General features: G+C 42.5%; 2 protein-coding genes across 3 annotated transcripts; one reads left to right on the top strand and one right to left on the bottom strand.

Moving 5' to 3' along the window:
- Positions 1 to 9788: 9788 nt before the first annotated feature.
- On the top strand, positions 9789 to 15320 carry ENTREP1 (endosomal transmembrane epsin interactor 1; the record flags this gene model as incomplete). Its single annotated transcript, XM_084278409.1, is given in 6 exon segments — positions 9789 to 9957; positions 13237 to 13275; positions 13278 to 13437; positions 13439 to 13527; positions 15114 to 15211; positions 15213 to 15320. Coding segments are annotated over 6 exon segments (663 nt in total).
- An 8641-nt stretch (positions 15321 to 23961) lies between these two features.
- Positions 23962 to 59234, bottom strand: APBA1 (amyloid beta precursor protein binding family A member 1; the record flags this gene model as incomplete). Of its 2 annotated transcripts, XM_084278653.1 has the most annotated exons (12): positions 23962 to 24033; positions 25352 to 25492; positions 26138 to 26257; positions 30697 to 30909; positions 31744 to 31923; positions 34678 to 34863; positions 35438 to 35524; positions 36627 to 36659; positions 41443 to 41588; positions 44561 to 44600; positions 47917 to 48018; positions 58083 to 59234. In XM_084278653.1, 12 exons carry the CDS (start codon positions 59232 to 59234, stop codon positions 23962 to 23964), a joined length of 2472 nt encoding a protein of 823 aa, XP_084134779.1. The 2 variants fall into 2 exon arrangements, with proteins under 2 accessions (XP_084134779.1, XP_084134780.1); XM_084278654.1 differs by lacking the exon at positions 36627 to 36659.
- Positions 59235 to 70428: the final 11194 nt, after the last annotated feature.

Here is a 70428-nt window from a genome sequence, read left to right as displayed (position 1 = left end):
ATTCAGACATAATCAGTGGCAGTTTCTCTGTACATAGTAGATCTCTTTCAAAGTGGGTCTTTGGTCTTATACCACTGTAGGAGTCATGGTCACTGTGAATGCAGTAGAATGAGCTTCTGTAAGGACATGCTGAAATGGAATTGCTGAGAGTGCCTAGGACAAAGGTCGCCTCTGAACTTCTATCAACAATGTTGAGCCATGGAAATTGTATCAAACATGAGTGACATTCATTTGCTTGTCTTCAGCCCTCCCACAAGGACATCATCTATGCTCTAGGTCATCTGGGGAAGGTTGTGAGGGTTTTTTGGTGCATTTTTGGTTTGTTGGGTTTTTTTTTCTTTTGCGGGGTTTGGGGAGAGGGGTGTGTGTTTGTTTATTTGGTTTGGTATGGTTTTGGTGTTGTAGAATTTACCTGTTGTCTGATTTCTATATGCCTCATACAGGTGGAACAGAAAAATTTTGAGAAAGTTTCAGGGACGTATGAGGACTGATAAGCCTTACTGTCCCTGCACAACTCCCCAGGGCTTGCCCCTACTTCATACCTCATTTCTGCCATCAGTCTGCCCCAGCAATGTCGTAACTGGGCTGGTCTCCAGCTCTCTACAGCCTCATAGGGCGGAAGTTTATAAAGAAGAGCTATGATTGTCCACAGTGGGATATCGAATGGGCAGAGGAAAGCTGTATTAACCCCATGGCAATCTGGTTATAGTGTGAGCACTGTGGAAAAAATCAAGTCAGGATTACACTGGTCACTCAGAAGTTGCCTGCTGATGGCAGTAGACAGGTTAAGAGACAAACAAGGCAAAATCTCTAGTTGAGAAAAATAACTTACTCAAAGCTGTGTAAACTATAATACCAGAAATAGTCAACTGGAAGCACAAAGTATGTACTTAGAAAGTAAATTAGAACACTGTGCCAAAGCTCTGCAGTGCTAGCAACAACTGCTCCAAACTGACAAAATAGGCCCAGTCACATTTACGACTGCTGTGTGTGAAATTGTTTGAGATAAATACCTGCTTGGATCCGGACCCCAATCCTTCACCCACTGAGTGCCCTGTGATAGCCAAGTCCCCGTCCCCTGAGCACCCTGTAATAAAGTCCTTGACTCAGCAGGTGGCAGGGGTCAGGGAGCAGCACCAAATACAATCCAAGAGCCTGATGTGCTGCCAGGACAGCATCTGCCCCTGCTATTATTACTGCCTGTGGTTCCACTTCTCAAGAATTAGCAGGTTTGCAGATTGGATTTGCCACAAAACCTGGAGAAACTTAAGTCCATGTGAATTGTGCAGCAAGATGGACTTGTACCTCACCTGTTAGGGGCACGGGAGTTGAAGATGGGCACCACTGAGAGACTGCTAGCAACTTAGGCAGCATCAAAATGTGCCACCTTAGACTTGCTAAAAAGAGGAGTACAGGTCAGTGGTGGGAAAACTGCTCTGAATAACCCACAGCAGCAAGATGCCACTGCAGGCGGACTCCATCTCACACAAGAGGCTGCCCCAAAACCTAGCCCTTCAGCTCTGCTGACTGTGGCAACTGTGGGTGCCCACCAGGAGCCCCGCAGAGGTGTTGCCCACACTGACATCATACGACGGCCCAAAAGCGTCACCTAAAGACGGAGTAACACCAACCCAGGAAAGGAGTACCCCCACAGCCTCACCTCTGCCACACCACCGCAGGAAAGCCATGGGCGACCCAAAGACAGCCAGCAAGGCTGATACAAAGCAGAGTCTCAAACAGTCATGAGAAGAAAACATGGCAGTATGAAGTATCCAGGAACCCCAACCAGCAGCTGCCTCAGTCCCACTCTTACCTGGGGTCCCCATCTTACCTGGGGGACCAGGGCTGGCCAGGCCACACTGCAGGGCTGGCAGACATCTCAGTAGCCATTAAAAATGGTTGCATTTATTTCTAACAGGGCATTAGCTTTTCTAACCTAATCCCTGGCTGCTCAGAGGGTTTCCCTTTATTCTTCCCAGGATACCTTCCTTCCACCCGTGGTAGGTTTGAGTTTGAGTTTTCCCAGGAGCTCCTGTTCATGCATGTAGGCCTCTACATGGTTTTGCCTAATTTCCTCCTTTTTGGGATGCATGACCCCTGGGCTTGGAGGAGGTGGCTTTTGAATACTAGTCAGCTGTCTGGGGGCTCCTTTTCCCTCTAGGGCTTTGTCCCCATTGTACTCTACCCAGCAGTTCCCTGAAGAGGCCAAAGTCCGCTGGCCTGAAATCCAGGGTAGTAGGCTTGTTGCACACCCTTCTCATTGCCCCAAAGATTTGGAACTTCACCATTTCATGGTCGCTGTATTCATTATCTCACATCTGGATTTCCCAAAGGAAAATTAAGAGGAAGATTATAATTCTTGGATGAACAGATGGGTGGTGAGTCATATTGGAGCAGTAATAAACCCTTCAGGAACTCTGACAGGACACAAGATAGGGCAAAACAAGCTTTTGCAAGTTAGTCTGATCTTGGAGACTGTTTGTCCTGAAGACTTCATCACATATGTTTCTAAGAAGTAATTGTTGTGATCATCCGTGTGTTTTCCGTGTTTGTTTTGGTTTCTTCTATTGTCATTATTTTGACATTTACAAACACCTTGATTTAGTTATTTGATTTCCATAAACTTTATGCTCTTGAGAAAGTTCTCTTTTCTCTTTGTGCCCTGAATGGTCTCACCACCACATTTCACTTAGAGCTATGTACAACAAGAAGATCATAGTAAGTGAGTCCATGGCATTACCTGCTATAAACAGTGGTACTAAGAGTTTTCATAGATTACACAATTCAGCTTTATTATTATAATTATATTTTATTTTATTTTATTTGTAATATATATGGGAGTTTTTTAACAAACAAAAGTTGTATTTGATTTGGATGAATCTCAGACTGAAGATCAAGTTCACATTTTGGATCCTGATGGTTTTGACCCATCCATGCCACACCGCTCCTGTATCTCAACTTTTTATTCTTGCACTCCACAGACAAGTCACAGACAAACTTCAGCACTCTCTTCCTTTCTTTTAGTGTATTTGGAAGTATTGCATAATCTTCATTTTTAAAGACCATTTTCTCTGTTATTAACTGAAACAGTTTGGTAATTTTAGGTAAAAAGAAAAAAAAATTAAAACTCTCAAGAAGCAGTATAAATAAAGTGTGGGTAGGTGGTATAATTTTGTGGTTTTCACTTCAGATTCTGTAGGAACTGTTTCTGGGCAAGAGAGATACTGTAATTTGACATGGCTAAAAACTTGTCCGATGCTGTGAGGAGCAGGTCAGGGTGGAGTGGGAAAGCCAGGCACAATCTCTTGTGCAAAAGACCCCTGGACGGTGTCCTGGCCTGCTGCAGACCTTCCTGTGGGAGTGATTCCCCTTCTCCTGCTTTGGCAATTGGGTCAGACCGCAGGGTATGTTCTGATTGTACTGCCTGACTGTGTAATCACTACCCTTATCCCGGTACCGGAGACTGAGCGGCCAGGTGGGGTTCGAACCTGGTGTGTATTGTTGGGCTTCTCTGTGTTGGCAGCTGTCGGATGGGGGATGAGGGAGTGTGAATGTGGGAGGACGAGTTAACAGAGCAGAAAGAAAAGGAAGATAGTGGCAAGTCAGTGGAATCTCTCCCCCCCCCCCCCCCCCCCCCCCACACCCCATTCCCTTTATCTTTTAATTCATTACTACAAAGATGAGGGGGGAGGAATTCAGACGAGCAGAAAATAATAGCTGTATGAATTTTCTTGGGAGTGAAGGAAAACGTGCAGAAAGTTTTTGTGTTGCAGAAGGCTGCCTTCTTAGTATAATTCATCTTATGAAACATTGAGATGTAAATTTGCTGGGCTTTTTTTAGACACATCCAGGGAAGGTGACTCAACCCCTTCCCTGGGCAGCCTGTTCCGGGTCCTGACATCTCTTTCAGTGAAAAATCTTTTTCTAATATCTAATCTAAACCTGCCCTGGCACAGCTTCATGCCATTTCCCATTCTCCTATTTCCTGTCACCTGCCTGAAGAGGCCATCGCCCACCTCTCTACAACCTCCCTTCAGGTAGTTGTAGGTGGTGATAAGGTCTCCCCTCAACCTCCTCTTCTCCAAGCTAAACAGCTCCAGCTCCCTCAGCTGTTCCTCATGGGATTTGCCCTCCAGCCCCTACACCAGCCTGGTGCCCTTGTCTGCACTTGCTTGAGGACCTCAATGTCCTTCTTATGGTGAGGAGCCCAGAACTGCACACAGTACTCGAGGTGTGGCCTCACCAATGCTGAGTACAGGGGCACAATTACCTCCCTAGACATACTGGCCACACTGTTTTTGATACAAGCCAAGATGCCATTGGCCTTCTTGGCTGCCCGGGCACACTGCTGGCTCACATTGAGCCTGCAGTCACCCAACACCCCCAGGTCCTTTCCTGCCTGACAGCTCTCCAGCCAGTCTCCCCCAAGCCTGTAGCACTGCCTGGGGTTGTTATGTCCCATGTGCAGCACTCTGCACTTGACCTTGTTCAACTTCATCCCGTTGGTCTCATCCCATCAGTCCAGATCCCTCTGAAGAGCCTCCCCACCCTCAGGCAGATCAACACTTCCTCCTAGTTAAGTGTCATCTGCAAACTTACTGAGGGAGCATTCAATCCCTTCATCGAGGTCATTGATAAAGATGTTGAACAAGACTGGACCCAGGACTGAGCCCTGGGGGACACCACTCGTGACCGGCCTCCAGCTGGATTTGGTTCCATTCACCATCACTCTTTGGGCCCATTCAGCCAGTTTTTAACCCAGCTGAGGGTCCACCTGTCAAGGCCAGTGGCAGCCAGTTTCTCAGTCAGAATGCTGTGACAAACCATTTCAAAGGCTTTACTGAAGTCCAGGTAGACCACATCCACAGCCTTCCCCTTGTCCATTAAGCAGGTCACCCTGTCATAGAAGGTGATCAGGTTAGTTTGACAGGATCTACCTTTTGTTGACTAGGCCTGATCCCCTGGCCATCACACATGTGCTGCATGACAGCTCCCAAGATGACCCTCCCCATGATCTTCCCCGGGACTGAGGTCAGACTGACAGGCCTGAAGTTCCCCGGATTCCGGCCATTCTTATATATGGGTGTCACATCTGCCAGCCTCCAGTTGAGTGGAACTACCCCAGTCTGCCAGGATTGCTGGTAGATGATGGAAAGGGGTTTGGCAAGCACATCTGACAGCTCTCTCAGCACCCTCGGGTGAATTCCATCCGGCCCTATTGACTTGTGGGTATCTAACAGGCCAAGTAGGTCGCTAATCAATTCCTCCTTAACCATGGGAATTTTGTTATTCTTCCCCTCCCTGTCAGCCAGATCCTGAGGATGAGTACTCAGGGAATATCCATCTTTACTATTATAGACTGAGGTAAAGAAGGAATTAAGGACCTCAGCCTTGTCCTCATCCCTTGTCACTAAGGTTCCCTCAGCATCCAATAAGGGCTGGAGATTCTCCTTGACCCTCCTTTTACTTTTTATTGTCTTTTGCAGAACTGGCCAGTCTGAGTTCCAGTTCAGCTTTAGCCCTTCTGACTTTCTCCTTACATGATCTCACTAAATTCCTATAGTCAGCCCAAGACACCTGCCCCTTCTTCCAAAGCTCATATTTTTCCCTCTTTTCCCGAAGATCTTCCTGGATGTCCTTACTCAGCCAAGCTGGCTTCCTTCCTCACCGACTCCTCTTCCGACAGACTGGGACAGCCTGTTCTTGTGCCACCAAGATTTCCTTCTTGAGGACCAACCAACCCTCTTGGGCTCCTTTGCCCTCAAGGGCTGCCTCCCATGGAATCTTATTGAGCAGCTTTCTGAACAGTCCAAAGTCACATCATAGTCTTTAGTAACAAGGACTTCTAATTCCTCTTCTTTGTTACCCATGCTGCAGGCATTGGTGTAGATGCACTTCAGCTGGTCTATTGATCATGATATGCTCCTCAGGGAAGCCTTGCTTCCCAAGAGACAGCTGGTTAAGTTACCTAGCCCATCAGTAGTAGTTACATTTCTCCTCTGAATTAGCACACTATCCCACTGATTAACTAGGGTGGCTCACCAGAGGTCATTACCAGCACACCATCCCTCAGTAACCTGACCACCACACCCAGGCTTTTTTCCATCTAGCCTGGCCCTGACCCCCTCCCCCTTCTTTGTGGAAGAGTGGCTACGTGAGAAGCAAGGGCATGGCTCTATGGAGCAATTGTTCAAGCAGTCTCCTGTGTAACTTAGTATCAGTCTTCTATGAAACTTGATAGCAAGAGTAGGCCTTGTACCACCCTGACGCAAATGATAGAGAGGAAGGTCGGTATGTCCTTGGTAGCGATTTTATACAGGAACAAGATGGGTGGTGTAACACAGTAACAAGAAGTAGAAACAAGATGCACGTTTCAAGGATCTGCTGTTCCTGAGAGTGAGAAGGAAGCACAGTTCTCAGAGCACAAGATGGGTGATGTGATCTTTAACCAAGAACCACTCAAGTTGTGATAATTATAATATGCATTAGTAACAACTAATATGCATTACTGATAGTATAAAAGGAAGCCGTTAGCCATAATAAACCGAAGCTTGTTGGTCACTCACATTGAGCGTATCCTCGTCTTCCCTCCATCGCGACACTTCTTACCTAGTTTAAAGCTCCATTAATGAGCCCTGCTAGCTTCTTTGACAGTATCCTTCTGCCCCTTGGGGATAAGTGTTCCCCATCCCTAGCAAGCAAGGCTGATGAGGCTTGATCCAGCCCAATGCCAAAGAACCCAAAGTTCTGTTTCTCACACCATGCTCTGAGCCAGATATTAATTTCCTGGCCCTTCTCATTCCATCATCTGTCAGCAGTCCTGGCTAACTGGGGAGGTCCCACTTAACTGGAGGCTCACAAATGTGACACCCATCTGTAAGAAGGGGAGGAAGGAGGACCTGGGGAACTACAGTTCTTCCAGTCTGACCTCAGTTCCAGGGAAGGTTTCAGAGCAGATGATCTTGAATGCCATCATGCAGCACATGCCAAACAGCCAGGTGCTCAGGCCCAACCACCATGAGTTCAGGAAGGACAGGTCCTGCTATACTAACCTGATCTCCTTCTATGTTCAGGTGACCCACCTAGTGGATAAGGAAAAGGCTGTGGACATTGTCTGCTTAGAGCTCAGCAAGGCCTTTGATACTGTTGCACACAGCATTCTCCTGGAGAAGCTGGTGGCTCATGGCTTGGATGGGCACAGACTTCACTAGGTGAAACACTGGCTGGATGGTCAGGCACAGAGGGTTGTGGTGAACGGACTTACATCCAGCTGGAGGCACTGGTGGTGTTCCCCAGGGCTCAGGGCTGTGGCCAGTTCTGTTTAATGTTTTTATCAGTGACATGGATGAGGGAGTTGAGGGCATCCTCACTAAATTTGCTGATGATACCAAGACTGGTGGGAGTGTTGACGTGCCAGAGGGTAGGCAGGCTACAGAGAGACCTGGACAAACTGGATTGATGGGCCAAGGCCAATTGAATGAGGTTCAATAAGGCCTGTGTCCTGCACTTGGGTCACAACAACCCCATGCAAAGCTACAGGCTTGGAGAGGAGTGACTCTGAATCTCTACAGCAATTGTGCTGAATGCTCATCTTAGACTGAGAAATAAGGGGTTAAAGAGAACATAGAATCATAGAATGCTTCGGGTTAGAAGGGACCAGAACATAGAATCATAGAATGCTTTGTGTTAGAAGGGACCTCCTAGATCATCTAGTTCCAACCCCCCTGAAATGGGCAGGGCCATCCCTCACTAGACCAGGTTGCTCAAAGCCCCCTCCTAGCCTCAAACACTTCCAGGGATGGAAGTTCCACAGCCTCTCTGGGCAACCTGTTCTAGTTCCATGCTCATAGGAATTTCTTTCTAATGTCTAATCTAAAGCTATTGTCTTTCAGCTTAAATCCATTGCCCCTTGTCCTATCACTACACTCCCTGGTGAGCAGTCCCTCTCCCACTCTCCTGTAGGCCCACTTTAAGTATTAGTAGGCTGCAATTAGGTCTCCCCAGAGCCTTCTCTTCTCCAGGCTGAACAAACCCAACTCTTGCAGACTGTCTTCACCCTACATTCATTATCCTGCATCTTTTGAATGATGTTTCACAGAATGTCCAGTCTTGGTTGATTGTGCAGCTCCAGTGGCCTCAGGATATTACAATTATGACTGGGCCTCACTGTTCCTGGGGATCAGTTAAATTCTTATTCACTGATTTTGTATTGAACCTTGTTTTTTCACATTGGACACTCCAGTTGCCCTACACTGGCATTCTCTGGGCTGCACCACTACCTAATGGCAATTGTAAACCCTCAAAACTGTCACGCTACTGTTCTGGGGTCCAGGACAATGGCTCCAGAGCTGTCTGGAGGAGAGAGACCTAGGTGTGTTGATCAACCGACAGCTGAATACAAGCCAGCAGTGTGCTGAGGTGGCCAAGAAGGCCAATGGCATCCTGGGCTGCATCAGGAGCAGTGGGGCCAACAGGAGTAGGGAAGTGATCCTTCCCCTGTACTCAGTGCTGGTGAGGCTGCACCTGGAGTGCTGTGTCCAGTTTTGGGCCCCTCACTACAAGACGGGCATCAAGATGCTTGAGTGTGTCCAGAAAAGGGCTACAAAGGTGGTGAAGCATAGACAAGTCTGAGGAGTGGCTGAGGGAGCTGGGATTGTTTAGTCCACACAAAAGGAGACTGAGGGGAGGAGACCTCATCACTCTACATCTACCTAAAATGTGGTTGTGGCGAGGTGGGGAGGTTGGTCTCTTCTCCCTGGTAGATAGTGACAGGACAAATGGAAACAGTCTTAAATTGCATCAGAAGTTTAGGTTGGATATTAGGAAATACGTCGGTTTGTTGCAGGGTCCTATGTCCTGACTTTCCAGGCTGGTGTCTGAGATTTAATTTTCTCAAATGCCCCAGTCATTTCTGCTGGAGTGGCAGCACAGACATTTGCCATGTTCTGAATAAGAGACTGTTTACATTAATTTGGTTTGTTTTTTCCTTGGTTTTTTTTTTTTCTCTTGGATGAGTTAGAACATTTTTTCCTGTAAAATGTCATGTGCCATCAGATGAAGGCACAGAATCAGGCTTGTTGAGAAATACATTGCTTCACCCTATCCTGTTCACTAAAAGGCAGCTGTGTGAATCACAGCAAATAATTTCACTCTAAGGACAATGAGGAATCTTAACTAATTGGATAGAGAAACACATCACAAGAATTCAGGCAAACCTTTATTTTACTAAAGAACCACATGAAACAAGCTTTTTCATTCCCTTATAGGGACTGGGGACTGATTTATGAGATATTTAATTGCAAACAGTGACTGACCTCTATGATCATACGCTGTCATACCTTGCTACAACTGCTTATATGCAGGAGGATTTCAGGCTCTGTGAGATTCAGTTTTTCTCTCCAAGAAAGAGGTAGCTCCCTTCTCCCTGATCAGATAGTTTAAGGTGAGGTTTACACGTTTGCTGCTGCAGTTGTGTGAGGCTGAACAGGGTCTCTGCAAATGTTTAAGCACTGGCTTTAGACCAGTGCAACTGGTGAGTGTGAGCACAGGCACACAAACAAGCACCTCTAGACTTCATGTCCAACCATTACAGTTTTGCCAGGGAAGAGTGGAACAAAAATTAATTGGTAATAATCTCTAACAATACCATAGTTGTTTCTTCACCTTTAACTGATTCTGGTTATGCGTGTGAAGAAGTTCTTGAGTCTTCCAGCAGAGAGAGCCTTGCGCCTTCAAATGCGAGCCTGGTGCCCGGTGAGCCTCCAGTCCCCTACAGAAATGGTCTAGAGATGGCCCTGCTCTGTACTGCTGAGTGCTTCAAGGTGACTTCCCCTCCTCCGTCAGTGCCTACGCAGCAAGTCCTTGAAAGCACATTTGCCAGAAGGTTAGTACCTCGCACCCAGTACCTGCAGAAATCAGCTACCCTCTCCCAAAAGATTACCGACATTGCAGTGAAAAGTCTGTGCTTTGCCAGATGTCCTCCCCCCAGCACCTTTGTCTTGCTGGTCTTTAGCCTTTCACATCTAGGAATATGGTCTGTTGCAGGCGTGGCTGGTTCGAGGAGGAAGGAGGGATGGTGTAAGAGGAGGAGGAGGGAGCATACAGGATTTCTCAGTATATTCCTAATCTAAAAGCTTGCACTAGCAGTTGTCAAAGTGCAACATTTAAAGCAAAAGTAGCTTGGGTATTTGGTATTAACTATTTGCACAGCTTTTCTCACTCCTCATAGCATCAAAAAACCCCAAAACTCAGTACAAAAAACCCACAGTGGAGAGACAATTAACTCTGTCAGAACTGCTTAAGTGTCAGTGATTTAATTCAGTTGCTGTAGAAAAACTGCTGGTACGGCTGCAGAGTCTGTTAAAAATCTACTTGTCAAGTGCCCTGCACTTTTTACTGGAGGATACTGGAGTCCCCATAGTAGCTGCTGACGCATATTAGCACTCAAACTGTAATCAGGGAAGGGACATGTTTGAAACAACCATTTATTTTGAATATTGGGGGCCACCACACAGAATACTGTCTCTGTGTGGTGTTTTGACCCTGGCTGGAGGGCAGACACCCACCAAAGCTATTCTATCACTCCCCTTTTCAGCTGAAAAGGGGAGCAAATATAAATTGAGAGGCTCAGGAGTCGAGATAAGGACAGAGGGAGATCATTCAGCAATCAGTGTCATGGGCAAAACAGACTCAACACAGAATAAAGGGAAGAAAGCTCTCTAATTGCTGACACTGCCCTGCACACCCAATGACACCAGTTGGGTAATGAGAAGCGTGGCCAGATCTTAAAGCACCTCCCCCCCTTAGTAGACTCCCTGCTTAGCTGACTTCACTTTAGTCAAGATTTCGCTCCCTTCTTCCTCCCCACTGTGGCACAGGGAGGGGCAGGGACTGGGGTCAGTTCCTCACAAGTTGTTTTCCTTCTTAGCCTGGGAGAGGGTGGGAGGATATTCCTTACCCTGCTACAGTGCAGGATCCCACCCACGGGAGACAGTCCTCCTTGAACTTCTCAAACATGAATAGGGGGTTTCAGCTCCTCACCAGCTGCCCCAGCGTGGGCCACTGCCATGGGGTGTACTCAGAAATCATAAGAGTGTCTCGCAGGCCCAGACTGCTCCAACTTGTCCCCACAGAGTCACAAGTCCCCCCCATCCCTCCACCCTCCCCAGAAAACCAGCTCCAGCGTGGGTCTCTCTCACTGTCTGTCTCTCTCCACGGGCTGCAGGTGCAGGCAGAGGCTTGCTCCAACATGGATCACAGCATCTCCTGTATGTCTCCACCTGCTCCAGCTTGGGGCCTCTCCACAGGCTGATGGGGCGTCTTTCTCTCCTGCACTTGGGGCACATCCTTCCCCCCCCATCCCCCTTCAGTGGCCTTGGTGTCTGCACAGCTTCTTACCTCTTCTCACTCCCTTCTCTGGGGGCAAAAGCAGCTGCTTGAGTGTTTTTTCCTCTTAAATGGGATTCCCAGAGGTGCTGTGACCGTCACTGATGGGCTCGGTCTTGGTCAGCAACAACTCCAGCCTTGAGCTGGCTGGCGTTTGCTCTCTTGGGGCTGCAGAGAGCTTCTGGCTGCTTCTTGCAGAAGCCACCCCTGCAGCTCCCCCTCCTCCACCAGAACCCAGCCATGCAAAACTACAGCCCTCTGTTACATCATGTGTTTTTTCTCTTCCACCAAAAGCACCCCAGAAAATCTGCTGTGGAAGCAACACTTACATGGCACAGAGCCTACCCATCGCTGTGAGAGCAGAGTGGAGTGTTGCTGCTGTAGGGAGACTCCATCATTCAGGAGCATGTGGGTGCTTTAGGCTTGGTGCAACCGAGGTTAGGCCTGTTCAGCACTGGGGCTGAGAGTGAAATACCTGAGGGCTGCAGAAAGGGAACTCAGCTGCAACAGAAGGATGGATGTTGCTTTGAGTTAGTTTGTGTTTTTCTTGCTGTAAGGTTTTGGATCTCCTCCTAGTATTGCTGTGTTTGGCATACAACCGACACTAAAGTGCTTCTTGCACAACCTGTAGGTGGTCTTACTTTTTTTTTTTTTAACAGGGTCAAAAATTGATGATTGCTATTTAGTCCAAAGGCGGTGGATTTTTATTTGAATTAAAGGCAATGGAATTGCTTCCCTGCTGCCCCTTGTTAATTCTTTGCAAGGTATTTTTGAATGTTTGGCTTTTTTCATTAAAATTCAATTTTATAGGATTGCTAACTTCCAGCTTGACAAGCAGTTGTTTTCAAGTACTTTGTAACTAGTCCTTTTAATTGGTAATTACTGAAAGTTATAAAAAGTTTAGGACAGACCCTAAAAGCGTTCAAGCTTTGCTCTTCTGTCCCTCTGCTCTGCTCTGGTGAGACCCCACCTGGAATACTGCATCTAGCTTTGGGGCCCCAGGACAAGAAAAACATGGACCTGTTGGGGTGAGTCCAGAGGAGGGCCACAAAGATGATCAGAGGGCTGGAGCTCTCATAAGGACAGACAGAGAGAGTTGGGCTTGTTCAGCCTGGAGAAGAGAAGGCTCAGGGGAGACCTTACTGCAGCCTTCCAGTATGTGAAGGGGCCTGCAGGAAAGCTGGAGAGGGGCTGTTTACAAGGGCATGGAGTGATAGGACAGGGGGTAATGAGTTTAAACTAAAAGAAGTTAGATTTAGAGTAGATGTGAAGAAGAAATTCTTCCCTGTGAGGGCGGTGAGGCCCTGGCACAGGTTGTCCAGAGCAGCTGTGGCTGCCCCCTCCCTGGCAGTGTTCAAGGCCAGGTTGGATGGGGCTTTGGGCAACCTGGTCTAGTGAGGGGTGTCCCTGCCCATGGCAGGGGGTTAGGAATTGGGTGATCTTTGAGGTCCCTTCCATCTCAGTCCATTGTAGGATTCTATGATTAACCTGCTTTGTATGCTAACATTGTCACTCAACACTCCTGTCAGTCTACTCAGAAGAGAAGCGAAAGTGAAGGGAACCAATGTACACAAAACAACAAGCAGCTGTCCCAGAAAGGTCCCTCTGAACTTGGCACATACCCGCTCAGTTGTAGCTGTGTACTGTTTTATAGGCATCTTCTCTGGTGTAAATCCAACAGAGTGAGCCTTGCGTGCTGCCCTGACCATGCCTGACTGCTACGCTCTAGGCGGTTAAACCATGCGCGGCCTTGTCACTCAGTCAGGATTGTAATCTCAGGGGACACCTGATGAACAGCACTGTGAACAAAGTAGGTTGGTTGCTTTGTTTGATCTCTGTCTTCATGGGCAGTGCTCGCCTGTGAAGCTGCGATGCAGACTGAAGTAAAACCACAACCCTGTGGAAGAGTTTGAGAGCAAGAGCTTTGAGGGGAAGGCCCCGATCTTCGACAGACAACAATTTTGACACATCCCCTAAAGAGTTTGTGGCGTGGATCCTGGAGCAATCCTCCTGCTGCATGAGCCTTGCCATACACAAGTTGGTGGAAAATGCTGTCTGTTTTAAGATCAGATGAGAAACTGCAAAAGCTATCACCAGTGCCATCTTCCCTGACCATGCAGCTTTATTCCTTGTATTTATCAGGTGATGTGATGGGGTGGTACCAGCAAGCTTTGGTTTGGTAGAGTAAGTTTATATTTGCCATTCTGCTTTCTGTGATAAAGTTTTTGGACCCACTTAGCTTCCTTCAGCACCTGGTTTTATTCAGGGTGTGCAAGAGGCTTTGAAGTCTCTTGCTCCTCCAGCCTCAGAATACATGGGTGTTTAAAGGCTGACGGAGATGGCCTTTGGTGGTAGAATCATGAACTGTAGATGACATGACAGTGCTTTATATTGAGCATGGCAGGGGTTAGGCAAGAGGTGTGACAAAGCATTTACTGTTACACACTGGAAGGAATGGAGGCTGACAAGGATGTTTCTATGTAAACCCACTTTTTCTCAGTTGGCAACTTTTTCTCAATTGGCTCCCAGACAAAAACAAGCAGCGTAGGTGAGAGGAACCTGGGGGTTCTGGAGGGCAGCAGGATGACCATGAGTCAGCAATGTGCCCTCATGGCTAAGAAGGCCAGTGGCATCCTGGGGTGTATTAGAAGGGGGGTGGTTAGTAGGTCAAGAGAGGTCCTTCTCCCCCTCTGCTCTGCCCTGCCCTGATGAGACCACACCTGGAATGTTGTGTCCAGTTCTGGGCCCCTCAGTTCAAGAAGGACATAGAACTCCTTGAAAGAGTCCAGCACAGGGCCACCAAGGTGATTAAGGGCGTGGAACATCTTCCTTATGAGGAGAGACTGAGGGAGCTGGGCCTCTTTAGGTTGGAGAAGACTGAGGGGTGACCTTATTAATATTTATAAATATGTAAAGGGTGAGAGTCAGGAGGATGGAGCCAGGCTCTTCTCAGTGATGGCCAGTGATAGGTCAAGGGGCAAGGGGTGCAAGCTGGAGCATAGGAAGTTCCATGTGAATCTAAGGAGAAACTTTTTCACTGTGAGGCTGACAGAGCACTGGAACAGGCTGCCCAGAGAGGCTGTGGAGTCTCTTTCTCTGGAGACATTCAAAACCCACCTGGGTGTGTTCCTGTACTATTTTGTCTAGGTGATCCTGCTCTGGCAGGGGGGTTGGACTATATGATCTTTGGAGGTCCCTTTCAATCCCTAATGCTCTGTGATTCTGGGATCAATGGAATGAATATTCAGAAGTTTCAGACATTACCAACTTCATTAAACGAACATTTTGGTAGCTTACAGACAATTTGGAGAGATGGGCTGATTCATGCATGGTACAAGTGATTTGCTGTGACTACTGGTTTTGGTTTGAGTTCTCATGCAAAACACACCAAAGAATTTAATGTAGGTTCTGGAAATAAAATGAGATTTCCCACAGCAGCCTGGAGGCAACAAAAAGTCTCAACAAGTTTGACAAACAGCTGAAAAAAGAATTCTTTATGAGAATTTTATTAATTGCATTGGGCTGAAGCGGGGGCAGGGAGGGGGTGAGGGCAGAAAAGACAAAACTCACTCGTTTTCCCAATTGGGATTGCTTTTCCCCTGCCTCCTTGAGAAGTAGCAATTTTAGTCTTGCTAGCTTCTTGCTAGCTGGGTAAGGAACTGTTTTAATGGAACAAGAACCTGAAAAGAAGTCTAATATACTTTTTTTTAAATTAAGTTTTTTACAAGTGATGCCACCTGCCTGGCAAGGGATGTCATTGAATGCCCGTGTGCTGCCTTTCCCAGGACATCCTGGACTGCTACACCTGGAGAGCTGTGGTGAAACCGTGTACTTTCACTACAGGTGAAGATCAGGTAGCGGAGTGGAGGATCCAGAGAGCAGAACACAAACGGCCCCACAGTTGTATTGGCATTGTCAGGGAAATTGTACTTTGATCAGGTTTCTGCCTGTCTTTGAGATGGTTCCTGTCAGTCCCCAGTAGAGAACTTCTGTCAGACACACAGGCTGCATGGGAAACATAAGCTCTGACAAGCAGGGTGAGAAGTGTTTCCACAGCAATTGTTTTGTTGTTGTTTGCGTGCTCACGTCAGAGTCCTGAGGGGAAGTTTGTGCTACAAAGCCTGTTAAGGAGACTGTGAGCTGCCCTTTATTGGGCTGCTTGGGTGCACCAGTCTGTTGGTGAAACAGTACCTCTCTGGTCTGTCACCACTTTGAATGGGTTTTTTTAACTCAACTTAGAGGACAGAATGGCTCTGTGCCGTGGTGTCCTGGTTCTGACCAGGCTGAGTTACCTCCCCAGGCAGCCAGCACAGGGGAGCTGAGCCGCCCCGAGCTGTTCCCATACCACCTGACATCACTCCCTCATAAAAGGGGCTGTTTGGGGAGGGGTGCTTCTGGGTGTCTCCAGGGCAGTATGAGTGTGGCTGGGGTGTTGGCTTGGTCCTAGTGTTGTGCAGTGCTCTGTGATCATTGGGTTGGTAAGGTGCTCTGCGTTATCACTGAGTATGAGTGTAATTGGCTGTTACTGTTCCCCTTTCAGAATGATTTTGTCAGTAGCCTGTCCGTATCCCAACCCAGGAGGCTCTGTCTGTTTCTTCTCTGGGAGCGAGCGAGCAGCCTGTGCTGCTCAACCACTGTTGGGGCTGAACCTCCACACATGGTTTACCAGGGAGTGGCATGGACAGGTAATGGACGTGTGTGCTTCCTGTCACCTTGGAGAACAGGGCTGGTGTTCATTTGGTGGCTGTTACTGCAGCTCCACTGATTATTTTTTTTAATTTTTCTAAAAATTAATTTTTTTTTCTGGCATGTAGCAATTTACTTAGTAGAGGTGCTCATTATGTGCCAGCTGACATCTCTGCTGGAAGCATGTACTCAGCCATTTCAAATCCTCAGCAGGTGTTTAGGTGACGACCAAACTTTTTTTGGCAATCTTAACCACTACGCCCTGGCAACCCATGAGCTGACACTCTCTGGCTAATAAAAAGAATGCACATTACAGCTGGTCCAAGCTGTTGGCTGCAGACAGTTTGTTGGACTCTGTTCTACAGGCATGCTGTTATTAGGGTTATTTCCAGAGGTTGGCAATTTAATTTGCCCTCTGCTTCTCAGCAAGACGGCCAAATATTCCTGCTGCTATTTGAATGCTAAAGCTTCATTAAAAATTATTAAACAGTTTTCCCACTGACCCCCCCCCCCCAAAAAAAAGAAAAATCTTTAAAAATTACTTTAATTAAACTTGTTCAGAAGTTGAAACTATACAGCATGGTTTGAGTCACTAAAGATGGTAACTTCAATAAAATAAAATGCTTATCTGTAGACTGGAATTGGTATTTTATAGGTAGGGTATTGAGTCTGCTACAGCACTGCCATATTCCTACGTTTTACTCAGAAGTATAAGCTGAGGGGTTTTGTCTTGGAGAAGAAAGAAGAGACCAGAGGAGAAGATAAAAAATAAAATATATGTGCAGCATCATCAACTTTCCTGAAAAGGAAAAGAAGGGAATAATAATGATCAAAGGCTATACAAGTGAGGAACAGCACTATTGCTCAGCAAGTGAAGCCAATGCCTTGCTAGTTCCTGAGCTCTGTGTGTGTGTGTGTATGTATGTATATGTATATATATAAAACTGACATCATATGATATGAAATATCCCTGTGGCCAGTTTGGGTCACCTGTCCCGGCTGGGTGCCCCCCACCTTCTCCATAGGAGGGCAGTGTGAGGAACTGAGAAGTCCCTGATGGCTGGGCAACTACATCAGTGTGTCATCAACATTGTTTTCATCCCAAACATAGTCCAAAACAGCTCCTGGGAAGAAAATTAGCTGTATCCCAGCCAAAACCAGGACACAGGCCCATGCCCAGGGTGTACTGTGTATAACCGGTCTCACTTCATGCGGAGAACACACAACCTTTGGCATGTCCAGCTTCGGGATGGCCCTGAGCTGTACAGCCTGAGTTGTGTGGTTCAGTGACAAACTGCATTGTGTATCACCAGCTTTGTGCATTTTGCTATGAAGCCCTGTTTTTGCTATTTCTCTCTCCCTTTGCTGTCCCAGTAACCTGTTCTTACCCCAACCCACGAGGTCTGTGTTTGTCTTTCCTCTCCTTTTTTTCCTTTTTCCTCCCTCCCCCTTTTTTTTCCTGTGCTGTGTGGTGCTCAGCTGCCAGCTGGGGCTAAACCATGGGAGACTCTCACCCAATGGCAAAGCCACCAGGTCAGAGCCATGGCAACTTAGTGGGTGAGAGGCTGCCCTCTTGGCCCCAGACCTAATTCTAAAACCAGGGGTGCAAAATTCAGTGCAACCTGTCATGCTGTCTCTCTTCCCACTGCTTCCAGGGCCACAGATCCTGAATTGCCAAGGTTTTATAGAATCACAGAATGTGTAAGGTTGGAAGGGACCTTTAAAGATCATCTAGTCCAACCCCCCTGCAGTAAGCGGGGACACCTTTAACTAGATCAGGTCACTCAGAGCCCCATCAAGCCTGACCTTGAGTATCTCCAGGGATGGGGCCTCCACCACCTCTCTGGGAAACCTGTTCCAGTGATCTACCACCCTCATATTGAAGAACTTTTTCCTAATATCCCACCTAAATCTCCCCTTTTTCAGTTTCAAACTGTTACCCCTTGTCCTAATGCTACATGCCGTTGTGAACAGTTCTTCCTCAGCATATGCATCTCATCCACAGAAATCCACAGAAGCCACAGAAGAGGCTGAATGGGATGGAAAGGCAGAGCAGATATAGAATGTGACAGGGTAAAGATGGTATAGAGAAGCATCAGTGAATAAGCAGTAAGCAGGCACTTATCATTTAAGTGGAAGAAAAATGGTACCTGTTTTCAGTTTACTTCTCTGAAAGCCAATTGTCTGTTTCCCCTGTTCCCCCTACCCATGTTCACATGTGCACACAGACTATCAGGAATTGCAGGGTGGTGGAAATGTCAGCCAGTGGCTTAGGATTCAGAAAGGCATTGTTCTGCCATCTTAATTTGTTCATAAACAAAATCACCCAGTGGGGAAATTTCCACACAAAATTGCTGCTATGAAAGCGTGAGCATTAGCATGAATTATGGATGCGTCGCCTGGCTGAGCTGGAATATAAACATTTAAAATAGACTTTAGGTTTCAAGGGAGGGGAGACTTCTGGGAAAGCAGTCGGGCCAGGTGGTCAGTGGCAGAAAAAATGAGGGTCTCCAGAAACCTTGCACAGGAGAAGGGAAATGAAAAGCTCCCCTCCAGAGCATTTTACAGAAATAGTGAGGATTGACATTTACAGCCGTGACCAGCCTCTTTCAGAATGAGCCACAAGTCCCTTCCCCTGCGGCATCTCTCTGAATTGACATGCTGTTAACACTCCTTCCTCTCCCAAGGATGGCTGCTGCCCACCTTCAGAAAACCCGCCCCTTTGTACACAATTCTGTTTGCTAAATGTGTGTGTTCTCACACGTTATTCCTGTATGCCAAGCGCATCACTACCTAACAGCTTCTCTAATGAGCTACGACTGTCGCTAGCAACCCGCAGTCACAGTCCACTGCGGAGGCCACGGAGATCACCACTCAGTGGCTGCCGTGCTGCTGTAAAGCCAGGAAGAAAATCTACCAGGATGCACATCCACAATTTAGGCATTTCAGGTGCCGCCTTATCTTATTCTCCTGCCCCTGAAGCTCAGTACTCCGTGCAGATACGGGGCACAGTTATACACTGGTCTTCTGAAAGCAGCAGTCAAAAGCAGCATCAAAGAACCTTGCAAATTATGGGGACTGTGGTCTAGATTAAAAGCTCCCGTCATAAAACGCAGATCTTCAGATCCAAAGCAGGCTTTCAGTAAAAAGTGGTGTTCAGAGTTCTAGAACCATCCTTCATAAAAGAAGGTTGTTAATTTGCAAACTGCAATTAAAACACAAGCTGTCTGGAAGAAGCGCTCTTTTGCCTTGGTGACCTCCTCACTTCATGGCAGGACATTGTTCTGGCCCTTACTGGCAGAACCACAACTCCAAAGCCTGTTCTGTGCACCAGGAGATGCTGCTTTGTTACCAGCCCAGGAGGACATGAGCTCAGACTCTGTAAATTCTCATTTAAAATGCTATTAAAGAGCTAATGCTATAAAGAAAGATGGTATCGTAGCTAATTCTATATCCCTCCAGAGACTGGGAACCCCAAGTTGTGAAACATCAAACAGACCTGTCACCAGGCTGCACGAAGTTGTGCAGATCCCATCTATGCGAGGGTTGCTGTTTTGGCAATCTGAGCTATTACAAGATTTTTCTTGGAAGAGAACTACTCCATACATCGCTTCTACCCTCAAACAAAAAGGTCTGATGACCAGACGAGGTCTGGATCCAAACCCTTAAAGCCCTTGAAGTGAGGACAAGGAGAAAGTTCTCAGTGAAGAGAACAAAGCAGTCACGGCGACCTCGGACGCACTGAAAAGCCTGCAGCGCCCCAGCTGAAGACCTGCTCCCTTGCTGCCTTTTCCTGTTTGACTTGCACATACCATCGTGATTTTCAGAACCTCTCATTACACAAATAGGGGTTTTTTATCCTTAGCTCAGGCAGTCCCAGGATTTATTCCAAGGACAGGTGTCTTCCAACTCTACTTTTCCTTTATTCAAATCGCATCAGGTCTTTAAGAATAAACCACGTTGGTGACCTCTGAAGAAAAACAGTAGTTTTGGAAATGACAGGAACTGTGTAAAGAATTTTTTAGCAAGGCCTCATTTATGAAAAAAAGTGTATTTGAAGTTATTTAGACAGTGAAATATTTTTTTCTGTCACATGAAAGGCATCTTGAAATAGCATAAATTTGGAAGATTCAACCATGGTAACTTTTCACATGGTAAAACCTGGGACGCAATCTTGAGTGAGGAATCAGCCTGACTGAGGGGCATCAGTGTCATTAATTACCTAAAAATAAGCTGTTTTAAAAAATGAAGTCACTAGCAGCAGTTGAGATCTGCAGAAACACCTAACAGCATCACTCTGGACTAAATGGGAGAAGAGAGGCTCAGACACTTTCCAAGCATTCACGCATTCAGTACTGGCAAGCCAGCCCTGGGGCAGTACGAGCAAACTCTCAGCCTTATCTGAGGTATTTTTGTTTTGTATTTTATTGTTGCAAGTCTTACAGACATTAGCGTTCTGTTAAATAAAGGAATGTAGCACGGTAAATACGTCACAACAAAACAGCTGGCCTGAACCTCCCCCCTCCCCCAACCACAGAGCCCACTCCTTTCCCCACCCGCGCCCTCCCCCCACCCAAAAATCAAACCACTGCAGCTTCGTTACAGAGGTCAGAGACCTGTGGCAAAAAACATCAGAGGAATTACATTCAGTAGATGTGCAGTATCAACATTCCAGGCTCACATATATTTATATATATATTTATATTTATATATAGAGATCATTAAATGTTTACAAAGAACAATATTGTTACAAATACAATACTATACTTCTCCCAACGCTTTACAATAATTTCTATTCACCCTCTTTACAGAACAATAGTACAACTTCATAGTCTAGGTACTGCGCTAAATATATACAAGAGATCTCAACCACATTGCTGTCTTCAGAAATACATTTCATTTAGAAAACAAGGAAAGCGAGCAAAACTGGAAATCCCCATTAAGTTTCAAATTCAAAACAAACGTGTGAAACTTGCCAATAAAAAAAATATATGGGATGTTTCATCCTTAATGTAAACACTGAAGAGTTACTTAGACTGTATGAAGCAGCAAGGATGAAAAAGAATTCAGGTCCATCACTGAAGGAGGAATGTAAACTAGCAGTTTGTTCCTTTGAATCTGTTTAAAAAATCACGTATGTATCTAACAAACTGCTGCCACAGCCTAGAGAGCTTTCCCTTCTTTCCCTTTGGAGCTCCTTTTCCTTGGAACTCTTTCCCTTTACAAAGCAAGGAAGTGTGCACACATCAGGGACCTCCCACTTCAGGAATCTTATGTGCATGCTGTCATAGGAAAAACTGAGATCTTTTTCTGCTAGACTGATTCTGTGAGCATTCGCTTGCGTGACGTCAAGCACCTATTTTCCCACGAGCTGTTCAACAACTCAAGTGCCAGCGACCCCACGGAATCTTGGCTGCAAGATACTTCAAAGAAACTGTTGCTTTTCATCCCAAAGTACACCTGCAGGTTCAGGCCTTCATCACCTCCCAGTGAAGTAAGTTAAAGATCCCCATCACAAGAGTTGGACAGAACAACAGAAATAAGTGAAGCTGAGGGTGTAAACATAGCAGGAACCAGAAGCATGATAACCGTGTCTTCAAGAGTTCGCTGAGTTTCCTCAGGCAACTTATGGAAAGGCTGCACTGCATATAATCTTCTAAATTGTACATGGTTATATATCGTATTTACATATATTACTATATATATGGAAAGCTCTGGAAGAAAGTTCAAATGATCATAAAACAGATGTCTACAGTTAAACGATATACTCACAATTCATTCACTATCTAGTTGCATCAGTCAGGTAGCAGAGGCGAGTACTAACCCGGAATACTAACACCGCTCTCTTGTGCAATCTGCTATTCCAGAGATTGGGATTAAATCATATAACAGCAAGAACCGCAGTAAAATCAAGTCATTACACATTAAATCTCAACACAAAACATATTCACTTACTACAACAGTTTACTTCATTATCTCCCTTAAATATTTACCGCCCGCCGACAGACAAAGGCTCGTCCTCATTGCCCAGTGGCCCTCAGCTGTCTTTGCGCCACCGGTGTGTACGCGCGGACAGGCAGGCGCCTCCGCGCCCGCGTATCTCTGTAGTAATGCCTACAGCCACCGGGCCGCAGGCAACGCCTAGGTTGCTCAGCCCACTGCTCCTCCGTCACGCCGGAGGAGGCGAAACAAGAGCGGGAGCGGAGCGTGGCTCTGCGCGGCCCGCTCCTGTTTTCACCCCACTGAGCCTTCCTACTGCAGCAACGCACCGCAGCTCTTCTCCAAGAGAAATCGGCGTGTCAGCCTGGACTAGGCGCACGGTTCAGTTTCAGCTTAAACACCAGTGTACAGTTCTGGTATCACAGAGAATGGAGAATTTTCTTCTCACGAGGAAGAAAAGCCATTGCCTTTTTTTTTTTTTCTTCTTTTTTTTTTTTTCCTTTTTGGTTTTTTTTTGTTTGTTTGTTTTGCTATTTTTTTAATCACTCTCAAAGAAAAGCCCAACCCAACCCCTTTTTCTCATGTTGTCTCTAGCATGCAAGTTAGACGCCAGTCACATCCTAGATTTCATACATCCCCCTACAGTTAGTCATCTTCATACAAGTGCATATAGTACACACATATCTCCTTTAGGTGTCATACATACAGAAAAAAAATTAAAATCACAAGTTAAATAATATAACAAAATAAATAAGTTTATTCCCACCTCATCCCTTCCACTGTTATCTATATTGTGAACTAAAAAGAAAGTCAATAAAATTAGACAGGTCTTTGGACAAAAATAGATGTTAAAACTGGCTCAGAGAACAAAGTTACTTAGAATAGTCTGCAGATCTCTTATATTCAAACTTCATAAATAGCAAGCACAAATTTAAAAATGTCTATATACACTGGTGCACATGGCTGTGTGCACCAAATTCAGAATTAAGACCCTAGAAAAAGTGTAGCTATTCAGGAAAGCCCCTCACTATTTTTCTTGTAGATATTTAAAGATCATCCCCTATCATTTAGCTTCTAAAATAGGCAAGGGACTATAAAAGACATGGTGCATTTAAAAACAAAGTAGAAGAAAACAAAGAGTTAGAAACCTGGGGCGGGGGCAGAGAGGGGGAGGCAGCCGTAAAAAAACGCCTCCCAAATTACTTAGTGTAAGTAATGCAAATGTAACACGTTTCAGCAACTCACAGAGTACCTTTTAGGGTCCTACTATCATGAAGAACTGATGACAGAGGAGAATTAAAAGGTGTGTGTTTGGAGAGTCCATTTTACAACAGCAGCATTTAGTGAGTCTTCAAAAGCAGGTGATTCTTCCTGAGGGCAAAAACTATCCTTTTGGTATTCTACTTTCCCTACAGACATAAACCTTTAATACCGAGCTCAGTGCCTGTGGGAAATTAGGGCAAGAAATGCAAAGTTACATGCAGGACATCCAAGAGAACACTTGCACCCTATATTTCTGTTTGGTGAAGACATCTTTCATTCAGCAACATTGAATTTACTCAGTTCATCAAACTACAGCCACAAAAATAAAAGTGATTATGTACTATGAAAGCAGAGACAATATTCCTTGTGAAACCTACTGTGACCAACACTGCTGCTATTTTCTGGTTTTGCATGTGGAACTGCATTATGTTTCACTTGTAAGAAGATGCAACCAAAACAGTCCCATACATCCATAGATATATTTTGCCAAAATACAGGGAAATGGTGGGGAGGAGAGGAAAAAGGGAGGGAGGAGAGAGAGAGAGAGAGTGTTTGTGCCTGTGAGGGGGAGAGAGAGAGGAAGAAACAAAGAAACGTCTCTGCAGACACAGAAATGCAGCACTAGAGAGACAAGCACTAACGAGGAAAAACATCCTCCATGCACATTGTGATGGTGAGGTGTCGGCTTCAGATGTAAACCGGTTGCTCTTGCGCAGTCAACAGTCTGTACATGGCTGCTGGCATAGTCTTCATATGAATCTAGAGGGAATACAAGTTAATCAGTGTTCCTAACATACATACTACAGCCAGAGTGTCAGTGAAGGACCTAGCTAGGGCCCTATAGGACAGAAAGGAAAGCTTAAACCTGAGTGTTTTCAAACCAACCCTTACTGCAGGTGGTGATCTGATGAAACAGCACATTTAGTGTCAATGAACCATCTGAAGTTGTGCACACTTCACGTTTTCAGATCAGCAGTCTTCTAAAACATAGGAGAACTATGGGCAAATAACAACAGAAATTGTGTGTTTGCTTGCCCTGACTTCCACTAGAGTTAAACAGCAACAGCCTAATACAGGTAGAATCAGATAATTATGGAAAGCTTGAGTTGACAAGGTCCTTTAAGATTTTCTCAGTCCAACACCCCTGCCACGGGCAGGGACACCCTCCACTAGACCAGGTTGCCCAGAGCCCCACCTAACCTAGCCTTCAACACTGCCAGGGAGAAGGCAGCCACAGCTGCTCTGGGTAATCTGTGGCAGGGTCTCACCACTCTCACAGGGAAGAATGTCTTCCTCAAATCTAATCTAAATCTATCCTCTTTCAGCTTAACACTTGTCCTACCACTACGCTTCCTGGTGAACGGCCCCTCTCCAGCTTTCGTAGGCCCCTTTCAGGTACTGGAAGGCTGCAGTAAAGTCTCCCCTGAGTCTTCTCCAGGCTAAACTAGCCCAACTGCCTCTGCCTGTCCTCATGAGAGAGGTGCTTCAGCCTTCTGATCATCTTCAAGGCCCTCCTCTGGACTTGGTCCAACAGGTCCATATTGTTCTTGTCCTAGAGGACCCAAGAGCTGGACACAGTACTCCAGGTGGGGTTTCACCAGAGCACAGCAGAGTGGCAGTCACGCTGCTTCTGATGTAAGCTAGGATACAGTTGGCTTTCTGGGCTGCAAGGGTGCATTGCTGGTTCATGTCCAATTTTTCATACGCCATTACCTTTTCCACAGGGCTTCTCTCAATCCATTCATGCCCCAGACTGAATTGATGTGGGAAATGGCCTCATACCAGTTTAAGGACCTTGCACTTAGACTTCACAAGGGTCACTCTTTTCAAGCCTGCCAAGTTCCCTTTTATGGCATCCCTTTCCTTGAGCTCATCAACTACAGCACTGAGCTTGGTATCATCCCCAAACTTGTTGAAGGTGCATTCAGTCCCACTGTCTACATAATTGAAGATAGTAAAAATTATTGGTTCCAGCATGGCCCTTTGAGGGACAAGACTTCTTACTGGTTTCCATTGGTTGTTAGTGGCAACACTGATAAACCACGTCACATGGCTTAGACACATTGTGGGCTCTTACCTCACCAACAGCGTTTGAGAGAATGTGAACAATTTTCTCATGAGGTGTTGCTACAACACTCTGTCCATTGATTTCAATGATCCGATGGCCAACACGCACACCTCCTCGCTCTGCTATACCTCCTCTCATAAGGCTACAGATCTGGAAAGGAAAGGACAAATTTATCAGGGCCTAGAAAAGGAAACAGAGGTTTTAGATGATCCGTTTTTGCCTATGAACTGTAGATCAGCTTGCAACCTTAGAGGCTTGCAACGAATTCTAAAATATAACTGATCACTCATGCAAAGCAAAACCTGTCAGTGACCAGTAACTACAAGATACTCTCTTCCAAGAGCAGAACAAACTGTCAGAAAAGGCTGTTGCTGTACGTCACACTAGTTTGGTTTGGAAATTTAAGTGTGTGAAGGACCACAGTACAACAATGTTCAGGATGCAGACACCTTACAGCAAAAGATGATGAAGGACAGTTCTTTTCTTTTGGGATCACACAAAGGCTTGGTTAGAGACACGAATGATGCAGATTGAAACCAGCCTCTGTGAGACATTTTTGTTTTGTTTTCTGTTCCTCTGGCTGACTTTAAAGTTGTGAATTAAGTACAGTCAAAGACAAAAAATAACCCCAATTAACTCAGCTTTTGTATCTTAGACTTAATTCTGTGCAAAGTCCTACTTGCGGTAAGGAAGAAAATGGCAGCTTCTCTCTTCTCACACTGAGAATTTACCCAGAAATAGGTAAGAGGGGTCATGTATACTAAAGCTTAACCAGAGAGTGTGGAAGTTACTTACAATCCCATTCTGCACACTGAAGCCCAACTGGTATCTGAGGTCTGGTCTCCTGATCAATACTGTGGTTACTGGAGGACATCTAACTATGTTCAGTTTAACCCGGGCCTGGTTTTTCAAACCCTGCGAAGAGAAGTCACCATGAAAAACACTGGCAAAGACAAACACTGAACGTAAAGACTTTGGGTGGGGCGTGTATAAAAAGTGTTAAAATACTGGTCTGGGGACAGACCTGAATAAACAGCTCTTTGCATACACTGTAACGCCAGACACAAGCATCAGGATATTAAGTGAAACAAGTGATAAAGTATCAGTTTTCTTGCCAAGCTGTCCATAGCTGTTTTGAGAAAACGAGCTTCCTGACACCAAGCTGCTCATTTGGTAGCACTAAACAGGTCCATGCAGCGCACAAAAAAAAAAAACCAAACCCAAAAAACCCCATTGACTATGGATGGGAAATAAAATTTTAAATAAGTAGCTAAACCAGGTACCAACAAATGGATTCCCTGCAGAAAATACTCAATTCTGTGAAGTAAACCGCGGGTAGTGCTCATATCATGCTTGTGTGAGAAGTGCTCCTAATTGCTGTTCCTTCTGCCTTCTAAAATGAGTTATATCACGTTCATCATGAAGTCCTTACTACCAGAGGAAAACTGAGGGAGGAAAATTTATTTTTACTGCCAGGGTGGTAAAACACTGGAGCAGATTACCTAGAGAGGTTGTGAAATATGCCGCCTCGGAGATATTTAAAGCCTAGTGGGCACTGTCCTAAGCAACCTGCTCTACTCTGAAGCAGTGTGTTGGTCTAGACTAGCTTCAGCAGTGACTGCCAGCCTCACAGACTGTGATTGTGTGAGTCCATGAAAACTCAAATGTAAAAGCAATCTGACTCCTTGTACAAATTCAAGTATTCAGAACGTATGTTTCATTCACACAAATGGCTATAAATACATAAAGAATTCCCACATCAAGAAAGAGATGCTTTATAAAGAATACACCAATTGCACCCTTACTTAAAAGAACACCTACCAGTTCCAGTACCTACTTCTGAATTCCTTTTATCTGTACAACTGAAAACTGGGTCCCATTGCAACTTATAAGTGTCTAATATTGACTTCAAAGCGTTAATAAAAAAAATTAAAAATCCTAGTATAGCTAAGGTAATACACTGAAGTCTCTACATCCAGTTTACCCAGTTACATGCCCTCAACAGAGTGGTTGCCACTGCACTCTTACCTCCCAGATCAACATGTGAGTTATTTATAATGTGTTTGAAAAGAAAGCAATGTGCCCTCCAAAAAATAGTCTCATAATTTTACAGAAAGTGTGTATATTTCAAAAGGGGCTGATTTCCAGATCAGAAACAAAACAATTGCATCATCTGACCAACTTATTTGTTTATATAGTTCCTGAGTCTGCTTCTGACTGTAGTCAGCCCCAATTGCTTCTGAAAAAAATGCAAGTAGCATAATACAATTAGGGAATAACCACCACATATGGAAAGCTTCTTCTAAGCTCTGTCAGTTTGCAATTGGTTTAGAGTCAATTAGAAGCAGAGACTACATCCATAACACTGAAATTATCTCAATTTAAGTGCTTGCAAGATATTCTTATCTACATAATATTCTTATGCATTCATTGGGGTCCTTACAGCATGCTGAAGAAACCCATGATCCTGAGATACTTCTGCCACGTTCAAACACGTTCCTAGATCACTCAGTGACATATATACTTGTTACCAGAAGTGCTGTATGTGTGTGCAGTATGGTTCTGAAGACCTGCAAACATACAGACTATCTTCCCAGTAGAAAGACAAAATAAATGGCTGGAGTTCCTATGGCAACAGCATTAAGTATCAGCAAGGAAAAGAAAGGTCTGCAGAAGCTGAAAACAGCAAAACTCATTATTTCTGTTTTGAAAAAGTACAGATGAGCACAATGGAACTGCACCTGAAAAGGCTTTGAATCGGAGAAGCATTAACTCTTTGCAGAAGTAAAACTATATTTTAGAAACAAAATGAGTGGGAAATAAAATTATGTGGGGTATGAAACAAATATGCTTAACATGCCTAAATTTGCTGGAAGTTTTGTTCCACTGAAACTGGCACAAAGATATTTAATATGTTTTTTTCCTTCCTTCACAAATCTAAGACTGTTTTTGCCATGTTTTCAGCATGCTACACTTCAAAGCTATCATTTCCACTCACTGAATCTAAAATGGCTGGCTCAGTGCCTTATGCATCTATCACACATCAGAACTCAGCATTAACATTTTATGAAGACAGAATGGTAAGTTTTCAGAGCAAACATCTTAGTGCAAGTGTAAAGAAACTAATTCCTGGACCAAAAAAAAAAAGAAGAAAAAAAGTTTTTCATATTTTCTTTTACTTTGCAAATTTACTCTGTAAATGAAAAAAGTTACCTTGCAATTTGAAAAAGTACAAAACTTATTACATAATACAAGTTGTTGCCAGAAAGTTGCCTAAACACGTATGTTTAACAGGCATATTCCTAGAAATCAGAGAAGGATTTCTGTACAGTACACCACCAGTATTACATTACATTACATGTTACGATCTGCAGGAGCTCTGTGGAGCTATTTTTATCAATAACAAAGTCCATATAGCTTCATCTCAAACACTCCCCACTGATGCACCTTTCCAACATTTGAAACTCTGGTGCTTAAACAGCTATTCTCTTGCTTGCTACAGCTGCCCCAGACACTGTTCAGTTCCAGCTGACCTGCACACTTTTAGCAGTCACATACTTTTCTGACAACTAGAAGAAAGCTCTTCTAATTAAAATACTCAATTTAGCCCAGTGAAGAGAAGCATCACACTTTCAAATAACTTGGGCAAAGTTTTTATAGAGGGTAAGTATGTCTTTAATTAAATGTTTAAGAGTTTTAAAAATTGTTACAAACAGTAAGAAAAATGCATCAGCTCTCCTTCAGCCAGACACCAGGAGGTTTTTGAAGAGCTAATATTAGGCACCTCTGCCTGCATTTATTGCATAGAACTTTACGTAGCCTCAGATGTGTATCTGGTAATATGATCCTTCAGCAGGAAATATTCTCTTGTGGAGTAATTTCTGCAGAGCCCTTGTCTACACAAGTGAACAGCACAGGTCACTTTCTGCCAATCATAAAACTGGTATAGAATCATAGAATCATAGAATGGTCTGGGTTGGAAGGGACCCCAAGGATCATAGAGCTCCAACCCCCCTGCCACAGGCAGGGACACCAACCTCCAGGCCTGGATCTACACAAGGCTGCCCAGGCCCCCATCCAACCCGGCCTTGAACACCTCCAGGGACGGGGCATCCAGTAGTTCTCTGGGCAGCCTCCACTGCTGAGTGTTCCAGCACCTCACCACTCTTTATGTAAAAAACTTCCCCCTAATATCTAATCTAAACCTTCCCTCATTTAGCTTTAGTCCATTCCCCCTTGTCCTGCCATTATCTGCCCTTTTAGAAAGTTGAATTCCCTCCTGCTTATAAGCTCTCTTTAGGTACTGGAAGGCTGCAATGAGGTCCCCTCACAGCCTTCTCTTCTCCAGGCTGAACAAGACCAGCTCCCTCAGCCTCTCTTTGTAGGGCAGGTGCTCCAGCCCTCTAATCAACTTTGTGGTCCTCCTCTGAACACTCTCCAACAGTTCCACATCCTTCTTGTATTGGGGGCCCCAGATCTGGACACAGTACTCCAGATGGGGCCTCACAAGGGCAGAGTAGAGAGGGACATTCACTGTCCCTCCCTGTCTGTGTTAGCCACCCCTCTTCTGATGGAGCCCAGGATACCATTGACCTTCCCAACTGCAAGAGCACACTGCTGGCTCATGTTAAGTTTCCCATCCACCACAATCCCCAAGTCCTTCTCAGCAGGGCTACTCTCAAGAAGCTCTTCTCCTAGTTTGTATCTGTGTCTGGGATTCTTCCAGCCCAGGTGCAACACCTTACACTTGGCAGTGTTGAACCTCATTAGGTTCACCTGGGCCCATCTTTCCAGCCTGTCAAGATCCCTCTGGATGGCTTCCTTTCCTTCTGTTGTGTCAAACACACCACTCAACTTGGTGTCATCCGCAAACTTGCTGAGGGTGCACTCAATTCCATCATCGATGTCATTGATAAAGATGTTAAAGAGCACCGGTCCCAAGACAGACCCCTGGGGGACACCGCTTGTCACTGGCCTCCACCTGCACATAGACCCATTGACCACCACCCTTTGGCTACGTTCTGTCAACCAGTTTCTTATCCACTGGAAGGTCGACCCATCAAATCCACATCTCTCCAATTTAGAGATAAGGATGTGGTGGGGGACTGTGTCAAGGGCCGTGCACAAGTCCAGGTAGATGACATCGGTCGCCTTCCCTTTATCCCCCGATGCTGTCACTCAATCAATAGAAGGTCACCAGATTGGTATAGCATAATTCCCACTGCAGTTTAAAGATCATGCAGTGGAGCGTTATATGAGCATTTGGTAAGAATTCACTTCAGAGTTCTGTACTTTCTGATTGTCCCTTATGTAACCATTTTAAAAAGTGTAACCTCCAGAAACGTTCTCTGTACCTTTATAATGCTCTGACATGTTGACAGTGGCAAACCAACCAAACTGGTCCCATTAATTGACATGATCTGGTCCCCTATGTTCAGCTTCCCAGACTTCTCTGCTGGTCCTCCATGCATCATGTTGGCTATGATAACCGTAGGCAAAATGGATCCCCAGCCAGACTCCACAATCACCACACCTAGGATTTCTCCCTTTTGCTTTTCAATGTAAACCTGTATCATAAAAAAAAAAAAAAGTGTTTAAAAAACATTAAAAACCCCCAAATGCTTCTTCACACCTACGGAACTGACAAAAACCCACCCTCCCAAACATTCACATAACAAACCAACACATACCTCTCCTTATTTGCAACCTGTGCTTATAATTCAAAGGCAAACACATCCCCCTCAAGGTATGGATTTCACTACATTTCATTTGTAGTCAGAGATGAAATAACCAGTCCTATTACATATAGATTTGGCTTACTGCAAAAACACCCCTCACAGCTCATTTCTGCATATGAGGAGAAGAAACTGGGGTAGAAGAAACCCTGGTCCCATGGGCTTCAACAAAGAAAGTTAAATTAGAAGAGACCATAAAGTTTGTGACTGTGGATTGGACAACCACTTCCTTCGTGTTGCAGAGGTGCACTGCTTCACCTTTATTAACCATACTGCTAATCCTTTCAGCAAATACAATCCATTAAAGTCTGGAATCATCCACTTCCAAACACCTGTGCCTCTATAAATTCATATTGTTTACTGTAATACGTTAAACTGTGTTACCCTGTTAATCTGTTTTAAATTCATTTCATTAACATACAGTGTCAAATGTCTGAAAATTGTTTGATAGAAAAACCACAAACAGATGGTAAATAATTTCTCTGCTGATAAATTTTGGGTTCACTGTTCGCCTTTGAAACAGAACTGATGACAGGGTGTCCTACTTGGGAGGATATTCTAGGCTCACTGAGGTCATTTATAGGAAATATTAATGGTTTTCCATTAGTGGGCCTGCAACTGGTACAGAGCAGCTTAATGCTGTTATGGAAAAAAAATGAGACATACATCTTTGCAGTTTTCAGATTTGGAGAAGTGAATCAGGTCATCATTGTACATGTCCTGGGTATTGAGCAAGTCACTATACTCCTTCTGGCTCAGGTCTTCTGGGTTGATTCCGTTTGCCCTCAGAAATTCCTGGTAGGCCACACTAAATGCTTGACCTATGGACTGGGCAATCAGCTGTGCCTGTAACAGGTGCCCAGAGAATAGAGAAAAAAAAAATAGTTAAAAAAATGGATATTCTTGTCCACTGACACTCTGCTTTTTGTACCATAAAATGGATCATCAAGTCACGTTGGTGAACCTACAAGTCAAGTTACAACAGTGCAGTTTTTAAAAAATAGTAACTGTGCATTTGTCGTGGTTTTACCCCGGCTGAGAGCCAAGATCCACACAGCTGCCTGCTCTTTAAAGGAAAAGAGGAGAGGGAGAAGAGGAGGGGCTGGTGTGAGGCAAGGGAAGGGAAAAGGAAGGGACAAATAACAACCCCAAAACCGAGAAACCAAAAGCCCGTGGGTTGGGATAAGGATAGTTTACTAAAATAGCAAAAAGATACAATATAACAATGCTAACAGGACTTTAGAGCAAAAAATATATGAAGCTGTTGATACACAATGCAGTTTCTCACCGAATCCACAGCTCATGCCGTGCCACCCAGAGCCGTCCCGGAACCCGACCGTCCCCCAAAAACCGTGTGTCCTGGAGCCGCCCGCTCCTCCTCCCCTCAGCCCCCCAATATCCTGAGCAGGACGTAATTGGCATGGAATACTCTCTTTGGCCAGTTTGAGTCACCTGTCCTGGCTTCGTCCCCTCCTTTCTCATGAATAGAGAAATATGAAGAGCTGAGAAAGTCCTTGACTTGCTTGACCACAACTAAAAACATCAGGGTGTTACCAGCACTGCTCCCATTTTAACTCTCAAACAGAGCATTCCATCTGCTGCTACAAAAGAAGTTAACTCCATCCTGACCAAAACCAGGACAGCATTAAGAACTAATTAAAAAACCCACAAAATGTCCTCACATTCATACATGCCACAAATCTATCTTTGGAAAGCAATTATAAATGAGGAGTACGTGCAGTAAGTGCTGTGTGGTGCACAAGAGTCGGCCACGATGTGTACTGAAGCAGCTGCTTGGAGCACAGTCCTGGCTGTAGCCAAGGAAGGGGAGTGCTCCACACCTTACAAGGCAGGCCTAGGGGAGTGCTGGTGGTGAACAAATACTACTGAGGTGTGGTTTTATAGAGCCTACCAGCTGTATTTAAAGTCCAGTTTGCTCCCTAATAAAGGTTCCCAGCCTTGAAAAGCTCAACATATGTTAAAGCAACTTAAACTAGTGCTAACCCTGCTAATGAGAATAGCATGATGGCTGCTGCTGAAAAGACCAATACCTAGACTGGCAGTTTTACCAATGCTCAGTCACTAGGTGCTACCTTTTTCCTCTTTCATCTGAGATTGAGATAGGAGCAGCCAGTGTGGATGTGATGGTTTTGAAGGAGCGTAAGAAAAGGAGGAAATATTCTCTTAAATATGGTGGTGTGTTTTCTAGAAGACATTTTCATTTTCACTGCTGGCTTGTCATGGAGTGGCATTGCCTTTGCTAGAAGGCTCCACTTTGGAGCTGCTTGTGCAGGAGGAATTGTGAGCTACAGTGACTGCAGCATGTATACCTTTACATTTATATTAGTTCTTACCTGTGAAAGGATGGCTTTACCAACAGGCTGTACTGCTGGATGCACAGAACCTCTTAAGCTGCCACCTCCTTGCTAGTAACAGTGGTACAACTAACTCTTGCTCATTCAAATTCTTTCTTGGTCATTTCAGTATTTGAGATGGACTTTGCAGCCTATTTGTGAACTATACTACGACTCAGAAGCGCAGATATAATCTCTTGCAATTTCTTGGCATATTTTTACGTTACAGAACTCTGCTTTTACTGGATCTATAGGCATCTACTTTTCAGGCCAGTATCTAGTGGCACAGGGAGGATGACAACTGACTCAAGTATGGGATGATCCAAACAAATCACAGAAACTAACAGCAGCAATACCCCAAAATAAGCCTAGATTCCAGCTAGCCAAAGTATTAACAGCAGCCTGGGAAACAGATCCAGGAAGTCTGGATCACAGTCAGGCCACTACATGCTGAAGGAATAAGCCCCAGCCTCTGGCACCTGACAGTTTGATTTCTGCTTTTCCAACTGGCCAGAAAGCAAGCTAGCAGCGTCCACTAGCCTGTGACTAGAAATACAGGACGAGCAGCCTCAAAGCAGGCAGCATATCAAGTGATATTAAGCCAAAAAACACTGGCTAGCCTTTCTTCATTATTTTTTTTTCTCCTCAGGTAAGGCTTTGCAAAATTGGCTTGTGTTATTTTAGGAAAAAAATCCACAATTTCTTTATACTCTGTCAAAATTTTGATCTCTATTCTGCATACTTTGGGGTTGTTGGTATTATGAACTTTCTCTTCTGTTTTGTGTTTTGGTTTTGTTTTTTTTTTAAATGATGGCAGCAACTACTTCCCAACACAGGTGTCCTCAACCTCAAAAAAAACCCCAAGCAAAGGCACCTTTATCAGTGTATCCTTGATGCAACACTTAGGACTAGAGTTTCCCAAGGGAAATCGGCAGCTCTAACAGATTTTCAGTATGACATACAGAATCTGAGCTGGCATTTGTATGCTATGGCAACTGGACACTCTTCTCATTCTTATTGGAAGGGACTGAGGGAGCTTAAAAATGGGAAGCATTTCTATAACCGTTGATTTTGTCAGTAAAACATCATATCCAAACACGCAAACAGAAGGCAAGTTCCTCTGCTTACATGAAGTATTTGGTTGCAGTTAATGACAAAACAGGAGCACTTGCAATGGACTTCAAGCCCACCAAACTGTGCTTACATTTACATCCCTAGAAAATTACAAGGCAGAGTAATTCCTTACATCCTCAGACTCAAAGACGTGGCAAATCATTTTGTACTGCCTCTTTCCATCCTGGGAAGGGTGAGATGCTTCCACGTTATCCTGGGAGTTAGACCGTGGCATTCGCCTGCGAGCCATCAGAACAACTATGTTTCCTATATCTGCAATGTAGGAAATGGTCCGCAGGGGGTGGTCCATCATTGTTTCCTGGGGAATACAAAAAATAACAAGAGCAGCTGTTTCAATTAGGTTCCTGTTGCACACTCAGTATCATTACAAAAACAAATAGCAATATAAGACCCTTTGTTGAGTGAAGGCTACAGTACCTGTCACGTGTGCAGGTGCCAATAGAAAACACGACCGTCACTTTCCAAAAACAAAGCAAAAAAGGGAATTTTACACATTAAAGTTGTATTTTCTGTGAAAAAGCACTTAAAGACCTCACTATAAGACCATGAATATGCTGTGCATGAAGTCCAAAGGACTATGAACTTCAGATTATCACAAGCAAACCTTTTGGGCTACTCTGGGCACAACCAGTACTCGATGCATCATGGCTCATAAGAAAGGAGCTTGCCCTCAAATTCTTACCATTTCTACAGTCAGACACACCAGAGTAACTGCATGTATGACATGGTTCTCGAGCATGGATTTCTTACTAGGAAATCCTGGATGAAAATAAAGAGCCAGCACTTTCTGAAGGACAGATTTTGGCGGGGAGGTGAAACGCTATTTCAGTAGCCTACTAGGATAATACTGACAAAGGCATCTTTGTCTATACCTGTGTGTCTGCATTCAGTACTTTTATTCTCTGTGTAGAAATGAAGAGGTCCACTTCAGTCATGGGCTGGGATTCACCTTCTGGAGCCTGCAAATAAATAGATCAGAGTCAAACAAACACACGTGGTAACATACCTACCACTGATGTTAGCTCACAAACAGGGAGTACTAAGACACAGTCACCAGAACAGCAGTGCAAGGTATACAGTATTAGACTGCAGAAGCTAAACACAAAGATATGGAAACTATATATATATATATACACATATATATGTGAAAGTGAACTGGATATTATTATTATAAGAGCTTCCCTAATATTTTTCCTCATTCAGTAAAATCATACCTGACTGCAACATGAAATATATAAACATTTTTTGAAAGTCAAACAAATTCTCTCATCTCTCCTCACTAAGAATCCCACTTTAAAGATTTTTTTTTTTTATACAAGCCATAGAAAGGCCTAACAGCATCTCTTGTCTGAATAATTTCTCCATGACCCTACACTGACTGTCAAGTTCAGGGGAAAAACCTGTACCACAGCTGGGTACAGTTAAAGCAATCCGTAATGCTGGTCTGGTAAGAAGACCTTGACAGTCATAAAACATACTATTCAAGCACTAACCCACTTTAGAAGCCATATTTTGTGAACAGAAAGCAAACATTTGCAAATTTTTTAAAAATTAGATTTGTTAAAAGATACTTAAAAACTCCATAAATGAAAGTTATTATTAAGATGAGTCAATCTCAGCATATTACTGTGTGTACATAAGTATTTTTTTCTTTTTTGCATCCAGCAATTTGACACGACTGTGAATCAAAGCACTCTTATAGAAAGATAAAATAAAACAATGAAAAAAAAGGACTTAATTGTTTTTTACAGAGTTAGAACTTTTGCCATGTCAGTCCTGTTTCTTTAGTGTGCATTTTGGGTACTGCCTGTAACCATTTGATAAATCCAATCTGTACTCTATTTCTAACATGAAATGGCTAATGATAAGCAACAAAAAATGGCCAATCAGGCAACTGATTTCTGAGAAATGTCAACTTATATGATGGCTCAGAAATAAATCTTGAAAAGAAGCTTGCTGGATGCAGAAAATAAAAAGACAAAATAAAAAGAAAGGCAAAAAACCCTCCCAGAAAAACAAAAGAACAGGCATAACATCAAGCCGATGGAGTTTGTACTGCACCTTCTTCCTGCTTTTGGCTAATTTCTGGGCCATCTGCTTAGCATGGAACAAACAGAGACAGGAGAATAGTTAGAGAAGAACTTACAGCGACTCCAAGTCAAGCAGGAATCTGCATGCTAATGCCAGGGCTCACAGGCTACTAGCTGTTCTAAATTAGTCCCTGCTTAGATTTCCCTCCTTTTCTTTTTTGGCTTTTTTTTAAATCGTAATATTTAGCACAGTTGCTCTAGTAAATGAAAAGAAACTACATCAAAAGTCTGGAAAACTTTTTTTTTTTTAATTATTTTTAATTAATTATTTTTTCATTTAAAATGTTATTTGAAACAAACAAGAGTGGTTTTATGGGTTTTTTCCTTGTTTGATTTTTCTTTTAAGGAAAAAACCTGGAGCTTCCCCTCATTTACACCAGTGTAAGAAAACCATGAGGTTACTGCTTTTGAAGCAACACCAGTGTAATAGGTCAGAAAATAATCTTAACCATAATTATTCCAGCTTTTTCAGACCTAAAGCATTTAGATTCAAGTTTTGTAATGCTCTTAAAGCAGTTTTCAAAAACATAACCTCACTACAACTATGCTTTTTCCCTAGAGGAAAAAAGAAAAACCAACAACCTAACCAACAAAAAACTGACAGAATGTAACTTTCACCTCCATTTTTTACATGCTCCTGTGCAAATATACCCATGTCAACATTAGGATTACAAATCTGGACAACAGGTTTTCCTGTAACATCTGCACAAAAACATGTCCATACTACCACATTTTTTTCAGGAAGGCAGTGGCGTGTGTACTTCAGTTCCACCAACACCTGAAAACAGCTCTCTTGTCACTAAGTAGTTTAATTAATCTACATCCAGGGATATATCAGCCTGTTGCAACAAACCGATTCCTTATGTACTACTATTGTGGCAACAATAACAACACGACTAAGCATCGTTCCTAGGGTGTAATCATTAAGTCTAACCAAGGTGAACTGATCGTACAGACCTGCCTACTAAAGAGATGCAAATACTCACCAGGCTGGCAGATATCCTTTACTTTCAATAGTAAGAGCCTCTTACCTAATTAAATTATCAGGTGTTCTTGAGGTGGGGAGGAGGCTTACTATTACACGCTGCATAGACATTCATGGCTAACTACCTTTACAGAGAACAAACAGGAGGCCTGAATCACATGACACATCAAAGGTTTCACACTGATGCTCACAACTTAAAGCTGTCAGGTTTCATCTAAACAAATCTGAAAGCAGCTACTGTAGACAGTGCTGCCTTTCTAAAAACATGAACATTCTCACACCAGCTTTTAGTCACTTCATTCTAACCAAGACATATATGTGATAGCCTGGCGATTGCAAACTATTGCAAAAGCAATTAGAACTGCCTCACGCTGCAAGACCTTCATTACATTAATATTAATTTGGACTGGTACCCAGAAATAATAGCCTCATCTTGCATAACAGCTGCCTGCCATACTCTGGGCAAGGGCGGAAGACACTCAGGAGACGGAGCATTTAAACCGCTTTGCAAAATCGAGCTCTGCTTCAGGTAACTTCCCTCCCCTCCCCAATTCTACAGAGTGATGGACCTCAAAAGAAGAAAAAGCACAAGGCAAAAAGAAGAAATAAAAAAAAAAGAAAAAAAAAAATCCTTGACCTGGAGGTTTAAAATGCAGTATATCAAAGATTAATTGAAATACACTATCAGTCAGTGTATTCAAAATTCTGCTCTTGCAATAGAAGTATCTAGTCTTAGTGGTATTCTGATTTTTTGAAGAACGTCTTTCAAATATTCCATAAAACTAAGGCAATGATATCAAACAACCAATTTCAACAAGTGATTTAACACTGCACAGAAATGTCATAGAAGTAGTTATGGCCTACGAAAAAGACCCAAATTAGGTTTATCAGATAAATCCTCTATCACCACACTGTTCTGGTAATTTAGATCACAAGACACTTTCTATGTTCCTAGAAAAAAATAGAAAGGACTTTATCTAAGCAATTTTCTTTTTTTTTTAATATACAAAGTCCAGGCTTTTCATTTACCTTAAATGAAAGGTAACTATGTATGGAAATTTCTACTATTGCCTATTTGGAAACAGGCTATTTCCAAAATTACAAATGGCTAAAAATGAGCAAGCTTCCACTACTGCTACAGGGATGTCTTAAAGTCAACCCATTTAATCTCTACAAAAAATTACAGCGCAACTAAGTGAACACCCAGATGACACTGACCAAACAAAATGTGCAGAATATGAATCTATTTTCACATATGGGTTCTATCCTAAATTATATTTAGTAATTCAGTAATTAATTGTTATCTAAAAATGTTCAAACCTGTCACACAGCTCAATTCTGCCAATGAAAAGTGAAAGTGAACATTGTTAGTTCACATGTGAAACACAACAGCACAGTTCAGATGTGAACTGTAACCACAAGCATAATTTTATTTTAACTGTTACAAGTATTATGGATTCACTCCAGGTAAAATGTTAAAAGATATTTCTTACCCTATCTGAAAAATTTCGGACTACAGCCTGAAAATGGCAAAATACTTTTTCTATTACTAAAAGTACCTCCTCATGGAAATATGAAATAAGTATGTTCGACAAACGCCCTCAGAGCAGTGTCTCTCTTTTAACTTGGACAGACTTCACAGGCATGAACTCCCAAGCTACCAATGCAGTGATGAATCTGGCAGTAGGAACACCATCTGTCATAATGAATTTCTCACTTAAAAAAAATTGGCTTTAATGGCAATCAGCAACAAAACCAGTCAAAAGCAGCCCTAATAAACCAAAGACTCTGAGGTGCACGGAGATGTGTTTACACTGCCTGAGCTTTGCCTGGAAGCAGAAAAGCCATAACTCACAGTAAGCCAAGCTAAGGTTTTACCAGGTCAACAATGGAACTACTTGAGACTCAACCCTGAGACAAATTTACTGTACACATGCCTGATGATTTATATGGAAGCATAAATTATGGGGTTTGTGAGTGAAAGGAGCTAAACAGATTTCTTCTGCTTTGAGGCACAGCAGTGCTGACGCATAACAGAATCCTCAGGAAGAGCTTAAAAGCTTTTAGTGCTTTTCTAAGAAACACGCTCAGCATCAGAAGAAGACTGCACATTCTGACACTTCACAGACACGCTTTGAATCAATTCTGTTCCATTTTTTTCTAACACATCCCTTCAATCATTGTCTATTGTGTGCTACCATGCAAAATTTACCTCCTAGTTGCAAACTTCCAGCCCAGTCCTATGCTCAAGTTCCACTCCAGTTTCCTATGACATCTGAAGCCAGTCTTTCCTTTTAACCTCCAGTGATGCACCCCTCCTAGATCCAGCCTCATTCAACGCCTATTTATTTTCTTCTCTGTCTTACCTCTAGTTTCCTGTGCATTCAAATTGGGTAACTTTTCTACCATGCAGCCAAGTGTCAGGAAAGAACACACGAGGACTGCTAAACAGACAGGCACAGCTTTATTTGCGCCCAGAGTGGGAAAGAAGCAGGCTGTGTAAGGAAAAGTCTCCACTGTAGCCCTGGGAAGGACCCACCAAGACCTGCCAGGGTTGAGAAAGCTAAGTGAAAAATCTTTTTAAAAAAAATATTACTGAATCCAGTGTTTCCAGTGAACACAGATAAATCCTTATTTTTCAAAAAGCTGAGGAGTTGCTTAAGTTTGTAGGAACTTCTACAGAGATGGCAGAAGATGATGTATCTGTAAAAGGAAGGCTACATCCCTGGCTCCTCTAAAATGCTGGGGGTGCTAGTGATTTTCAGACACAAGGTTGTAAGAATTTATGTATTAGAACGTCAACAAAACTACAATTTCTGGAAGTGTTTCACTGATTCTAGTTGGAACTTCCCTGTGAAATTTTTATACACTGACTGAACTGAACACCTGGCATGGAAAACATTAGAAGGAATAATAACAGTAGGAAGCACCAGCCAATCCTAATAGACAGTACTATCGGCTTTGCTGGTAACATACTGTCTCTCTTCCTCTTTTATACAATTGCACACAGAGCCTGATGGGAATCCAAAGTAAACTATACAAAAGAAGACTACACAAACATGAAACTAAGGAAAACTTTCAGATGACATTGTGTTGGTTAGCTGAGTTAGCAGAAGATGAAGCTGTGTGCCTACCAGTAGTGGGAATATTGCAGCATCCTCTACAACCCTGCAATACTTCACCCACACATCTTAATTTCAGTTGACAATGTCATCACTGTAACTTGTAACACTGCAGCATGCCCACTGCTTGTCATGGCCCACACAGAAGCTGGCGGACAATTTCATTTTCCAAACAAAGCAAACAGATTCCAGGATAAACAGTTTTTTTCCATACGTCTCTGTACCACCACAGGCTTTTTTCTTTATTGATCAGCTCACACCTGTTATGTGGTGGAGAAACGTATCCACAGCAAGGCCAAAAATAACTGCAGACATTACTGCAGTGCCAGTTCCATCAAGTGCCAAGCCAGAAGCAGCTGCAGGACTTACTAGTTACACCCTGTAACTGTTTTCCCTGAACACACAGGTAACACACAAAACTCCAGAGCACCACTCACTTCAGACTCTGGCTTAGAGTACACGGCTCAAGGATTACTGTAGAGAATTAAAATGGTCTGGTAACTTTTCCTTAGCAGTCTTGTTCCCAAAGCAGAATTAAACATGTGATTTATTTTGCAGAAAGACAGACAAGGCATTTAACCTTTCTGAAATCACAGATAGTACCACATGAAACAACTACCACATCTGTAAGAAGTTCATATCCACAACCTGTATGAGAAGGAGCAAGAATTATTCCTCACCTTGATTCTGCTGACAGCTTCCTGAGCTTGCATCATTCTCACATTCTTGGAGGGAGTTTTATCAGAAAGGAGTTGAGTTGAGCCAAGATAATTGGCAGCAAAAATTATTCCATCAATTAAGTCTTCAGGATCACAAGGCCCAGGAACTGTAACACAGGAAAGCCATTACTGAAGGAAATCATGGTGAACCACAGCAAAAGAGCAGCAATCTGACAACTTCAGCCTGGACCTGACGGCTGCAAATCCTCCTCTGAAATACTTCAGTTTATCATGATGATATGGCAGTGAGTACTTTCAAAGGTACAAAACACCAAGAAAATGCTCTCAACATCTCCCCAGCCAAGGCTGTGATTGCTAATCCAGCCTGTCTCTCACAATAGCTCATTCTTTTGTGAGCAGGGATCATCACCCTGGAGCAAAATAATTTCTGTGAGTTTTCACTGTTACAAAGGGACAGGCACAGTTCCTCAGCTCGCCCCTCACCCACCAAAATCGGCCTCGCAATCCTAAGACCAACAGTCGCAAACGGAAAGAGGAAGGCTGTGATTTGATAACAGCCATAAGCCACTTGCTCAGCTGTGTGCAGCTGCAGTCGGACAACAGGCTGAGGAACCTCCCTGGGAATGCTTGACAGGTACAGCAGCGCTCACCTGAGCTGGGCTGCCCAACGAAGTGAAGTACTTTTATGCCACAGACCTTTAAGATCATTCTTAGTCTCGAGGAGGATACTGAGGTGGAGTACAGAGTTAAATAAAAATGTTGATAAATAGACAAGAGCATGATGGCAAAGCAGCTCTCTCAGATCCACAGACTCCTAATCATCCAACTCCTGTCAGCTGCTATGGAAAGTTAAAGGCTTGTGAATTGTTCAGTGCCTAGCAATGCAAATCCTTATTTATGATCTGCAGTCCAGTATTTGATGTTTACATCTAAAAATGGTATCTATAAAAATACTCTATTTTTTTACACCTTGCTACATGTTAAAATCGTCATGATCTGAAAGGGAGGCTAGTTTCTTATTTCCTCAGAAGTAAGGAAAAAGAATTGATGTTCAAAACAACTGAAAATCATCTTAAGGAATGCTAATGGTAGAAAGGTTCATATTTTATGACCAAAAAAATAAACTGTTTATGGGTTGCCCTTTCTTCCTGTAAGAGCAATGCAAAAATCCTACAACATCAGAACCAAGCTTTTATTAGTTCAAGAGATATCTTGAGATATAAGGTGATGGGGTTTTAACATCACTCAGAATGCCAATTTTCTTCCAATTATAAGAGAAGAGATTAACAGCCACTCAGAATGAGCACGGGTAACTTTGGCTCCAGAGAAATGCAAGTCATTATTAAGATTAAAATAAAAGAAGAAAAGAGCCAGAGATAAGTATCACAAAAACTATATGCACAGACAGAAGTAGATGTACAAATCTTACGAGCAAGCTTGTCTCCTTTATGGTTTCTTTAAATAACAGAATTTATGACTAGTAATTTTCCCATGCTCATCTCCTGTGTGCAGAATTTGTTCAGACACTCTGTATCTGGAAAACTCTTAAAATGAAAAAGTCCCTTTCAAGGACATGACCCAAAAGAAATGGAATTTTTACCTCAAGGATATTTATGTACCTGGAGGTACTATGTACTTGCCTATTCCTGAAACCATACTTAAGTGCTGCTGTCTGCTTATTGCTCTACATGCCAAGGCCTTTTCACTGCTTCGCTACAAAGGGTACAAAACCCTTTATATTATGATTTCTGATCAAAACACAAAACCCATAAATACAGACTGACAGAAGTGTAGACAAGACTACCACAGGGAAGTACATTAAAACCAAAAAAGGTGTGTGTTCTGTTTACATCAGAGGTGAGCACACAGATAGTGCTTCTTTTTATAAGGCCTCCCTCAATCTTTTACCTCAGATGATTAAATTACCTGAACTAAAGTGTAGCATGGGTGCCAGCAAGTTTGCCTTGGACTTCTAGCACCTAAAAGTGGTAAATGTGTTTTCATAAGAAATTTTGCACTGGAGCAAGATCTAAGAAAGTTTCAGTTTACAATTCGTTTTTTTTAAGGAGGGGAGCATTACCTAAGACAGCCCTTGCAGACAAGGCTCCCACTAGGGGATGAATTTCAGTTATAAGTGAGATGCTGCATCACTGCAAAATTCCAAAGGTTGGCTAGTTTCAAAATAATTTATGAAATTTATTAGCAGTTGACATTCTGGCCACAGACTGCAAAATATGCAGCCCATACACCAAAGACAAAACCAATGGACTATCTGTAGTCTAAACATAATTCTTTAAACATAGCCTGCTATAAAGCATTCCAAGGAGTTCCAAGACACACCAAATGATGCATCACATCCGCTGTCTTTCTGGCATTTCATCAAACACATGGAACAACTGCTGTCAGGGGAAGAAAAGAAATACTATAACCAAAAACCAAAAATGAAACTTCAACTTTTTGGCTGCTCTCACAGTGACATAGCTGGGTTTGACAGCCTGCAGTCTTCCTGTGTGCACAGGATGCAGACTGACACAAAAGGTAACAGCAGTTCGTTTGGCAGGTAACTTGTTTTTTCACATTGCTCTGAATAAACCCAGCACTAGAAGAAACACAACCTTAACTCTAAGACAGGAAGCACTAATTAATTAGAGGACAAGTAGCTCTAAAGCAGTGCAGATTTCCTCTGGTAGTCCTGCCAATTAATCCAATTAATTAAATTCTGATAATTAATGCAACTGAGATTGGATTGAGCCTGCCAATTGAAATCAATACTGGAGAGAGCACTACATTCTTCTTACCTATTTTCCTTGTCCACACACATGCTCATGTGTTGTGTAAATACCATAAAAAATTGGTAGTGTTTTAAGTGATACTGGGGAAAAACAGAACTGAGACAGAAACTATGAATGAAATGCTAAAAAAAGAAAAGCTCTGCTTTTCCAAACTTCTGAAAGAGTACAGTAGGACTCAGGCTCCAGATAGAATACAATTTAATATAAATCAGTATACCTACCTCTAGCAGCTTTTTTATTCAGTGAATAAAAATAAATTTTATACATTATAAATATTGGAGGGTTTTGGATGCAAAAAACATTTAGAAATTGTAGAACTATCTTACCTTCAACATAGGTTGGAAATGAAGCCAAGCTTTTTCTGGACTGCAATTAAGACAAAAAGGATTTCAAACAGAACACAGCATGCACAAATATACATTAAATTTTTTTCCATGAAAAAAAAAAAGTAGTAAATGTGTTGCAGTTATTAGTGAAGGAAGAGCAGCATTTATTAAGATATATTACACTTAGCAGGTGCTTATATTACACTAAGTAGGTGCTTAGATTCAGTGTATTCTGCTTATTTCTATCAGGCAACTTGTTAGGCCGAGTTTTCAGTTACTTGTCAGCGCTCCATAGTATATTAACTGTCTATTAACAGGCACTCTACTTTTACTAATCGGTAAGTCTGCAGGAAAATACATCATGTCTCAAAGACATGGGGTTTTCCAACTACAAATAAATGCACATGGTAATCTACAAAATTATGTTATATTGTTATTATTCATGACTGAAACCATCAGCCCAGTCAGTTATTTATTAACAAAATTCTGTTATTTACTAGGACTGTTCTTAGATGTATCCCTCACTTTAATACAGGCTACAAAAAGTCTTCCAAATTTTAAACAGCTAAGGCAGCAACCTGTTTTCTGTGAGGTAACTGAATTTGCTGACACTTCACCACCAGCTACACTTGCACTGTATGAAGCACAAAAACAGAGTTGGTAGTTTCAACTTCATAAAAGGTGAACAAACTAAAAAAAATCCTGACCTGAATATGTAAGTCTAAGGTAAAACCCTACTTCCAAATGCAATTTAATGCAAAAGACTCTGCAGTTAACACTTTGAACACCTGAAAGTGAAAACTTTCACTGAGTAAGACTCACCATTTTTTTAATAATCAGTAACATAAAACACACAGGCAAACTTATCAAAGAAAATTCTGTGTGGCAGTACACAGATGGTAACAGGTACATGGAGATGTCTGATGCTACCATATGGGTTGCAGATAAGAATGGTAATGAATCTACAACTGATCGCATTAGCAGTAACTCCTCCGATGACTGGTTAACATAGTTTTATTAAAAGAAAAAAAATATATATGATCATATATATATATGATCAGAATAATGCATCATATCTTAAGACAATTCCCAGTATATTTCCAGAAAACATACATAGACATATATACCAAATCATGTTGCTTTTTGATGGGCAACTTACTAGGTTCTATTAGTGGAAAACCCAGGTAAAATACAATGGTCAGTTATGTGAGAGGTCGATGTTTTCCACTGTAATACGTAGAAAAGTGTAATATTTTCCAACTAGTGATGCTTGTCTTGCTACAGCCTTTAAGCACTTGCCGTTCTTTATGAAAATTACTGAACTGTACTGCCAAACCAAGAAAGTTCTCCTCCAGAGATTGCGCTAGCATAAATAAAGATGTCAATAAACAACAATCTCCTGCTGCCAAAGGATTTAAGCTGCTGTGAGGACTCTTGACATGCCTTTTCAGATCTGCGGCTTTCAACTGTTCAGACGAATGTTTTACTGGACCACCTACCCATACAGACTTCAACAACGGTTTGTAATTGCTGCTGGCGTGGTGCTAAGAGGGAAATTCAGCCACTGTACTCTGGCAGGCCTAGAGGACAAATCCCCTACACACCAGAGACAGCTCATGCAGATCAATGCCCTTTCCAAAGGACTTCTATCTTTTTTTAAACAGAATGAACATGTAATTGCTTATTTGGCAACTATTCAGCAATCTGACAAGCCAATGCAACTTCTGTTCAGTATAGATTAGTGTAAGCTGTCAATATATATGCTTTTATTGCAAAAATTCACATACAAAATTAAGGGGTTCTGCTCATTATTCACATTGAAAGACATTCTACTAAGACCACAGGAATAGTAATGTAAAAGGTAAAGTTATTAATAGGAGGAAACACTTTTACTTTTACAAATCCATAAAGGTCAATGTTTCAACTGTTGCTAATTTTCTTGACCCCTAGTATGCTGAAATTTTATTTAAAATAAAAAGTTCTACTAAGCCTAAAAGTTGTTCCCCAAAAAATTATGAGGCTGCATTACCACTGTTGTTCTTGCACTGGAAGAACTAAAAGCAGGTGTTGTCTCTCACCTGGGGGAAACAAACAGCCTGATGCATCCTAATGTGAAACCTGGTTTTACAGCCTCTGACACCGTATGTAAGCACATGCTGAAAGCTGGTGAGTGGTTGTTCATTTTCTTCCTCTGAGTAAGTTTATTGAGATCTGAAAACTGCTAACAGTTAGGATATATGTGAAGTGACAAAATCTGCACTGAAGAAAGCTAACAGCCTTAACAAGCTAACAGTGCAGCAGGTAAAATTTAATGGCACAATCTACTGTTGAAGGCTTTATAGCATACTGAGAATCTTAGACTGAGTTCCTTAACTCCTTTGAACCTTTTCATTATTTTCTAAACACAAATCAACACAAACACATATGTGTTACAAGCTTTTTTATCTTTTGACAGTAACAAAAGAAAAAAAGCACAGATGGCTAATTAGTGTTTCAACTTAATTCAGTATTTCCAGTTACTGTAGATAATTATTTTTCATTGTATAAGATAACTCATGTATTGCTACTAGTAACAACATGGTATCTTGATTAAGTACAGTTTTGAGATTTTTTTTAAGTTTAAAAAGGCAAATAAACTAAGTACTTGTGGGCTTTTTTCTGTTTACAGATCCAGCCATTCTGTATCAATCCAAATACTTTTTATGCCAATAATTTTCCTTTCACACTGACAGATGTTTTACTCACACTTCTCATTTTGTGTTGGTGGAACTACTGCAGTGTAAAAGGCTTCCAGGTGAGAGGGGGTGGGTGAGGGGAAGTCTAAAAATAAGTATTCAGATTAAAAAGAGAAAGTAAATATTCAGCTTTATTTTGAGAAGCCCGGCATCAGGAGTGATTAAACTCTGTGAATCACTGGCTGGTCAGTTTCTACAATGGTGAACTATCGAAACAGCAGAAATTACTATATAAATTATTTTATTTAAGCAAGCCTTTTGATTTAAGAAACATTCTCTTCTTGGTAGAAAGACATTCTGCATGGAAATAAGAAAAAGATTTCTTCCTTTTGCCTCTAATGGAGGCGTGATGTTGGTTGTTTAGTAAATCAATACCTCCCAGGCTGTTAAATAAATTTAGTGGCAGCTGTACATGGTCAGAAATGCTATAATAAACACTCTTAAATATGTTAGAAATTCAGGCAGGCAGGCAAGTGTAATGGAAAGGACCTACAAATCATCCTCTTAGTTCGCTGCAATTTTGGAAGAAAAGAAGGTATTGCACAGGTAAAAGGGGAAAGAAAATAAAAAGACACAGGTGGCATGAACAAGACTGTGGCTTTTAAAAAGATTTCACTCTACCTCTTTATTGGTGGAGGCCTCTGCTGTACTGCAGGCATCTTGGTGATGTTGCCTACTTGACGATTCAGCACCTCGAGGTGAAGAGGAATCTGGAGATGGAGACTAGATATGGCAAGAAAATGAAATAAGAATCTGAGTGACCAGTGTAGAAATTGTTCTTTCATATTTTCCTCTAACTTAGAAGTGGAAATAAGAGATGAGAGGTGGAGGAAAACACACAAAAGACCAAACAAAAGCACGTTAAAAATGCTGTATCCCTTGCTTTATTCATAATGATCATGTGTTGGTATATCAATGGGCTTTTTCTGAACAGCTAAATCTTCTTAAAAACACCTGAGTTTGTCAGTAATGTATTAAATGAAGCAGTTGGAAAATAAAAGGCTGTGCTCAGTGGCAAGCAACACTCAGCCAGTAAGTCTATCACAAAACTATTTTTGCAAGGTGAATGGAGGGTCATCTGACAGTGGGATTAGGCCAATAACTATCTACACTCACTGTCAGCAATCAACTAGCTGCAGTTAGGGGGCTTTCAGTTGCTCAAGCACATGCCAGCGTAATCAAGAACTATGATTCCTCACCCTACATACAATGCAAACTTAGAAAATATTTTACAGTTCATCCTGTTGTCTTAGTGTTATGCACACTCTCTGGATCAGATTTCCTCTTTTTTCTCCACTGTAAATAATTCAGTGGAAAAACTCCCTTTCCAGTTATGTCCTAGCCATTCATGATCATGGACTATCTACATCTAAGTGATTTGTCAGTAAGCATCTTTGTAAAGACAAAGATCTCTTTGGGAAAGGATATTCTCATCATAGGCAAGTCCTAATGAATGCTCATAGCACTAAAAAGCTGTGTCAAGGTATCTATAGGTGGGGTGGGGTGGGAGAAGGACAGACGGCGTTGTACAGGGATATGACACAAGATCATGGAGTGTGGAAATAATGAAGGCAACCAAGATGAACAAGGAGAAAGCTTCAACCCAGCAGTCATTTTTAAAGGGAGATCCTAAGGAGACCTGCAAAACATGTCTGTGCACATGGCAAAATGTGAACTCCCAAGAGAAGGTTAAGTGTTTAGCTATGCCAACCCGGTGTTTAGCCCAGCAGCCCTGGCATTCCAGACTCTACTTCTCTAGACCAATGAGTCATACTAGGAAAGGGCTACAATTCCAGTGCTCTGAGCTGGCAGCAGCTCCAATCTAGGAATGCCCTCCTGTGATGCCTCTGCTCCAGCTGAAACACTGAGTTATATAAAATATTTGGTTTTTAAAAATAGTGAATAATAAATAATTTAAAATTAGTACGTAAAGATAATAAATTAATACAAAAAAAATAATAAGGAAATTTAAAAAATCTGTTTTGCAAACAGCTTCACAGATATGGAACAAAACAAAAAAACAAGACTTCCTTCTCTTTCTCTTTACCATCATTTGTTTAAAAGGTCTGTATTGGGTAATTATTAAATATTAGATTTATATAATTCCTTTTACAGATTTCTCCTCCTTGCATCTCCCTATATTTCCAATTACAGCTGTAGGGCAAAAGGGAGACTCTGCTGTGAAATGCTCCCTGGAACCCTGGCATGTGCTTGCACCATCAGATGAAGGATTGCTCATTACCCTGCTTTCATTCATGCAGGGGCTGTGGGAGAGATACAGGCTCCCCTGACTTGCTGTGTAACTACCAGAGCTACAGTGCCATGGTGACTCAACCACACAAATGGCAACTCCTGTTCACTTAAAGAAGCATCCCCATAGTGCTTATGTTCCCAATAGGTATTTCTGTACTAGGATTAAATAGAAAAGGTGTGCAATATTATCAATTCAACAGTGGCATCAGGATATTGTAGGAGTGAGCTTTAAATAGTAAATGAAGAAGCAAAATTAAGTATATAATATTTTAGCATTAGATGTTTTTTAAAAAGTTTGTTAAAATGCCTGACACTCCTCATATTCCCACACTAAAGAGGTAACAATAAATTACTTCATGCAAACAATTTTGGTTCCTGACATTAAGAAATTCTGCACCATTTAAAATTTAACAGTTACTCCAGTAGCACCACAAATTCCCTTAAGCAGCTACTTTCATCTACAAAGTATCAGGATTTAAGCAACCATCCAAATGATCACACAGCTTTTCATTTGCTCCATTTAACTGTCTGCTCAAATTTTTCTGGGGGAAAAAAAAAAAACACCAACCCGAAAACCCAAACTACCAAACCTAAACAACAAACATCATATAAAATTAGCTGTGTGACATGACATGAGAGCTGCCCCCAAAAGCATTTGAATAAAAAAATTCAGTCTTTGAAGAACAAGTGCTCAGTTCTAGTCTGCATCAAAATGAGTTTCTAGCATTACCATATACAATGCACAAGGAGAGAATGCAGCCACAGCAGTAACAAGAAATGTTTTGATAGATCACAGCGGATGGACAACTTGCATAGCTGCTCAAAACACTACAGCCAAAGTCTAACATAGATGCTTAGTGATTGCTTCATTTGCTGCTAACAAAGTACATTTTAGAAGCTTAACAAAATGTCTGTAAAAACGAACACAGTAAGTTCATGTGAAGCGTGCTCGTTAACGTAGAGAGGTCCATCCACGGAAGTATGGGGTGTTTTCTGAAGTGTAGCCATAAAAACGTGCCAGTTACCCCAGCTCCCCTCTTGAAAATCTACTTACATTCTTCTTACGATTCTCAACCTGGTACATCCAAAAATTCTCCATCTTGGTTTCAGTGTTAAGTTTGCCTCGAGCTAAGGGGCAACCTGCTCCAACCCAAGGTCCTTCCTCACTCTTGTGTGGAGCGGTTCAGCAACAGAACTTGTAACAGGAGAGGACCGTGTTGCATCATGTTGCACCTAATCTATCCAGGTCAACCCAGCTGGCTACTGAATAGCTCATGAAGACAAACATAACTGACACCGCAACGTTTTCGGATACAAACACCTGCTCTTCCTTTTGATAAAGCAGTGTTGGTTTTACCTCTTTTCAGCAGCAGCTTATCTGGAAAGAGTATAACCTAGTGGGTCACATCATCAGACAGAAGGCTGGGACAGAGGGCATGAGATCAAGAAATACTTCATCAATTTAAGATTCACTTAAACAAAGGGCCATTACTTATAGGACACTAATGCCCACCCACAGGTTTCTTGGCAGAAAAATTGCACATTAGTTCAGAGGAGACAACTGGATAAAGCAAAGCTTTTAAATTTATTTGATTTCAGCAATAAAAAATCTTCTCAGAGATACCCACGCACACTAGGCAAAGGTCAAAGCACTATAAAATATTAAGGTCCAACACTCAAGTATGGTCAGATGCATAATTTCACAAGCACTGCCCAGCACAGCACAAATTATGGCAGCATATCTCTTAGGCTGCAATAGAATATCTATCATGACCTGAACAGTTCAAATTCTACTGACTAAAATGTATACTGAGACCACCAACGTAATGTTCATTGCTTTTAGATGGCACAAAGCACCTATAAAGAATGGAGCTGAAAACTAAATTTCCTTACAATATAATTATTCATTTTTACTGGTTGTCTTTGTTTAAATTTGATTTAACCATATTGTTAATAATGGAGGGTTTGAAAAAATAAGACCGACTCAGAACTGTTGCACAGAGATATGCATACCATGGCACCACCTATGCAATTTAAGTTATGACCGTGGCATAAGGATGAAACTTTACTTTGTACTGCAACTGCAGCATGATTGCCTCTACACATACCCTGTGCACTTAGCCACCAGTCTGATGGGTGGTCCAGGAGCTGCCCCCTGCCATTTTGCACAGATGAGACGATACAAGGAGCTGACTTGAGACAAGGTAACTGACCGATCTGAACAACACACTTGATAACAGCAATAGGACTTCTGCAAGCAGGAATTTCAGGCAGCCTCCAAGATTCCCCCAGAAGGCTCCTCCTGTGCATATGAGAAGTGAGAAGCATCATTCATTGCTTCAGGGTGCTACCTACCACCCTGGATGGGGCTGACCCAGCAGCTCCCCTGCTGTAAAAATGACCAAACAGTGCATTAATAAGGTACTGGATGATACTTAACAGGAACAATTGGAGTCCCAGTTTGGAAAACCTCCCCATATCCAACCAACAATGCCGTGCAAGGACAGAGTCTCCTGCCATTTGCCACCATGTGAACAATGACTGACAGTCTGACAGTCTCACTTGAGAGATCTGACTGTCCACACATTACACTATGCAAAAGCTCTGAATAATCTAGCTTTTCTAAAACAGACACACTGTCCATGAGTGTCTGCACACCACCAAGTTGTAATTCTTCAGTAAAATTCATTGAAGTTGCAAAAAAAGTCATTGAAGAAAGACCCCCACACCTGTTAACTGTTATGTTGCCGAGTCTCAAATGCAAAATAAAAAGATACCAGAAATACACTGAGGTTTAGATCTGACACAGAAAAGTCCAAGTGAGCAAACAGTAAATGTATCTGAGCCCGTCAGGGCAAGATCACCCTTAAATTTGCCCATTTTGAAGAGTCTCTTGGCCAGCAGTAACCATGCAGTAGCACAGTCATGCTTTCTGCGCTGGTAACTTCTCTTTGAACAAAATCTTACGCTGTATGGACACTGACTGCCTGTCAGATCACACACACATCTATGTGGGCAGGGTCTGTCCAGCAGCACTCATGCTGGATCGAAGCCTGACAGTGCAGCAGGGCTCCTGGAAGCTGCTCAGTCCTGGCTCTTTATCTCTCAAGTACAGATGTCCTTAGCTGTACTTGCACTTGAACTGGTAGTCTGAACACAGCTTCATGTGTCAGTCTTTAAAAATTAGTGTGGGTCCCTCCTGTGTTTTCAGAAGACTTTACAAGTGCTGCTCTAGCTTTCAGCAGTACTGAAAAGTCACTTGAAACAATTTTAATTTTTAAATAATTAAAAAACATAAGAAAAAAGTATTCAAGGCATTAAGTATCCAGTGCTCACTCTAGTTTAAAAGCCTGTAACTCACCTGGAGAGTGCCTGTCTTTATGAAGACTGACACATCTAAGCCTCCTTCTGTATGACTGATGAATCAGCGTAGTGCTTTCTCCACTGGATACTAAAATAATTTTTCTTTGTGTTTTTTTAAAATTACTTTTGGCTTGGGGATTTTGGAGCACTTTTTTTTTTTTCCCTGTGTAATTTTAATGCTGTGCTCTCACACAGATGACAGACAGATGACCCATATTCTGTGTGCCCAACCAACAGTCTTAAAAGGTCTGCTCAGAAAAAGAAAACAATATCCTAACAATATAAGCTCATCTTTATTTAATTTCTTTTCTTTTGCCTGCTCCCCCCGCTCAGTTCATCTATTACTGAAACCTGCTTAATTATTTAGAACAGACGTCTCTATTGCCTTGTTAATAATACATTACTCCTGCTGTGGAAAAAGTGAAACAAATTCCTCTCTGTGGAAACACTTCAGTCCTGGAGTTACCACAGTTGAGAAAATCTCGCAACTGAGAAATCAAAGGTTGAAAACAAATCTGTGTAGCCAAAAATAACAGAGAAAATAATGCAGCTCAGTTCTGTTCTACCTGAAAGGCTCGTCTTCAGCTCCAAATTTTTACTTTACAAATCCAAACCATCCATGTACATGGCTTTATATTAGGGTTTATTCTAACACTGCACCACCTCATGTGTCTGCAGAGGAACAAAGACTGTGAACTCTAATGAGGGGCCTTTGGAAAACTGAAGTCTTGGCATGCAGCAACAAACCGTGCCCTGCAGGTCCACAAAAATCTGGCTTTCAGATTCATATCCGTATGTATAACTGAACAGACCTCAGAAAAAGGTTATGTATTTAGTTCTGAAGAGGACCTCTTTAAATCCCAGCCACACACACAAAAAAAAAATCCTGTTTGAGCTTTTCTGCCTTTCAGTGCTATTCGAAGCAGGTCTCTCTACTTCCACAACTAAGCAAGCCACTATTCTCAGAGCTCTATGACATCTTAAAGCTGTTTTTTTCAGACCTTCTGTAGAGTTTACACATCAGAACATTTAATTGTATTCTGAGATACCTATTATACAAAACTATTCCTTCTTTAGCCCGAACACGTCTTCATCCCTAAGTCAATGTGCATGCACAGAAGATGTCTTCTAGTTAGATCTTTAAACATTACTGTTTCTGTGCTTGGCTTGGTAGAGAATCTGGCAGAGAATGATGACAGGCAAGAGCTACCCTCAATGGGATACGGGCCTTCCCTTTCAGTGAGATATATGTGTGCATCTGGAACACCTGTGCCTGAAGGATTCCATCGCTCTCAGACGCATACATACCCATAAGGGCCATGCTGGTCTGCAGCTATGAAGTTCTCTCCGTTTCACACTCAGAAAGCACAACCTAACTGCAGTGCCACAGACTTTTCCTTGATGTTGCATTTCTTGTAGCTGTGCAGCTCTAACTGCTGTTGTATTTGAAAAAGACATCCTCACGAGGCTACATCCAAGCGATGGCCTGCTGTGGTTTAAAAAGTTTTTAGATAAACAGATTTTGGAAATACATGTCAATAATATCAATAATATCTCATATGTTTGGCAAACATGAAAAATATCTTACTGCTTTTACCCAAAGGATGCTGAGAGAATTTTTCAGCTTTTATCAAATCACAGAATCTCCTGAGTTGGAAGGGACAGTAAGGGTCATCGAGTCCAACTCCTGGCTCCACACAGGGCCAGCCAGGTCAGAGCCTGTGACTGAGTGCAGCGTCCAGACGCTTCTTGAACTCAGCCAAGCTCGGGGCTGTGACCACTTCCCTGGGGAGCCTGTGCCAGTGCCCAACCACCCTCTCAGTAAAGAACCTCTTCCTAATATCCTGCCTAAATATCCCCTGTAAATACACCACCTCCCTAAGAACGAGATGTCTAGACCGCCTCTTTTTCAAGCAAAAGCCGCGCATTGCTGCGCCAGGCACACAAGCCACATGGCAGGAAATACTCTCTGTTGTTAAATATTAAGCAAGTACTTCAGGACGCCATTTATTTATTCACAGAAGTCTGCTCGCTGCCTCTTAACATCACAGGACTGTAAGTGTTTATTACAGCATAACTGTTCATGAGCCCATTTTCTTTTTTCATATACCTCGCAAACATTTCCTTTGAGGACAAATACATGGGAATGACTGAAATTCCTGGTAGATTAAACTGTGAATAAACCTGGAAACAGGGCATCTTAAAACCAAATAGATAGGCTGATGTGTAGCTTTCTTATCATCACTGTCATCGCGTGTCTTCCCTAACAGCCCTAAACTATACCCAGCTGCAGGCTTGCTGAGTACTTCTGGATTGCTAGCTTCTCAAAATGGTCTCTGGGCACTTCCAACTGGTATTCTACCAACTATTCTGCTGTGAATGTATTGTCCAAATGATCGGCACTGAGGAGTAATAGTCACTTCCTTGTGGAAAAAGGCAAAATAAGTTGTCATATTTAATGAGTCTCAACTGCAAATCATTCTTCAGATTCTCCAGCTTCATTGCTCTCTTGTGGAGAGCTAAGTAAAAAGTGACTGCTATTTGGATCTAGAGCAGTTTTACCAGTTTCAGTATCATATCATTAGCAACACAAAAGGATTACTAATATCTTCAAGTAAGTTCTATCTCTAAAAGCAGAATGCTTTTGTTAAAAAGCAATATGGGGCAAATTTTCAAGACAGACCTGCAAAGTAACTGAAGGTAATAAAAGCACCCAGTTTGCATCACGTATATGCAGCTCCTTGATACTTACGGGGAAAAAAAGGGTGTCTGCCTGAAGATGAAACATTTTATGTAACTCCTTCTTATTTCAAGGCCAGTGTTACAAATCAGGCAATAACATCTGGCACATACCGGCTACTGTGATAAGCCCCTGTCTGACATTCTGTTTCTCTCTCAAAGAAATAAAAAGAAAAATATGTATTTAGATGAATTTTTTTCAACTATATTTTTATTACAACTGATCACTCGTGGTCACTTAGTCATCAGAACCTAATTCTGTCCAATTTACTGATCAGCAATTCTAGGAGTGCTTTGTTAAAGAAAACAGACTGTTCACGAGTTTGCATCTGAATTAGCACATCCAGTAAAGCAAATGAGCAAAACTCATCATCAGTAGAAAACAAAATTCCTACCAAATCCCTTACGCTACAACATGTATTCCCCTCAATCTGCTACAGATCTTCTAAACTATTTGCTTAATTTATTCCCTCTTTTCAAGAACACAGACTGTCTTTACATCTTCAACCACCATTTGCCTTTGCACTGAGCTATACTAACAGTCATTATACATCACTGCTCTGATTACAGCCACCACTGAAAATCTCACTCAGGTTCTTATCTGATAGGCTGTGAAAAGTACTGAAAGAGAAATTATTTTGTGGGCAAAATGGAACATCCTATTTACTTCAATACCAATGAAAACACCTGTTTTGTTTACTGTATGAACACACCAGGCTGAGTCCTACCAGCATACCTTAGGGAAGTTACATTCTGCAAGGTGCAGCAAGATTTTGGAGAGCACCTGGAGCACCTTCAGTAAGGACTCAGTGCTCTCAGTATCCCCAGCCGAATGCCACTGATGGTACATGACATCACGGACACAGGTAGCACTCACAAACACAGGCAATATGGTGAACGAATCGTACAGCAAATCCCTATGTGATTAATGTGAGGGGAGAGCAGTAATTAAAGCTTTTGAAAATTTTAAAAGAAGTTAAGATAAAAATAATTGTTCTCTTGTACAGAATGATCTGGGAAGATTGCTTTAGCCCTTCACATAACTGCTAATCAACTTTGTAACAGATATAATTTTAAAAATATTCAAAGAAATAGTTTCTGCAATGTAGGTTTAAAAAAATGAAACGATGAAGAAACAAAAACACAATCCAAACATACTCATCGCTCTGTGTGTTCAAGAATTTTAAAGGAAAAGTAAAATCTGGAAGCTACATGTCTCAATCAGCTTGCATGTTTTTTCCAGCAACTCAAACACTATGCTCCAAAAATCTCTTCTGATTTGCAGACTACTAGCCTTCATTGTTTTGAAGGCAAATAAAAAAATCAGAAGCCTGTCATAAATCTACATGGCATGTAATCTTTTCTCATTATCTGAATTCCCTTTGCAGAGGCTGAAGTGGTTTGGATAGCTCTGATACGCTCCTGGTATGTAACGATAATTCAGTTTAAAACACCAAACAACACATGAGAAATTCTATTTTCAGTGTTCCTCCAAAAAAGCAAAGGTCACAAAAAAACTCTCCACAGCAATAAAGGGGATGGAGCAGATGTTTGCGGAGCAGTTATCCATGAAGTAATAGCATGGGTCCATAGGATAGACTATTTTTGGCCTTAAATTTAGCCTACCAGCTCTTTTTGTATCAGGCATAAATTTAATGCAGTTAACAGTAAAACAGTTGTTTATGAGGGTTTTTTTATTAGAAATACAGAAAACCCTGTAAGACATCAAGTAAAGATTATCAGGCAGGCAGCTGGAACAACAAACTGGGAATTGATTCTGATCCATGTTAACTCTCATGCCAGAAGTACAGGATTTCAGAAATGCTGACGCTGTAAGCCTAAGATGGCCCTGAATACCTAGGTTGCTGCAGACTGAATATACTTTGCAGTGATAATGTAACATACAGAGTGTCTAAACACTTTTCTAAAGTGTGCAAGTGGGTATAAAAAACTTTTCTGGAACATCAATCTGATTTTTGATACCATCATAAAGAACATTATACAGCAATACAGAATATGAAGAGATTTCTGATGGAACTGTTAGGCTTGTTAAGTGACAGAAAAAGAAGCTCAGAAATGCACAAGTATATCTAACAGAAGACAAAGCGATTGGTAGCTATTCTAAAATATCTGGTGGCAGTAAAAAATGTAACAGCATTTCTTTCAGAAAAAAAAACAAGTCAGGAGCTTGGTCAGGAGTGACAAATTCTCGTGTAGTGTAACAGGGGTCAGCAATGCTTCATAAAGAAAAAATCGTCATAATGACAACGCACATGCTTACCTCTTACATGCTCTCCAGAGTACAAGTTTAAAATAAGCAAAGCACTACAAACTTTACTGAAGGATGAGTCACAGAACACGAACAAAATGCACCCTCCATCACTGCCATGTATGTTCACATAACCTGAGAGCTGGAAGCTTTGTATACTCACATCTCCATCTAGTGGCCTCTGGTCGTCAGAGTCCCTGGTTGGACTGATGTCCTGCCTCATCACCCAGATTGGCTCCTTAGGTTCATCAGGGGTGTAAGGAGAACGGATGGTCCTTGTCTTCACTTCCTCAATAGCCTCTTTAATATCTTTGATGGCCAAGGAAATCGCATCTCTCTTTTCCTTGCTGTACCTCTGTACAGATTCTCCAGAGCTGGATGTAATTCGAGAGCCAGCTGGGAGCTGGCCATTACTTTCATGGCCGCCACTACCAAGAGCATGACCGTGCTCCAAACTCTGCTCTGCTTCTGGCATGTCTTCGGCTGCCTTGTCTAAGCTTTGGGAGCTCATACTCTGCTTCACCTCTGCCACAATCTGGTCAATGTCCTCCTCTTGTTCGTAACTATCCATTCTTGGGTAGGGCGCAAACTCTGCCTCCTTCTCAGGGCTGTCAGACTCTCCGTCAGACCGTTCATCATAATGGTGAAGGCGGGCACCAAGGGCTTCCTTGCGGTAATTGTCAGCTTCCTCCCTTTCCCGCTCATACTGTTGGATTCCCTCCCTCACATCGAGGTCTGGTGCATCTCCTATCTCCTCATAAACATGCTCCTGCAGTCCATAGTCAGCATAAGGCTCGGCATACTGTTCATCCTCTCCTCGGTGGAAGAGACGATGTGTGTAGACATACCCTGAGTAGGCTGCGTTCATGGCTTCCTCGTGTTCAATGGAATGGAAGTGTAAGTGATTGGGCAATGTTCGATTATGAATGGCCTCACCATGCTCAGCCTCAGCATTCTCCGTGTACTCCTCAGACTCAGGCCTGTATTGCACTGCATACGCACTCTCATCCTCATTTTCCTGTACTCTCTCTGTGTCATAATTGTCCTCCACTGTGGCTATCACATCCCCTTCTGCAGTGTCTGTGTGATTGTGGAAACCACTCTCAGTGCTGGCTGAACGAGCTAACATTCCTTCCTCCTCCTGCCCAGACAGGCCCCCTTGGCTGCTGTTTGTAAGCCTTGGGTAGCGAGTTGCATACCGCTGTTCCTCCTCCACCTCTGCGTGCTCCAGGTCAGCCTCCACTGACTCGTTCACTGCTCCATTTGCTGGCTCTTCGCTTACTTCCCCCTCAGGCGGTCCAACCAAATGGTTCATGGCAAGTTCTGGTCGGTAGGTCACTTATTCTACTGACATTTTGTCTACCACAGCTGGAAAGAAATAGAGAAAAACCTCTGATGTTACTCTTAAAAAACGTGGAGTCAATAAACAGACTTCCTTCCCCAACCCTTCCTTCCCCAAGAAACAGACATTTGACCACATCAGCCTTGAAGTCAAAGCGCATGACCTCCCATGCAAATGATCTCCAACAGCAGCAACCAACGACAATTCCCTCAGGGACTGCACCTCCCACTTACATGGACAAATTCTCTGTGGAAGAGTCACTTTCAAGCAACTCCTTGGAGATGCTTCTGTGGACTGCTGTGGCCCTGACTTTCGTTAGGGGCCTGAACTGTGGTAGAGATTTGATGGAAGTATTCAACCTTCGCTCCACCTCCCTCCTACCACCCACCAGCTCGGCGCAAAGGAAGTGTGCTGTACTGTGAAATGACAGCTTCAGTCCCATCATGGGAGTCCGCAACTGCTCAGATACATGACAGCTATGCACACTACACTGCTTCAGGATGGTATCTCCAGCTGAGCAAGTCACCCTATACGCTTTTAAAAAATCATTAGTAATAAAAAGGCACTCTCAGGGGTATGAGAAAGCACATTTTCCTTCTCACCAGAGAAACACACAGCAGCTAGATACAACTTAGTTACCTTCATGGAAGGTATCAATAAACACTTAAGTTGGCTTCTGCACCAAATGCCTTTCCTAAAACATGAAGAAAACGTTACTAATGTTCATAACCATGACTAGGGAAGCATCTGAGCCTTGCTGACGTTGAGTAAAAAACTGAAAAGATGATGCAATTACTTGAGAGGTCTGCTAATAAAAATAAACGTGCAGGCCACAGAAACAGGAAAACCCTGTAAGGATACAGATTATCTGCTGCAAGTTTCCCAGAGAAAACAGGCCAATCTAGTTCATTTTTATGCAATGACTGAACTATGCCCTATGTTTTCAATACGTAGTGTCATATAAAAGGCAGTTTATGTCCTTTCGTGTCCCCAAGACGAACCACACATCTCTAAGCAAAACACAGCTCCAGCCTGTGACTTTTAAGTACACTAAAAGAAAAGGTACCTTGTGGAGGACTTCTAACTTGAAGGATCTATAAAAGCATGTGTCATTTATTAATCAAAAGCTCCCCAAACAGCCTGCATGTGAAACAGGACTTGAACCAAATCTACTGAACTGAGGCAGGGAGGCTGAGGTGGCAGTTGGCTGATAAAACAAGCTCGGTTCAAAAGACTGGTGGGAATAACTTCCTGCGATGAGAAAGCAACAGTAATTTCTATTGTCCTCTATTAGAAAAGGTGACAGGTAGGCACTAGGTGAGAGTTACTGGCACTATATTTCCGTGGGTGATCTAGTGGGTGCAGCCTCCAGCTCAGTGAATGATCCTCTTTGTCATGTCTAATGTAGTAGTCTTTAAACTTAAAAAAGGGGGAAAAAAAAAACCCAAACATCCTGACCCTTGTTCCAGACAGATCTTTCAATATTCAGAAACAGCCCACACCTAGCTTTTGCAAATCTAACATGCTGTATTTAACCTCTAAGACTTGTCTTTCCCACCCTCATCACAAGACAGAAAAACGTAGACTTATCATACAGAATATAAAATACAGGCTTACAACATAATGAATACTGTGGACAGAGTCACTGCTTACATGTCTATCTGTGAGAAATGAAGACTTTACAAACCACAAAAATATCACTAAAAGCCACCTGAGAGCCCAAACATCTTCATTTTGCAACTTCAAAGTTTCACTTGTGAAATCGTCCTCATTTGGAGAATTCTCTCAGGAAAATTTCAGATAGTCATATCCTGAAATTGTGTCTTTTGAGGAGATGAAGAGGAAACTTTAGAAGCTTTACTTAAAGCTTTTAATGGAAAAATTGTCTTCTGTTTGCCCATCCTCAGATTATTTCAATGTAATTTCACTTTTAAATTTTGAAAATGGTAAAATATTATTTTAAAATATATTAGAACATTTTCAGCAGACAAGAAATTTTAATTGTCAGAAAAGAAGGTAAGTTTACTAATAAAATTGTAGATCTGAGTAAGTGCCCTTAGGTCACCTAAGCACCCATAATCTTCAACAAAAAGTACACACCTAAGTCAAGTACATGTATTCGGCTGTTTAACAATCAGTCGTTAGGGCAGCAATTGAAAGAACCGCCTATTAAAGCTGGAGGTTAGAAGGGCTAAATCCCTTTTCATACACTGTAGCAGGAAGACTACTAAGAAACACCTTGTTTATCCTTACTGGTATTTCCCTCAAGCAGATACAAGGTCTGCCTGATTTTGCTCACCAGCCTTCAAAAAGCACTTTACCTCCAGCAAGCAAACAAAAATCAATAACCGACATAAAATGTCATAGACAGAAGAGAATATAAGCAAGAGAGGTCATCTGACCTTGGAAATAAAGACACAGCACCCATCTGAAAGATATTATACTCTCACATTAATTACCCAGAACAGCAGCTGTGCTCCAGTAATCAAACATATATAGGAAAGTGCTCTGTAAGCACTCAGCTTTGCACTCAGGACTTGATGGATGAATCTGTCTCCAAAATAGAGAAACCAGAGGTTGATTACTACTGTGACCAGCTCTTTGCTGAAGGTTAAACTACCTTTCTGCCTGTAAAGGAGAAAAATTAAACATCTCCCCATTTCTCAAGCAACACAAGGAAAAAGCTTAAAGTTTAAGGATTTTTCTCTGCTGCTGTATGTTATAAAAAGAAGTAATTAAAACAACACCAAAGGGCAAGCTATCATCTTGCAGCAAGACCACAATACCCATGCTCAGTGCTACTCCATGAAAGACATGCAATAGGAAAAGGTGAAAACTTTACAGGAGCACTATGCATTGTTATTTCCACAGTCTAACCCTGATTTTTTGGAATAAAATAAAATAACACAACACTCAAGAGGTCTGTATACTATCATTACTGTCTCTAGCAAAGGCGTGTGCCATGTGGAACCATGACTATACCTACACACACATATACACTGTTTTTTGACATATATAGCATAAGAGAAGCTTGAGAAGGTAGCACAGGAGATGAGGTCTCCACTCCAAGCCCTGCCTCAAGCACAGCCCAGCTCTGAGGTCAGGACAGGCTGCCCAGATCTTTCTCCACCAGTGGCTTCAGTGACCTCCAAGGCTGGAGGTGGTACAGTCTGTCTGGGCCCTGGCTCCCCTGTGGGGGACATGTTTCTTCCTCATAATCACTTTGAATTTTATAGAATCATAGAATGGTTTGGGTTGGAAAAGACCTTCAAGATGATCAAATCCAACCATCTATCCAGCCCTACTAAGTCCAACATTAGACCCTGTCACCAAGTGCAACACCTACTCTTCTTTTAAATGCCTCCAGGGATGGTGACTCAACCACCTGCCTGGGCAGCCAGTTCCAATATCTGACAACCCTTTCAGTACAGAGATGTTTCCTAATATTCAACTTAAACTTTCCCTATCAGCCTCCTTTTCTCTGGACTAAACAATTCCAGCTCATTCAGCTGCTTCTCAGAAGATTTGTCTTCTAAACCCTTCACCACCTTTGTAGCCCTTCTCTGGACACTCCAGCATCTGATGCCCTTCTTGTAGTGAGGGGCCCAAAACTGAACACAGTACTCCAGGTGCATCCTGGAGGATCCTGAAGGATCACTTCCCTACTCCTGTTGGCTCCACTGCTCCTGATACTGTAGTTCCCTGTGTCCTCCCTTCTTGTAGATGGGCATCCCATCTGCGAGCCTCCAGTCAAGTGGGACCTCCCCAGTTAGCCAGGACTGCTGACAAGATTACGGAAAGTGGCTTGGTGAGCACTTCAGTCAGCTCCCTCAGCACCCTTGGGTGGATCCCATCCATCCCCCTAGACTTGTGTATATCTAGGTTGTGTAGCAGATCACTAACTCATGGATTACAGGGGCTTCATTTCCCCTGCTTCAGCATGTGCCAACTGTCTCTAACCCACCTGTCTCTCAACACACACTACTGTGAGGAGCCTCCTGGTGTCTTCTCCATGCCCTGGGCTGTTGTTGGGTGACCACAAAGCCATTTCCTCAGCCCTGCAGACTATTGTCTCAGGGCAAGGGGTCCAGCTCCAGCAGCCCAGTGGCTCACCTCCTACCAGTTTTTCAGCGCCACTCCTGTGTTGGGGGTCCCAACTGGAAGCAGTACGCATGTGGGGTCTGGCAAGTGGTATAAAGAGGGGACAGTGCCTGCCCTCCCCTGACTCTCAGGACAATGTCCTGCTCATCCCACCACAGGTGTTGCTGACCCTTTTCTAGCTGCCCAGTCCATGCTTAAAAGATGCTTCTTGGGCCCACCAGCCTCAGCTTGGATCATTGCAAGGAGTATTTACACACCTCTTTAAATTAATCTTTACATATTTTGGAAGCACAACTATTACCTCTCATTTTGCAGAACTTTTGCAAGAGAAAAGTTAGTGTAACAGCTGAGTATGTAAGCAAAATCAGTTTTGTGTTCCCTACAAAACTTTGGACGTATTTATCTACATCCTCCATAAAAAAATAGCTATTTGCTAACACAGCCACCCGTAGCTGCAAGTCACACTAGAAGTAAACACCTCTGACTTTGCAAGGGCATCCCAGCCCTGAGTACAAATTGTCTTGGCACATTCCCTGAGGAATTTCACAAAGCACCTATGATTTTCCAGGCTCCAGCAATATGCCGAAAGTCTCACTTGTACAAACAGAGTTATCTTGATAAGGCATGTGAACATGAGCTACCTTTCAAAAACCAACATAGCCTTTTGCTAACAAATATTTTTGGACACATCTTCCCTTTTTATTTTTCCTAAATGCTTTTTTAAAGAGCCCCCATGATATAAAATAGCTGAGAATCTACAAGAATATGCAATGTCCCCTTAGAGAGAATCTCCCACCTCTCCTGTGATACAGGACTCTCTTTTTTCTGAACTGAAACCTGCTCGAGAAGCCTGACTGCCATATGCTAAGTCAGCTCATCCAAAACAGCTTTAAAACAGCTGTGAAAGGTGTGTTTCTTGCCAATCAGTGAAAGCAGCACCTGAAAAGTGACACTGACATCCCACCACATGCACAAGCAGACACTTCAGTTCATACTGATGAGGCTGAAAAGCTCTGAACACTCACTGTAATTGTACAGCCAAAAAGCTGCGTGTACAAAATTTCTCTGTGTGCAAGTTTTTCTACAAGTGCTTCTAGAATTCCTGTACCACTGTAATATTTTAAACAGATTAAACACATTAGTTTCAACAATATATTTTGCCTTTAGTATTTTCTGCAAAGTGTTTTTTTTACTCCAATTTTGTTCATAGTAAGCTTGGAAGCTTCCATTTCTGAGCCCCAGGTCTGCTTCTGAACTCAGCAGGAGCAGTTTAAAACACACACTAGTCCATGCTCAGCAGTATGGCATGTAGAGGGGTAATTTTTGCTTGCACCAGTCTTTTCTGACCACAGCTAGCCTAAAATGGTACTCTGGTTCCTAACAAAAATAAAGGAAATACTGTCATTAAGAGAGAGCTGTACACTGGCCCATGCTGACAAGGTAACATTAGCTGGGCTATGGCACCTAAAAAAATAGTCCTGTCTTGCACTGTGGCAAAAGCCTCAGTGGCTTACCATCCAGGTTTTCCCACAGCTCAAAGCACACAAGCAGTCTAATTTTGGACACAACAAAGGGAAAAAAATGCATAGCCATGAATTTATGACCAAAGAACCACTGAACTACTAGAACAGGACAGTGACAGATTTAAATCTGCAGCAGAAAAACAAACAAACCCTACAAATTCTTGAGAAGACATAATTGCATTTATTTTTTTAGATATGAGTAGTTTTAAAGTTCCTCATAGATAACACAGTTCAACTTTACATTACTGACACCAGAGATCCATGTAGAACAATCATGGAGTACACTAGCCACACTGGAATGGAACTATGTAACTCAGGCAAATAATACATCAGATTTCAACTTCCCAGGTTTTCTAAATCTACTTTGGCTCTCACCAGGGTACAAAATTCTCTGGTGGAAAGGTATGAACATGTGTCAGCAGCAAACTTCCCAAACTACATTGTCTCAGAGTAACCATGTGAATACAGGGATTTAATCTGAATTTGCACCAGACCCTAAACAACTCTTTTAATTGAATTGAAATCATAACTAAATAAACCTGAACAAGTCACACAACTCTCTTGTGGCATTTGGAAAAGTCATAATTCCCTAAGTAACAGATAACAAAGCACTAGGACCATAAGTTTGGGGTTTTTTTGCTCAACAGCATTTCTAACTCTCCTACTTACTTACTGTTGGTTTTGCACTTTTTGTTTTGGTAACACAACTTCATCCCTACTACAAGCCTTTGAAACCATATTCCCATTTAATCTACTGCAGCACAAAAACAAGTGAGACCATAAAAGACCAGTTTAAAAAAATGAAAATTTATGATAACAGCTTATTGAAAACAAAAATTATTTACTGCCTATACAAAGCATTCCTACCTGGTTTTAATGTTGGGTTTAAAACAAATAAGCAGCACTTTGCAAGCCTTCAATTCATGGGAATTTTTTTTAGAAAAGTAATAATTAGGTTTAGGCATTCTAATTACCAAACTGAAAGTCTGGGGGAAAAAAAAATGTTTCCAGGTCCATTGAACCTGAGAACACTGATGACCAGTATGCAGTAAACAATGAAGCCAACATAACAGACACATGACAAAAAATCACAGCTCCCCCATTTCCTGCCCCTGGGCCTCCTTCCTACATGTCCATGCCCACCTCCATGAAAAATAAGGGGAACTGAGAGAAACATGCACCTGACATAGAAGAACTCCAAACTTTTGTTAATAGTAAACAGAATCCAGAATTACCAGAGTTAATGAGCTCTCAGAAAACATTTAACATTTCTCCCCCTTCCAATTCCCATCTTACTGAAAACTAAAATTCAAACTTGTGCAGGAAACACCATTCAGTAATCTTCAACCCAGACAGTTCAGATCTTGTTTTTATCTATGAGCAAGAAGAGAGTGACAGAGGTCTCAAGAACAGGGCTAGCAGCAATGCTTTAGGGCACTGGAGAGAGAGAGAGAGAGTGTGTGCTCTGATCAGAAAAGGAACCATTCCCACAGCAGTAGGGAAAAGTCTTGACAAGGATTCCGAATCCACTCCCCCACTGAAGTACAACAACCAGACACACTAGATCCGCAGCGCTTTGAGACGAAATCACAAATCCCAGATTGGAATTGGTCGAGGGAATAGATCTGACTGCTCTCACCAAACAGAATGATTAAACATAAGTAAAAGTCCTGTAACAGCTAAGTTAAGGAAATTTGGGGTTCTCTTTCACTCTGCTGCGATTCTCTGACAGGTAACTGCTGTTTTTATTCCTGGGTGTATTATGAAATGCATCTTTAATTGGTGGCTGCATAATCACAGAATCATTAGGTTGGAAAAAACGTTTGAGAAGATTGAGTCCAACCATACCCCTGAGCACCTCATCTATCCATCTTTTAAATACATCCTGAGATAGTGACTCAACCACCTCCCTGGGCAGCCCTTTGAAGAGACTCCCTACCCTCAGGCAGATCAACACTTCCTCCCAGCTTAGTGTCATCCACAAACTTACAGAGGGAACATTCAAGACCTTCATCCAGGTCACTGATAAAGATATTGAACAGAACTGGACCCAGAACTAAGCCCTGGGGAATACTGCTTGTGATCAGCCTCCAGCAGGATTTAGCTCTGTTTACCACCACTCTTTGGGCCTGGCCACCCAGCCAGTGTTTTACCCAGCAGAGGCTATGCCTGTCCAGGCCAGTGGCAGCCAGTTTCTCAAGCAGAATGCTGTGGGCAACCATGTCAAAAGGCTTTACTGAAGCCAAGGTACACTACAGCCTGATCACTCAGTTGTTGTGTGTGTGCTGTGTGATAGCACTCAAGATGACCCATTCCATGACCTTCTGAGGCACTGAGGCCAGACTGACAGGCCTGTAGCTTCCTGGATCCTCCCTCCAACCCTTCTTGTAAACCAGTGTAACATCTGCCAGCCTCCTGCTGAGTGGAACTTCCCCAGTCAGCCAGGACTGCTGGTAGATGATAGAAAGGGGTTTGTCAAGCACATCACCCTCAATACCCTAGGATGGAACCCATCTGGGCCCATAGACTTGTTTACCTGGCCTAGCAAGTCTCTAACTATTTCCTCCTGGACCACGGGAGTTTTGTTCTGCTCTCCCCCCACGTCTTCTGGTTCGTGAGGCTGAATATTCAGGGAACATCTCACCTTACTATTAAAGACTGAGGTAAGAAGGAACTATGTACCTCATCCTTTGTCGCTAATGTTCCCCCTGCATCCAGCAAGGGATGGAGATTGTCCTTGGCTCTCCTTTTGCTGTTGATATATCTGTATAAAGATTTACTATCTTTCACAGAATTGGCCAATCTGAGTTCTAGTTGGGCTTTAGCTCTTCTGATTTTCTCTCTCCATGATCTTACTTCATCCCTGTAGTCCTACTGAGATGCCTGCCACTTCTTCCAAAGCTCATAGACTTTCCTTTTTTGTCTGGTGTCCACCCAAATCTCTCTGCTCAGCCAAGCAGGTTTTCTCTCTTGCCGGCTCCTTTTCTGGCACACAAGGACAGCCTGTTCTTATGCCACCAGGATTTCCTTCTTGAAGAACATCCATTACTTCTGGGCAACTTTCCCCTTAAGGACTGTCTCCCATGGAACTTTATCAACCAGCCTTTTGAACAGTCCAAAGTCAGAAGCCCAAGGTGGATGCTCTACTTAGTCCCCTCCTCGCTTCTCCTCGAACTCAGAATTCTATCATCTTGTGATCACAATGCCCGAGGTATCCTCCAACTGTCACATCTCCCACTAGGCTTTCTCTGTTCACAAACAACACAGTCCTCCTAGACAGTTTCCTCTCTGCCATATACTTCCAGCAGACACCCAGTAAGTTGTAATCTCCCACAAGGACAAGGGCTAGCAATTGTGAGGCTTCTCGCAGTTGTTTGTAAAATAACTCATCAGCCTCTTCCTCCTGGTTGGGTGGTCTATAGCAGATTGCCACCACAGTATCCGCCTTATTTCACGCTCCTCTGAATTTTACCCACTCCCTAACACTCAAAACTTCCTAACATAGAGGGCTCCCCCACCTCCTCTCCTTCCTCACCTGTCCCGCCTGAAGAGCCACAGCAGCACTCCAGCTACGTGAGTCATCCCATCACGTTTCTGTGGTGGTGATTATGTCACAGTCTCCTTGTCTTACAACAACCTCCAGTTCCTCGGTTGGTGCCCACACTGCGTGCACTGAGGCAGATGCACTTCAGCTGGGCTACTGATCCCACCACACTCCTAAGGGGAAGAGTCTCACTTCCTAAATGCTTGCATCTTTGCTACCACTTGAAATACTATCCCCCACTACCTCCAAGGTGGCAGACCAAGAGTCACTGCCAGAAAACTGGAGTGGCACTCTCAGACACTGGAGTGCCTAATCTAAAATGTTAACCACTGGAATTGTTACTCTGATGTTTAAATCATGGTTACTAGTAAAATCCATTTCCAAAGAAGAAAGAGAAATTGAAATAGTACATAAGCAGTGCCAAGCCCAGGATAAGAGTGTGGTACAAACCAGCTTCAGGCAGAAGTAAAAAAAAAATTACCCAATAAGCTGCAGGGCACAGATGTCTTTGGGGTAATAATGCCTGAAGCTTCACTCACTTAGAGAGTAAGGGGTAGTATGTCCAAAAAGCCCTTGTACTTTCCTCCTCTGCCTCCTGATGCAGACTCCACCCAACAGTTGAGACAATCTTACTCAGCTGTATTCATGGCCAATGTTGCACAGTTTTGATGCAATGTATCTTTGATATAAGGAGACAATACTTACCTGCCAAAATCAAGATTGAGAACACTTTGCATCTATTTAAACTTTTGAGTCACTTGCTCTTCCTAATTTAAAAGCCTGAAATGCTGCTGTGAGGGGAAAATCAAGCTTATAAATTTTGTTATGGAAAGCAAAGTTTCAAGTGAATTAAACTCTAGATCTTTGATTTTTTTAATGCAATCATGCCACAGGTTGTGTCAGGTACACAGAAACATTTGGATGGTGTTGAGACCACTTCAAGGGGAAGTGGTCTCAGAATGTGACAGAAGGCTTTTCAGCAAATGTGCAGCTTTCAGCAAAACAAAGTTAAGCAACAGACAGTGAAGTCCAGCTAGCTAGTCTGTTAGTCTAATTGGCTTCCTTCAGCTGACAGAAGCAAGCTGCGGAATGCTGTTTCCAGGAGAGTTTGTTTCAAAGAAAAAATGGCTAAAGTAGCAGATTAGTACAGGTTGGAGAGGGGGAAAAGCCTCTAGGACACCTAAGCAATAACTTTTTTTACTTTTTAAACGCAGCTGTAATAAATCTAGTAGTAGTTACCAAGAGAACCGATCAACTTGATCTAAAAATCTGTTTCCTATCTTCCCAAACATAAATCCAAAAGTACAAGATGACTTTATCAAAACAGTACATAAATAGTGCTCAAACCCCACTAACTTACTAGGTTCTGTCATGCGATCAGTAAAAGGATTTGTTCTGAGGGTATCATTATTACCTGAGAGCTTGAACCTCAGGATACTCCCTTATGAAAAGCCATCATGGCTCAGACAGCAATGAGACCCTTAATTCATTTAATTTCACAAGTTTCAAAGGAGATATGCCCAAGTTAAGTTAGAAAGGTTGGATAGATGGAATACAGAACTTGCTTACATTTCACAACATAACATGTACTTAAAAATTTAACACTTGCTGGCAACTGTAATACCTAGCTACTGAAAATACTAGATTTTACAATCACTCTTCCCACCCTGCCTTCATCCTAGAAAAATAAAAAACTGAAAATCAACAGCCCTTATTTCAATGGCTATTTCTATTATGCTTTGCTACATGTTTTTTGGCAATGACCTTTTCTAGAAAGGCTTGAGAAAGGCAGTATGTAAGATGATAAGATGTTATTCAGACTAGGGAGGAATGAGGAAGAGAGAAAGAAACAAAATCCATGCAACAAAACAACAGATGCAACAGGGCAATGCACAAATGTAGGTTACAGGAGATTAAAATTATTTCCCCTCACCACAGACTGTTTTCTTTTATACAGTATTTTATGTTACTGTGTTATCCCACACAGTAAGCCCAAACT

The sequence above is a fragment of the Gallinula chloropus genome, assembly GCF_964237585.1.
Source record: "Gallinula chloropus genome assembly, chromosome: Z".
Classification (NCBI taxonomy): Eukaryota; Metazoa; Chordata; class Aves; order Gruiformes; family Rallidae; genus Gallinula; species Gallinula chloropus.
The sequence above is the reverse complement of the archived record's forward strand: the minus strand, read 5'-3'. Positions and strand labels throughout refer to the sequence as shown.